General features: G+C 34.3%; 4 protein-coding genes, 1 long non-coding RNA gene, 1 other non-coding gene and 2 pseudogenes across 6 annotated transcripts; 5 read left to right on the forward strand and 3 right to left on the reverse strand.

The window, feature by feature from the left end:
- Positions 1-1,917: 1,917 nt before the first annotated feature.
- Positions 1,918-23,041, forward strand: LOC120170857 (annotated as a pseudogene).
- A 1,330-nt stretch (positions 23,042-24,371) lies between these two features.
- On the forward strand, positions 24,372-26,561 carry LOC120170810 (sodium/calcium exchanger NCL1-like). The gene is made up of 3 exons (XM_039178676.1): positions 24,372-24,559; positions 24,633-24,754; positions 25,730-26,561. Exons 1-3 carry the CDS (start codon positions 24,425-24,427, stop codon positions 26,559-26,561), a joined length of 1,089 nt encoding a protein of 362 aa, XP_039034607.1. The 5' UTR covers positions 24,372-24,424.
- Positions 26,562-28,971: 2,410 nt separating this feature from the next.
- Positions 28,972-29,505, reverse strand: LOC120170856. Its single transcript, XM_039178704.1, has 2 exons — positions 29,357-29,505; positions 28,972-29,261 (listed from the first exon to the last, which is right to left on the reverse strand). Exons 1-2 carry the CDS (start codon positions 29,458-29,460, stop codon positions 29,060-29,062), a joined length of 306 nt encoding a protein of 101 aa, XP_039034635.1. The 5' UTR covers positions 29,461-29,505; the 3' UTR covers positions 28,972-29,059.
- Positions 29,506-34,708: 5,203 nt separating this feature from the next.
- On the forward strand, positions 34,709-34,782 carry TRNAI-UAU. Its single transcript has one exon. It is a non-coding gene; the product is annotated as a tRNA-Ile (tRNA).
- An 875-nt stretch (positions 34,783-35,657) lies between these two features.
- On the reverse strand, positions 35,658-37,416 carry LOC120170855 (magnesium-chelatase subunit ChlI, chloroplastic-like). Its single transcript, XM_039178703.1, has 3 exons — positions 37,226-37,416; positions 37,012-37,127; positions 35,658-36,859 (listed from the first exon to the last, which is right to left on the reverse strand). The coding sequence occupies exons 1-3, from the start codon at positions 37,326-37,328 to the stop codon at positions 35,807-35,809; spliced, it is 1,272 nt and encodes a 423-aa protein (XP_039034634.1). The 5' UTR covers positions 37,329-37,416; the 3' UTR covers positions 35,658-35,806.
- Positions 37,417-39,086: 1,670 nt separating this feature from the next.
- On the forward strand, positions 39,087-40,600 carry LOC120170851. Its single transcript, XR_005520822.1, has 3 exons — positions 39,087-39,191; positions 40,149-40,218; positions 40,515-40,600. It is a non-coding gene; the product is annotated as an uncharacterized LOC120170851 (long non-coding RNA).
- A 280-nt stretch (positions 40,601-40,880) lies between these two features.
- On the forward strand, positions 40,881-44,355 carry LOC120170811 (annotated as a pseudogene).
- A 10,840-nt stretch (positions 44,356-55,195) lies between these two features.
- On the reverse strand, positions 55,196-57,347 carry LOC120170853 (transcription factor bHLH30-like). Its single transcript, XM_039178702.1, has 2 exons — positions 56,511-57,347; positions 55,196-55,884 (listed from the first exon to the last, which is right to left on the reverse strand). Exons 1-2 carry the CDS (start codon positions 56,829-56,831, stop codon positions 55,396-55,398), a joined length of 810 nt encoding a protein of 269 aa, XP_039034633.1. The 5' UTR covers positions 56,832-57,347; the 3' UTR covers positions 55,196-55,395.
- Between the last annotated feature and the right edge of the window lie 14,742 nt (positions 57,348-72,089).

The following is a 72,089-nucleotide window of genomic DNA, read 5'->3' on the forward strand; positions in this document are numbered from 1 at the left end:
ACCTTTGACGCGCTTCCCATTCGAACGACAAAGCTCTAGGTATCGTTTATATAATGTAATAGGTAATGGTTATATTGTAAAGTGTCTATCCTTTTATAAAAGTGTCCATACTTTTTTCACTGTGGAAAACATTAATTTAAGGTTATCTTTTGAGTGAGTTTTAAGATATTAATTTAGTAATTATAGGCGTCTAATGATTTATTTTTACGTTACGGTATATATTATTATTAAATTAAAAATTCTAAATAATATTTTATAAAATATCAAAACAATCAAATAATTTTTTGTGCAAATGAAATTATTAAATCAATATTGTAGGTGGAAAACATGAAACACTGTTAAAAAAATTGAAACATAAATTACATAAGTTTTAAAAAAAGTATCGATCCTTTTTATAAAAGTATGGACACTTCAATATAATAGGTAAACATATGATGTAATAGGTAGCCCTTATATAATAATAGGTATCGTTTATATAATGTAATAGGTAATGGTTATATTGTAAAGTGTCTATCCTTTTTATAAAAGTGTCCATACTTTTTTCACTGTGGAAAACATTAATTTAAGGTTATCTTTTGAGTGAGTTTTAAGATATTAATTTAGTAATTATAGGCGTCTAATGATTTATTTTTACGTTACGGTATATATTATTATTAAATTAAAAATTCTAAATATTTTATAAAATATCAAACAATCAAATAATTTTTTGTGCAATGAAATTATTAAATCAATATTGTAGGTGGAAAACATGAAACACTGTTAAAGTATCGATCCTTTTATAAAAAGTATGGACACTTTCAATATAATAAATGTAATAGGTAAATTTGCAATGCTATCGGTATAAATATACTGGTTTACTTATAAATAGGTAAATATAAGCGCTACCTATTACATTATATAAGCGCTACCTAGTATGTTTTGTACTTTATAATATTTCCGGTTAAATAATATAACATAACCGGTCTAAATTTTAACCGTCACTTGTTTAACCGGTCACGCCGTATATTAGCCGTTTTTTAGGCGCCGCACCGCAGAACGACCCAGGTTATAGGACTTGGTTTTGAGCCAGGATTTCGCTTATAATAGCTTAGGGGTAATTGCATCAGATGTTCTCAAACAATTGCCTAATTTCTAAATTTGTCCATGGACTTCAGAATAGTCTAATTGAGTTCTCTAAGTGTAGTATCCTATCAATTAGCATTAACACAGCATACGTTAAATCCTTGCTCAAATTTGACACGAAATATATTCAAAATATGTGAATCAAATCATAAATAAGTATGTATACACCTAATGTGTGGATGGTTTAAAACCACAATGTTAGAAAAATGAAGAAATATCATACCAAAATTTATTGAGACTATATTTTTATAACGAGTCTAAATTGTCAATACGATAGAAGCATATATATTTACAGTTTAATCCACTTACTTTAACTGTATTTCATATCAGTTCTAAACTTATATCTATCCCATAAATTTATTGTTCAACAAACGAAAGAATGTGATTGACACAATACTAGTACATTGAGGATTCAATTAAAATGTTTTAAGGTTCAAGAATCAATTTAATGTTTAAATGATAGTTTGAGGACATTGTGTGAAATTAAAAAATAATTAATGTTTCAATTGATTTCCTCTTTTTGAACAAGAATTGGGGTTTCAATTGTTTTGGGCTTACTGGTTAAAAGATTGGAATTTAGGCCTAATTTTTCTTAAAAGTATTTTCTTTTTCAGATTGGCTGTTAACAGTTTTCTAAGAAATACCCAATTATTATTGGTCTTAAAACCCTAAACCAACACGAAAGAAAAGCTTAACAGAAGCCCGTTTGTAGCTGTTAATTACACCGGCGACATTTCTGAATTTTTGGTTCCACTTCCTTTTAATCAGGAAAATTAGCACACAGAGCTTAAAACGATGTCGCAGTTCTGGAAACCAGGAACCGAGAAGCCGCGCCTCCTTGAGGACGAGGACGCGGCGTTGTTTTCTTGTCATCTTCCTTCTCTTCATCTTCGTCTGGGTATCTTTCTCCCATTCTTTTCATAAATTGTTGTTCTTTGATTGTTATTTTTTCTGTTCTCTTCCTGATTTGTTTTCCTTTTTTTTTTTTTTTTTTTTACAGTTACGGGTATGCGAGCATTGAGAAGCAAAGACAGAGGCTTCCAGTTTACAAGTATAGAACTGCTATTCTTTACTTAGTGGAAGCTCACGCTACTACCATTGTTGTTGGTGAGACTGGCAGTGGTAAAACCACTCAAATCCCACAGGTTTTCCTCCTTTTAGCTGTTTAATTACCTCCCTATTTGTTATTTGAAGTTTATTCTGATTCTTTTCGTTCCTGGGAATATTGATTTCAATATGCTTGAATTTCAGTTTCTAAAAGAAGCTGGTTGGGCTGATGGTGGGCGTGTTATAGCTTGCACGCAACCAAGGCGACTAGCTGTGCAGGTAGGTTCCAACGCTTCTATATATCCCTATCCTTGTATGCTTCTCTCTGCACTTTGAACTCAGATATGTATTTTCATTTTTTCAATTATTTCGTGCATGTATGTTCTTAGATTTTTGCTCAATAATATCTATTTTAATCTGATGTACAGGCAGTTGCTTCTAGGGTGGCTGAGGAGATGGGGTCAAACTTGGAGAAGAAGTCGGTTACACTATTCGGTTTGAAGATATCTCTAATTCGGTGAGTTATCTAATCAATCTTTGTTCTCCCATTTTTGTCTTATTCAATTCTGTTTTTCCTTTGAAAGTTAAATTTGAAAATGTTGTATCTTGCATGCTTCTTTTCCTTTATGTGGGAAACTTGAAAATGTAGTATCTTACATGTGTTCTTTATCATGCAAAAAAACTGCTATGAATATGGTGAAATTTCAGAATGATTCTGTTTGCAGTGCATTTAATTTGATGTCCTTGATTTTTAAGGTTATTTCATTTTGACAGTGCAGGATCTTACTAGGATAAGTTTCTCACAGATGGAGTTTTACTTAGAGAAATGATGGATGATCCTCTTTGACTAAGTACAGGTAATGGCTAACACTGGCGAAAATTTGATTAGTGCAGATACTGCTTCTTTTTAGCTACATTACTTTGCTCATTCCTGATATTATTCTGTGAGATTTATATATTTATATACTGGTGAAAAATTATTTGCTATGATATTTCCCCATATTTGCTAGTTTTCATTATTGTGAAAAATGATATTATGCGCAATTCATCATCGTTCATGCAAAATCAGATTGTCAAATTGGCAGACTAGGAAATCGATGATATTCTGGTCTGCTTGTTAGTCAACAGTGGCAAGGATCTTATGGTTTTCATCCTACATTTTTCTATTAGACTATAGCTCTTCTTTTTACTCTTTTTGCTACAAATCCTGATCCCTTTGAAATTTATGAACATATGGTCATCATGGTGGATGTGGTTCAGTGTTTTTTTATTAAGATAAAAGAGAGTAAAGTTTATATGCCTTTGGCAGTGTCATTATGGTGGATGAGGCGCATGAAAGATCCATTTCAACAGACATTTTACTTGGCCTTCTGAAAAAGGTAATACTTCTAATACTTGGTAACTTGAGTGTTGGACGTAGTAGGAAAAACTAGGAGACTGGCAAATTTTGGCTTTTCCTGCATTGGTCCTGTACTCTCTTAATCTTTTCTGAACATTGAAATTCAGATTCAAAAACGACCTGAGCTGCGTTTGGTTATTTCTTCTGCTACAATCGAAGCGAAGTCAATGTCTAATTTCTTCCTGTCTAGGTTTCCTTCTAAGCATTCTAGTGAAGTGCTTCTCATTTATTAGAACATTTCTTCTTTTCTTCAATCTCTATAAAGATGATTTATTTGTTTATCAGTATTTGTTTGTTGCTTTGGATTTCATTTAGTAGATTAAAACCCGCAAGTTTATGATTTGATCCTAACATCTTGCATTTTATGTAAACTAGTAAAAGGCGCCAAGCATTAGAAGGTGAGGAGCTTAGACCTAGCTTGGAGCCTGCAATCCTATCCGTTGAGGTATTTTCATTGGCAGTATCACACTTATGTCCCTTTTCAAACACATGCGTGAACTAACGAATTAGGTCTTGTTCTGCACTCAATTTTCAGGGCAGAGGGTTTAATGTGCAAATTCATTATGTGGAAGACCCTGTAAAAGATTATGTTCTGGCTGTTGTTTCAACAGTGCTATTGATCCATGACAAGGTATTTTGAATATTGTGTTAAATTCAAAATTGTAGAGACAATTTAAATTCATTATATTGGTGCTAATAATTGAATACGGCTGCAAATCAAAAGAATTCTACATATGATAAATAGTAATTTTCATTTCCCAATATTTTTAGGTGCCTTTTTTTCTTCTGAAAGTGTTCTTTAAAGATCTAATTCCTTCCCCGGAAGGCTTTCTTGGACTAATTATGGTTTTCTCTCCCTAGTTCCTACCAGTAGTATGGACCGATATTGTCTAAAAACTTTCATGAAAGGATTCAACGCTGCTAATTTTGTCACCATATTTTATCTGTTGAGTAGGAACCACCAGGTGATATTTTAGTATTTCTTACTGGTCAAGATGATATTGATGCTGCTATTAAGTTGCTCACTGAAGAAGCTCGAGGGAATGGGAAAACTTCCTCAGGTTTAGTATCATTTCATATACTTTGGACTTTTTTAATCTTTATCTTATATCCACTAAAAGGAACTTGCAATAATTATCAAATGTTGGGTGTTTTTATGCCTGGGCATGTGTACCTATGACTAGGTTTATGCATGTTATCAGAATTCCATTGCAATATTTTGATGCATAGAATTACCGTTGATTTGTGACCTGCTATTGGTTAGTTGTCACCCTGTTATTTAGAATTTGTGTACATATAGTTGATGCCTAGCATTACATGTTCTACGCTTAGACTTTGTTTTATGCCCTTGTGTGCATAATTATGACTCGATGTATATATGCTATGGAAATTCCATTGCAAGTATAATTTGATGCCTAGCATTACAGTGGATTTGTGACTTGTTATTAGTTGGTTGTCACCGTGTTTGATGCATGTGGTAGTAGGATTCTTTTGTCTTGAAACAAAATAGAAAATTCTGTTGGATTTGAGGACAATTAGTTAATTTTATCTCCATTTCAGGGTTGACTATTCTGCCTCTGTACTCGGGACTTACGCGTGCAGAACAGTTAGATGCTCTCTGTAATATTGTGACTTATTTAGGATTTACTTAATAGCCTTTCTGGTTTTACAGACTTCTTTTTGTTTCTTTTCAGGATTTGGTGTTTTCTCCAACTCCTAAAGGAAAGAGAAAAGTAGTGATATCAACAAATATAGCAGAGACATCATTGACTTTAGAGGTAAGATATTCATATTCTGGAGTTTTTGGTTAAACTTTTGTTTGTAGTAAACTGTTGTTATATTCATGCCTACATTTGTTCTTGTGTTTGGTACTTTGGTCAGGGTATTGTCTATGTTATCGACAGTGGCTTCTCAAAACAACGATTCTACAATCCGGTATCTTTTATGCTTTTTTAATTGAATATTGGTTAATAATGATGTTGATGACTCTGTGTTGTCCAGTCTTGGATCATCTTATGCCAAAAGCCCAAAAGAAAAAATTGAAAGTTTTACCTTTTTCCGCTATATTGAAGAATGAAAATATTTTAATTTTACAATATGTTCATTTATGTCAATAGTCACCAGGTTTGTTAGTTCAAATTCCTGATTCTTATGACTAATTTTTAAACCAATTTCTAGAGGTTTTAGTGGAAGCCTTTAATTCCTAAGTGAAACACCATTTCAAATTCCTGTTATAGTTGCTAATCATGTTATTCCTATTTCTCCAGATCACAGATATAGAAAACCTTGTAGTGGCACCCATATCCAAGGCATCTGCTAAACAAAGGGCTGGTAGGGCCGGTAGAATTAGACCTGGGAAGTGTTACAGGTGTCTAATCATCTCTAGAAGTTAAATATTTCTGATGATGAAATCATATTGTCTTTGACTGAAGTCTTTTGATTGCTTCCCCCAGACTCTATACGGAAGAGTATTATCTCAATGAAATGTCTGTTCAAGGAATTCCAGAAATCCAAAGGTCAAATCTTGTTTCCTGTGTGATTCAGGTATTTAGATTTGTTGCTAATTTCTTTGGCTCTCAGCTGTTATTTTATTATATCTTGACAACTTAATGGTGTGAGCTAGAGGGCTCCCAGCCTTTCAATACATATGTTGCTAAAGTGCATGTGTAACTTTAACTTTGGTGTTTCCTTCACGTAATGATGTTAAAAGCTGAATGAGATCTAATTTTGATAAGAGAACATTCCATCATTTTGCTAACTTCTAAAGCTTTGGAGAAAAATATGGTGAGAGAGAGCGTATTAGGAGGTCCGTCCTCCGGTGAGGAGTGGACAGTGTTTGTAGATAATCTTAGCATGAGAGTCACTTGGAGAACAGTAAAGGAAATTTTTAGTCAACAGGGTAGTGTTATGAGAGTTTACATCCCAAATAGTTCTAACAAGCCAAATTATAGAGATCATACGTTTGCGTTCGTTCAGTTTGCGAAGGAGGATGGAATGAAGAAGGCGATTGAGAATGTTAATGGTATTGGATTGATAGGAAGAAAGTTTCGGTATGTGTAGCTAAATATCGGAGGCAGAGGCACATGCTAGTAGTTGGAAGAAATTCCAGAAAAGATGAAGATAAGTTGAGTAAGGGAGCGAACTGGAGGAGTAGAGTTGGATCTCAGTCTTTCAGTCGTTTGAGGGATGAAAGGTCATATAAGGATGCTTTAGTCTCGTCTGATGGGATGAGGAAAGGTCCGGTGGAGGAAAAGATTAGGGTGGGTCACCCTGGTAAAGATGCTGGAATGAGAAATCTTTGGGAGATGCATATTCCCTCAGATGAATGGGATTGGGTGAAGAGATCATTGACTGGGATTATCAAACCACACTTTGATTTGGAGCTAGTGTTGAAGGGATTGGCAAGTGATGGGATCAAGGTTAAGGGAGCTAAGTGGGGTATGCGTGGAACTCTTGCATATTAACCTTTGATTCAATGGAAGAGTTTAAAGAGGCGTGGTCGAGCAGAGTAGAGGAATTATCCTTCTGGTTTGATTGGATTGATTCTCTTTGAATGATGATGGGGTACCGATGGCGTTTTGTTCGGTTGAGTTAGTTGGAATCCCTTATTATGCTGGAGTGTTTTTTTATGGAGAAACTTGTCTCAAGGTGGGGGAAGTTAGTCTGTATCAACGATTCGACGGTGAAAAGAGAGGACATGGCGGTGCAAGGGCCTTGCTGAGGGTGGCCAGTCCTTTGATGTACAGGAGTCTGTTATTTTGGGCTCGTATGGGAGATCTTTCAAGGTCAAAATTAATGTGGGGTCGATCTATATAAAACAGGAAAGTTTCTCAGTAGGAAACTCAACGTGGCCGGCGAGGATATGTTTAGAGATGATGAAGTTTCAGAGGAGGAAGAAGACAGGTTCTCTGATGGGGTTGGTAGACCAGACTTGCCAGCTGAGGATACTAGGGATAGTGTTGACAGATGGTTAGTAGGGGATGTAAGTACAGCTGTATCAGGCGGCAAAGGGGGTCAGAATTTAATATGGCAGGAGGGAGAAGGTCAACATAGAGGACTAAAGATGTCAGACTGTCCAGCAGAGGATTTGAATTTAAGAGGGAATTATTAGGGTATTGGGATTAAGAGTAATTTTTCCAATGAGAGTGATAAAGCCCAATCAGAGGACTTGAGTGAGCCCATTAGACTATCAACTGCTGGGCCAGTTGTCATTTTAAATCGATTGGGCTGTGGTAGAATTATAGAATCCTGGGTGGAGGAACTAGGAGACCCACAGAAAAGGTGATGGACGACTCAAATAGGCAGGATCAGGATATAGCTTTGCCTGAATTCAACTCAAATTTGCTTGTTGGTGGAATTAACGTCAGTCTACAGACTAAGTTTACAAATGAGGATATGGTAGATGAAAGAGAAATTCGGGAGAAGGAAGTTGGTAGAGCAGAAGGAACAGAGGTGGAAAGGGTTGAAATTCCAGTCCTACTGGCTGGTACTCAGGGGCGGAGTATCAACAAGGAGTTTATTTCTTATGGTTTAAAAAGAGGTTTTCTTAAGAATAAGAAGTTAAGGATTGCTCCAAGTTGGTCTGATAGTTCTTGTTCGGAGGGTGAAGTTTCATTTTGTTTCCACGATCGAATTTATGAAAGACTAGATAGAGGTCTGATAGGGAAAATATGGATCAAAACAGTGTTAATTCTCTGTCCCCACACAAATCTGTCGAAGCAAGATTGGAAGCTGCTGCTACTAGGGATGTGTGTGATATGTTGGGGATCTCTTTCAAAGGGGGTAATCATGTGTTGGAAGAGGAGATCTTGAAGATGGAGCTAAAAGGGCTTCTTAGAAGCTCTTGACTGATTTTTACAGGACGATAAAGGTTTGGTGCTATTGTTAATTATGTCACAAATCAAGTTGATTTCATGGAACGTTAGGGGGCTTGGTAGAAAGGAAAAATCCAGAGGAATTGCAAGATTAGTTTCAAAAATCAAACCGATGATTATGTTTCTTCAGGAAACTAAGCTGAATAAATGCCAAAATGGATTGTTGAGGAAGTTAGGGGGTAACTTCTTGAAAGGTTTTAGTTTTCAGCCGGCTACTGGTTCTGCAGGGGGCTTAATATGTATGTGGAATGAAAATATGTTTGAAGTAAGCAGGGATTTTAAACACAATAGATTCATTGCGTTATCAGGAAGGGTTAAGAGTCTCAACTTGATTGTGTTGTTATTAATGTGTATGGACCGTCGGTTGAGGCTGATAAAGAGGAATTTTTAAGAGAGCTGATGTGTTTTATACAACAGCTTGATTTGCCTGTATGCCTAGGGGGGATTTCAACGCTTATCTAGATCCCGAGGAGAAGATTGGAGTTGCTCAGAATTGGCATTCAGTGGAGTTATTCTCCAACTTTGTCCTAAATTTAAACCTTATGGGTCTACCTTTAGTTGGAGGGAGATTTACTTGGTGCAATAATAGAGAAGCTCCCACGTGGATTAGATTAGATCAGTTTCTATTAAGTGGTGCGTTTTTTCAGGTATTCCCAAAAGTTATCCAGAAAGTGTTGCCAAAATCCTTATCTGATCATAATCCTATACTACTTAATGAAGATCTCAAAAATTGGGGCCCCAAACCTTTTCGGTTTTTTAACTACTTACTAGAGGAGGATGGGTTTAATGGGGTGGTTCAAAATGCTGTGTATGATCTAAAGAGGGAGAATGCCCGAAGGGGTATGCCGAGTATTCTTCAGGGAACAAAGAAAGCGATTAAAATGTGGCCAAACGGTAACAATATGGGAATTTCAAAACAGATATCAGAGCTGGAAAACAGGATAAATGACTTGGAATTAAAGTCTCAGGGTAGGGGAATTTCTGCACAAGAATGGGGTCAACTATTATCTTGGAGGAATGATTTGTGGAGTTTGCATGGGAAGGAGGAGAGTATTTGGTTCCAAAAATCATGTCTTAAATGGATTAAGGAAGGGGATAGAAATACCAGATTCTATCACATATGTGCTCTTAATAGGAATAGAACGAATGCTATTTCGTCTTTGAAAGTGGCTGGGATAGATATCTCTAATCCTTCTCCGATTAGATCAGTTATCTTTGATTTTTTTAAAGTTAATTACAATGAGAAAACATCTCTGGAGGTGGATGAATGTAATCTGAATTTTGCAAAATTGACAGAGGAACAAAAGACTGGCTTACAAGCTGATTTTTCTGAACAGGAAGTGTGGGATGCTGTCTTTAAGTCGGACAGTGCTAAGGCACCTGGTCCAGATGGGTTTACAGTGGGTTTTTTTAAAAAAATTCTGGACTTTATTGAAGGACCAGATCATGCAGTTTGTTCAAGATTTTCAGAGAGGAAAAAAATGGGAAAAAGGAGTGAATCATTCCTTTATTACTTTAATTCCCAAGAAGGTGAATCCTCAAGGAATTGAGGATTTCAGACCTATTAGTCTTGTTGGCAGTCTTTACAAGATTATTTCTAAAGTACTCTCCAAAGGCTTGTCTCTGTTATTAATGGTTTAGTAAGTCCTTCACATTTGCATTTATTCCGGGTAGACAATTGCTAAATTGTGCTCTGTTGGCAAATGAGGCATTGAATATTGGAGAAAACTAGGGAGAAAAGGAGTTGTCTTTAAAGTTGATTTCCGTAGGGCTTATGATTCGGTTGAGTGGCCTATCTTATTCAGAATTATGAAGGTTATGGGTTTTGGGGAAAAATGGATCTCATGGATTAAATGCTGTGTTTCTTCTGCCTCTATTTCGGTGTTAGTTAACGGTTCACCTACTGAGGAATTCAATATTAGCAAAGGGTTGAGACAAAGGTGCAGTCTTTCCCCTCTCCTGTTCAATTTAGTGGGGGAATTATTAAATCTTATGTTGATTAATGCTGCTGATATAGGTCTGTTTCAAGGGTTCAACATTGGTAGGGTTGGTAATTCCTTTCAGTTGTCACACCTACAGTTTACAGATGATTTAATCCTTTTTTGCAGAGATTCTTCAATGCAAATTCTAAATATTAGGAGAGTATTGAGGGTTTTTGGTGCTATGTCTGGGTTACACTTAAACTTGTCTAAGTGTTCATTATTTGGGGTTAATATGGAAGCTGACAGGGTTAAAGATTGGGCTATGAAAGCGAGCTGTGGAGTGGGGTCTTTTCCAATGTCTTATCTTGGTTTACCGATTGGAACTAGGAAAAATTCAAAGGGTATGTGGGAACCGGTTGTCTAGAATTTTAATAAGAGATTAGCTGGGTGGAAAGCTAAATCGTTGTCGCTGGCGGGCAGACTTGTTTTGGTTAAATCCGTATTATCATCCTTGCCAATCTTTTTTCTATCTATTTTCAAGATCCCTCTAAAAGTGACTCAGAAGTTGAACTCGTTGATGGCTAACTTCCTTTGGGGTGAAGATCTTGATAAAAAACGAATTCACTGGGTGAATTGGAAATCGGTTAGTAAACCAATCGAAGAGGGTGGTCTGGGAATTCTTGACTTAAGGTTGATTAATAGGGTCCTACTTGGGAAATGAGTTTGGAAATTTGCTAATGAAAAATATAGTGTGTGGAAGAATATGATTTGCTGCAAAAACAACGTTAGCAGTATGTCTCTTTCAATTTCAAATGCGGCTTCACCTTTAGACTCCTGAATAAGGAGAGGTATCCTCAGTAACTATGCTAAGAATGATCAGATTGGTGATTGTTTGAGACAGAATTCAAAGATGAATCTGGGAAATGGTTGGTCGATTGCTTTTTGGAGTGATGTTTGGATTACTAATCTGCCTTTAAAAAACCATTTCCCCAGAATATTTGCTTTGTCGACGAATAAATGGGGGATGGTTTCTGAGTTTGGGGAGTATGAAGATGATGTCTGGGTTTGGAACATTTAACTTAGAAGAAATTTGTGTGATTGGGAATTGGACCAGTGGATCGCTTTAATGTCATTGATCGACAAAATTTCGTTGGAACGATCTGTGTATGACTTCATGGGATGGTTCGGAAAGGGGGATGGCATGTTTTCGGTCAAATCTTGTAGATAGTCGTTACAAGGTGGGTCGGAAGAGAGTTATGAGTGGAAGAAGTGGGTTTGAGATGGATTGGCACCTCCTAGAGTACAAACTTTTCTATGGCAGATCTGTCATCAGAAATTAGCAGTTAGAGTGGAATTGAAGAAAAGAGGGATTTAGATTTCGGAGGTTTTGTGTCCATTATGTCGTTCTAAGGATGAGTCTATTGCACACCTATTCCTATCGTGCACTGTTGCCTCGGATTTGTGGAGCAAATTCCTAAGGTTATGGAATATCTCTTCGGTGTTGCCTCAAGACCCTTCTGCTATTCTGTGCTCGTTGTCGAACCTAAGGCATAATTCACTTATTTGGAGGTTTATTCCGGCTGTCATCTTCTGGTCTATTTGGAAGGCAAGAAATTTGGTTGTTTTTGAAAACGGCAAGTGTGACTCTAATATTCTGTTCTTTATCACTAGATTTAGATTGGCGAAATGGTTCTTAGCTAAATACCCTGGTGTTCGGATTCAGACTGACCTTCTAGTAAGGGATCCTACGCGGGCTGATAAACTCCTCCCTAGTTCGAATACTAAGAAGGTTATTGGCTGGACTCCTCCACCATCGGATATGTTCAAACTTAATGTTGATGGGGCAGTGACTGGAGATGGGATGCAGGGTGGTATTGGTGGTGTTTTGAGAGACTCCTTTAGTTGCTCTTTAGCGAATTTTTCTTCTGCAGTAGGGCTGGGCCTCCCTATAGTGACTGAACTAAAAGCTATTAAGAATGGATTGGTCTTTTTCTTTTCTTCCATTTGGGCTAACAGGGGTAGACTTATTTTGGAAAGTGATAGCAAATGTGCAGTTAAATGGATTTTAAAGCTACAACCTGCTCCTACTTTTTTCAGTGATTTGGTGGAGGAAATTGGAGTTCTTGTTACTGCTAAGGGAGTCGTTCTTAGATGGGTTCCTAGGAGTTGCAATATGGAGGCTGACAGGTTAGCTAAGCAGGGGATCGGTTGAGTGTTGCAAGCGTTCTGTTGAGTCTGATGAACTAGCTGAGGATGGGTTAGGCTGAGGGGTCTTTGTTTCCCATCGCTATTTGTATTAATGTTATGTTTTATTATCGAGGGTTAGAGTGTTATGTTTATCTTATGTTATTCAGGGTTAGAATGTATTGTGTATATTATGTAATTATGGTCTATTAATAAATTGAGGTACTCTTTTCCTCCCTCAATTAGTTGCCACTTATCAAGAGTCAACTATGAGGGAGGTTTTTAATGAGACCTCCTATTCCTATAAAAAAAAAGATCTAATTTTGATAATATTTAATGAGATATTCTGTAATTTAATCTTGTAAAGTGTTTTAGATGCTAATCTTTGTATTCTTATATTGCAGCTAAAAGCATTAGGCATTGATAACATTCTGGGCTTTGATTGGCCAGCATCTCCATCTCCTGAATCAATGATCCGAGCACTTGAAGTACTTTATTCACTTGGTGTCCTTGACGATGATGCCAAACTTACTTCACCTGTGGTTTCCAAGTTGCAGAGATTCCACTGGTAAATAAGTTTATACAACTTCACCTAAGACCTTTATTCATTCATTTTAAATTTTTTATTTCCATGATGTCTTCCCCACTTATTACTCCGAGGAGAGAGAGATGCCTAATTAACAAAATGCTAATTACTTTTTGTTTTTCTTTATTAAATATTACTTTTGATTTCCATTGTGGTTTCCTTCTTGCCCGTTGTATTTCTAGGCACATGCTTCACTACTATATGTTTTGCAGGAACCAATGGTTGCAAAAATGATAATATCTTCAAATGAGCTTGGGTGTTCATATGAAATTATTACCATCGCTGCTGTTCTCTCTATCCAGGTAAATTACTTCTTGCTACCTCTTTTTTGTTTGTTACACTTCAAATGTTTTTCTTTCTTCAGTTCCCTCTCTTGTACTAGCCTATTCATTCGTCTTCTCTTTTCCCTTTTGCTTTGCAGTCGATCTGGTTTTCTAGTCGGGGAGCAAAAAAGGAATTGGATGAAGCCAAGTTGAGATTTGCTGCTGCTGAGGTATTCCTAGCTGAATCCAACCTGCATTTTGATTGTTTTGCTTTGTTTTTGGTCGCATCTCAAGTATCACACATTTATCATCTATTTGTTTTAATACTAGGAAATGGATTCAATTTATCAACGTCTTAATTAGTTTTTCCGGGTTTTCTTTCTTCATCACTTTCCTGACTTGTGTTATTGTAATAACTCAGTTATCAGCTAGCTGCACCTGTCTCGAATCTTTTACTTATTTATTTTTTGGTGCAGGGTGACCATATTACTTTCCTGAATATTTACAAAGGATTTCTCCAGTCGGGCAAGTCTTCGAAGTGGTGTCATAAGAACTTCATAAACTACCATGCCATGGTGTGTATTATTGTTTAGGCATGTTTTAGAGTTTAAGATAGTACAGTTTCGCTCTGATACACAATTATGTATGTATAAGCTTTTACTTAAAGTTTTTGTTGCATTTCTTAAATGTTTTATTTATGTTAAAATCAGCTTTAATTCCTTTTACAGAAAAAGGTAATGGAAGTCAGAGAACAACTCAAAAGAATAGCGCTGAGGTTAGGCATAGTCTTGAAATCTTGTGAAACAGATATGCAGGTAAATTAAAACTTTTGTTTAATCTTGAAAAGAAATAGGAAAAAGACAGGCATTGTGATTGTTGTTAAAAACAATGAAATTCTGTGTGTATTTATGATGTAGGTAGTGTTACATATTTATACAAGTAGCAGCCTTAACTTAGGAAACTCTTAAGCTAGGAAAGTAGCTAATTCTAAGAAATACACAATCCCTTAAAGTTGGGGATTACAACTACTAAGGAATATTTACAGAATCCTATCTTAATTACTCGTAATATTCCTAACTTAGGAATCTATTTTATGACACTCCCCTTTAAGCTGGAGAGTTGGATGTCTTCCATCTTCAACTCGCCTGCTAACTTCTAAAAAAGCTTACTAGGTAGTCCCTTTGTAAGTATATCTGCAACTTGATCTCCGGTGGACACATAGGGAGTACAAATTAGCCCACTGTCGAGTTTCTCCTTTATGAAATGTCTATCCACTTCAACATGTTTTGTTCTGTCATGTTGAACTAGATTATGAGCAATATTAATTGCTGATTTATTGTCACAACACAACTTCATTGGACCTTCCCACTTAATCTTTAAATCTTCTAAAATAATCTTAGCCACAACAATTCGTAGATTCCAAGTGCTATTGCTCTAAACTCAGCCTCTGCATTGGATAAATCACAAAATTGGAATTCAATCGATATTCTTAGATCCTTTGTGCAGCAAGCGAATCTCATTGATTTGCCTTTGTCAGGAGGTGCTTAAACGTGGTGCAATAATAGAGAATCTTCAACTTGGGTGAGACTGAACCGGTTCCTAATTTGTCCCAGATTTCTTTATAGTTTTCCCAATGTTACTCAAAGTCTTCTTCCGAAGTCAATTTCAGATCACAATCCAGTTTTGTTGGGGGATGTTTCTATTAATTGGGGGCCTAAACCCTTTAGGTTCTTTAATTTTCTTTTAGAAGAACAAGGTTTTGTTGAATTGGTAGAAGAATCACTGTCAGTAGAGAAAAAGAAGAAGAATAGAGGGGGTATTTTCAGGTTGTTACAGGCTGCAAAAAATAAAATCAAAATCTGGCCTGGTAGTTGTCACAGAGGACTGGGTGAATCCATCTCGCAGCTGGAATTTAAAATCAGTGCTTTGGACAGAAAATCTCAAGGTGGAATTTTGTCTTCAGGGGAGTGGAATCAGCTGATTGAGTGTAAAAAAGAGTTATGGAGGCTGTTGAGAATCGAAGAGAGGATCTGGTTTCAGAAGTCTAGAACAAGATGGATTAAAGATGGAGATAGAAATACAAGGTTCTTCCACCTTACTGCATTGAGGAGAAACAGAATCAATTCCATTCATTCATTGAAGTCTGAAGGGGGAGTTATTTCAGATCCAGAATAGATAAAAGCAACTGTTTTCAATTTTTTTTAAGAAGGCATATAATGACAAATCAACTCTGGAAGTTGCAGGCTTTAATTTTGATTTTAAACAATTAACAGCAGTTCAAAGAGATTGTCTTGAGGCAGAATTTTCGGAGCAAGAAGTTTGGCAAGCAATTGCTTCTTCTAAAAGTTCTAAAGCTCCTGGCCCGGATGGTTTTACCATGGGATTTTATAAGAAATTCTGGCTGAAACTGAAGGCCCAGATCATGGAGTTTTTTTTCTGATTTTTACAAAGGAAAGGAATGGGTTCATGGGGTAAATCATGCATTTATTACCTTGATTCCTAAAAAAGGTAATCCAGAGAGTGTATTGAAGATTACAGACCTATCAGCCTTGTGGGTAGCCTATATAAGATTCTTTCCAAAGTTCTGTCTAAGAGACTTTCTTCATGTGTTAATGATATTGTAAGCCCAACTCAGTTTGCTTTTATTCCGGGGAGACAATTGTTGGATTGTGCTTGTTTAGCAAATGAAGGCATTGATTTTTGGAGGAAACAAGGGCTTAGAGGAGTTGTTTTTAAAGTCGATTTTAGCAGAGCATATAACACAGTTGACTGGCAGATTCTTCTAAGGCTTTTGAATGTCATGGGCTTCGGTGAAAGGTGGTGTTCTTGGATTTCACAGTGTATTTCCACTGCCTCAATCTCGGTTTTAGTCAATGGGTCGCCTACAGAGGAGTTCCCAATAGCTAAAGGCTTGAGACAAGGATGTAGCCTTTCTCCTCTTTTGTTTAACGTGGTTGGTGAACTACTTCACATGATGTTATCCAAAGCTGTGGAAATTGGCCTATTTCAAGGGTTTGCGTTTGGCAAAAACCAAAATAATTTCACTTTGTCACATCTTCAGTTCGCAGATGAACTTATTATTTTCTGTGGAGCTTCCATTACTCAGATAAAGAATGTGAGACGAGTTCTGAGGATTTATAGCTTAATGGCGGGACTTCATCTTAATTTAGCTAAAAGCAAACTTTTTGGCATCAATGTGGAGGATGATATCATGGGAGATTGGGCTGCGGCTATTGGATGCTCAGTAGGTTCATTTCCGACAGTTTACTTGGGACTTCCGTTAGGGGCAAAAAGAAATTGTGGGAGCCGGTTCTTGATAATTTCCACAAGAAACTAGCGGGGTGGAAAGCCTCTTCCTTGTCATTGGCAGGTAGATTGGTGCTTATTAAGTCGGTTTTGTCATCTTTACCTGTTTTCTTTCTATCTTTTTTCAAGATACCTTCTACTATTTGCAAGAAGTTAAATTCTTTGATGGCGGCTTTTTTATGGGGTGATGGGGCCGAGAAGAAGAAAATGCATTGGGTAAGTTGGGATAAGATTTGCAATCCTTCGAGTTGTGGAGGTTTGGGAGTTGCCGACTTGAAATATTCTAACCGAGCCTTGTTGGGAAAGTGGGTGTGGAAGTTTGCTAATGAAAAAAGTTCATTGTGGAAGCGTTTCATATGCACCAAACATGATGTTAGTTGCGATTCCATGGATATTACCAAAGTCCTTTCACATAAGGACTCTTGGATTTGGAGGGGAATTGTTAATAACTTCACCAAAGATGATGTTGTTGGAGGTTGCCTTAGAGCCCATGCAAAGTTACAAGTAGGGAATGGCAAATCAATCTCATTTTGGAATGATTCTTGGTTAGGGGATGTTCCTTTGAAAATGCTTTTCCCTAGGATTTTTGCTCTTTCTCCAATCCAAGGGGGCAAGGTTGCTGATTTTGGGAGCTTTGATTCAAATGGATGGGAGTGGAATATTAGAACGAGGAGGAATCTCTGTGATTGGGAGGTGGTTCAGTTGGTGGAGCTATTGGATAGACTCAAAGACATTAAATTAACCGAATCTTTGGAGGATTGTTTGCTATGGGATGGAGTGGGGGAGGAGTTGTTTTCGGTTAAAGCTTGTAGGAAGTCTTTTCCCTATTCTAATGAAAATTCATTTTTTGGAACAAATATGTTTGGATGGGTTTAGTTCCTCCAAGAGTTGAGGCTTTCCTTTGGCAAGTATCCCATAAAAAATTACCGGTGAGAGTGGAGTTGAAGAAACGGGGGGTTCCCTTAGGGGACGATATTTTATGTCCTCTTTGCAATCTTTGTGAAGAATCTGTTCAACATCTTTTTATTTCTTGTCAAGTTTTGTGGGAATTGTGGAATAAAATTATCGGCTTTTGGGGTATTTCTTGTGTTTTACCCTCTGATCCTCCCTCCCTCCTTAGCTCTTGGACATACTTGAAGCTTTATTCTGCCATGTGGAAGTTCATTCCAGCGGCAATCCTATGGTCTCTATGGAAATTTAGAAATGATATCATCTTTAATGGAGGTAAACTGGACAGTTTCGCTTTGTTTTTCACAGTTCGGCTAAGGTTAGCGAAATGGTTCTTAGCAAAGTATCCAAAAAGCTCTATTCAGGTGGATTCGTTAATTGTTGATCCTTCATTGGCAGACACTTGCTCAGTTATAAAAGATTTGAACAGGCCGAAGGTTAGTTGGAGTCCACCTCCAACTGACTTTTATAAAATGAATGTGGATGGAGCTGTTTGTACTGTTGGGAGATCTGCTGGAATTGGGGGTATTCTCAGAGACTGGAATCGGACAAAGCTGATTTCTTTTTCAGAAAATGTTGGTCACTCCTATCATCGTAGCAGAGTTGAAAGCAATCAAGAAAGGAATAGATTTATTTGTTTCTTCAGAATGGGCACCAAAGGGAAGGTTAATTGTGGAATCTGATTGCAAACTAGCAGTGGAATGGTTGGAAGATCAAGCAACTGTCCCTACTTTTCTTACTAATCTAGTTAAGGAGATAGCTTCTACAATGTCTGCGCACGAGATTATTGTGAGGTGGATTCCGAGATGTTGTAATTGTGAGGCTGATAAGCTAGCAAAGGAGGGGATTGGGTGATGGGATTTGTTGTTTCAGCGAGTTGTGGCATTCAGTAGTTATGATTTTTAGCAGTGTGTTTAAGTTTTATGTATCTTGTAGGACTGTTTTTAAATCTTATGTAATTCTTTTGCAATCAATAAAGTATGGCACTCTTTTCCTCCTTCCGCTAGTTGGTTCTTACCATATGGTAAAGGACCTCTAAGAGGGAGGTTTTTAATGAGGCCATTTATTCCTATCAAAAAAAATTTCCTCCCAAAAAAGTACAGTACCCTGAGGTTGATCTTCTATCAATCACTGATCCTGCACAGTTAGCATCAGTATAAGCTTGTAATGTCAAATTTCCTCCTCTTTTAAACAAAATTCCCCTGCCAAGTGTACTCTTCAAATATTGCAGAATTTGATTCACGGCCCTTAGTTGTGTTTCTTTAGGATTGTGTATAAATTGGCTCACAACTCCAACAACATAGGCAATGTCTGGTCTGGTATGTGACATGTAAATTAGTCTCCCCACAAACCTCTGGTATGAACTTTTGTCAACTGCTTCATCCTCCATTGTATCCCAAGCTTGTGGTTCACTTCTATTGGCGTTTCTGCTGGTTTGCACACCAGTTTTCCAGTCTCTTCTAAAAATTCTAGGGTGTATTTCTGTTGAGATATGAAGATCCCTTGTGAATGTACCACTTCAATACCTAGGAAGTATTTCAATCTCCCTAGATCTTTGACTTCAAACTATTTAACCAAACACTTCTTTAGATCATCAACCCCTTTCAAATCATCCCCTGTGATTATAATGTCATCTACATACACTAATAAGGCAATAACTCCCCCTTTGACTATAATGTCATCTACATAAACCAATAAGGCAGTAACTCCCACTGTAGCAGGATGTTTCACAAACAAAGTCTGATCACCCTGACTTTGTTTGTAGCCCAGCTTCAACATCACTTTAGTAAATCTTCCAAATCAGGCCCTTGGAGACTGCTTTAATCCATATAAAACCTTTTTTAACCTACACACATTCTACCCAGCACTTGGACTAAATCCAGGTGTAATGTCCATTTAAACTTCTTCCTCGAGATCTCCAAGTAAGAAGGCGTTTTTAATATCATACTACTGTAATTCCCATCCTTGGTTTGCAGCTAATGACAATAAAATTCTCACAGTATTCATCTTTGCAATAAGGGCAAACGTTGGGGGGGTATTTACACACGAGGACTCATGAATAATTCCTTTTTCTTGAAAATAGGGAGATATGACTTTGTTGAAATAGTCCTTAGCATTGTCTGATCTAAACCTCTTTATTTTTGTCCCCAACTGAGTTTTAACTCACATCTGATTTCTGTTTTAGAAGAAATAATCATGTCACTCGGCTACAATCATCTATGAATGAGGCAAACCACCAGGCCCCAGTTATATTAGGAATTGTGGATGGCCCCCAAACATTGTTTTTTTTTATAGGAATAGGAGGCCTCATTAAAAACCTCCCTCATAGATAGCCCTTTCCCAGCAGAAAGGATCCACTATTGGAGGGAGGAAAAGAGTGCCCCCAAACATTGTTGTGTATAAAGGTAAAGGGGTTTGAAGTTCATTTATTACTAACTGGGAAAGAAGAGCGTTCATGCTTAGCAAGTTCACATATATCACAGTGGAATTCCTCACTATTTAAGGATTTGAACAAAGAAGGAAACATAAGCTTTAAAGTTGTAAAGGATGGGTGACCAAGACGGAGATGGTGAAGCCATATCTGATCTTTATTTGTTTTGGATTCTGATAAAAGCGAAAAAGATGGGGAATTCAAGGCACTGACTTGTCCACCGGGGTCTTCAAGGTAACATAGACCATTTTCTTCTCTAGCACGTCCAATCATCTTCTTCGTTCCTTGTTCCTGAAAAATACATTGGGTAGAATGAAAAAGAACACTGCAGTTAGTGTCTTTGATGATTTTTTTGAATGGATAAGAGGCTAGTAAATAACTTTGGTACATGAAGGACATTTTTTAAAGTAAGGGTTTCACTTATAACAATTTCCTCTTGACCAACCATTGTTATCATAGTGCCATCTGCCACAGTTTTTTTTTTGCTAGGACAAGGTGTAGAGGTTGTAAATTTGAGTGATGAATTGGTCATGTGGTATGTAGCCCCTGAGTCAATTACCCAGGAGTTTTGGATGGGTAAATCCAAGGTTTTAGAGTGCTGAGAAGAGGAGGATATACCTGAGAAGACCATACTACATGTACCTGCAGAGGAGTTTTTGTCCAGGGAGCCCAAATATTTCTCAGTTTCTCTATTTCCTCTTTGTTGAACTCCACAAGATGTTCTTGAGAGTCCTCAACCAATTGTTTAGTTTTATATGCTCTTCCTTGACCCCTTGATGACCCCTCCTTTTCTGGAAAAATTTTACCCACTGTCTGTGGCTTTCCATGAAGTTTCCAGCACTTCACCTTTGTGTGACGAGGTTTCTTGCAGTAGGTACACCATAGAGAGTCTATGTTTACAGCTTTTGCTATCTTTTTTGTACCTTGCTTTTCTAGACCTGTTTCTCTCTCAGTTATAGCTTTAGCGATCAGGGCTGAACTCTCCTCTTGATTGCTTTCAATCATAACTCCTCTCATTCCTTCCTCAGCTCGAATGATTACAATAGTCTCATTCAATGATGGTAGGTCTTCTTTTCCAAGAATCTGTACTCTTATTGCATCAAACTAAACTTTTAGTCCAGCAAGAATATCGTAAATTCTTTCTTTTTCAACAAACCTCTTTAGGGCACCTGCATCTTCGCTACACTTCATCTGAATAAACTGGTAGTGGTCCATTTCTTGCCAAAGATTCTGCAGTAGGTTAGAATATTTTATGATTGACTTGCTTCCCTGCTTGGTGGATGAAATCTTGGTCTTGATTTCATAAATCTGGGCACCATCTTTAACCTTTGAATGTGTTTGTTTTACAGCCTCCCATATCTCTTGGGTTGTATTAAGGAACATACATGTATCGCTAATCTCTGACACCATGGAATTCCATAACCAGGACATTACTAATGAATCTTGTTCATCCCAAAATTTGAACCTAAGATCTCCTTAGGTCCAGTCCCAAGTAGATGACTTAACTTGCCTCTACCTTTTAGGAACGTGCAAACAAGATGAGACCATTTAAGGTAATTTTTTTCATTCAACCTATAGGCAGCTTGTATATTTTGCAAGTCACCTACAGAATTGGAATAACTCCCTTCACTTCCATTGCCTCCTTGGACAGTTTCAGTGCTGCTGGTATCGGCCACTTCGACCATCTTTTTTGTTCGGATAATAGTACGCACTTAAGGAAAGATCAACTAAAGGGAAAGGGTTGCAAAACGAGCTTAACAGGACCCAGAAATGAGCTTAAAATGGCTCTGATACCATGTTAAAAACAATGAAATTCTGTATAAAACTCATGCATTTCTGCTGTAGGTAGTGTTAAATATTTATACAAGTAGCAGCCTTAACTTAGGAAACTCTTAAGCTAGGAAAGTAGCTAATTCTAAGGAATACACAATCCCTTAAAGTTAGGGATTACAACTACCAAGGAATATTTACAGAATCTTATCTTAATTACTCATAATATTCATAATTTAGGAATCTATTTTCTGACAATTGTAGCCACTGATTCCATTGGGAGAGAACACGGGATCACTGTGTGCTCTATAAATGGGACTCGAACGTCCCTAGAGGCTGGTCCTTTAGTTTTTGGCTCAAGTAATCTTTTGTCATATGTTTTCGAACGAGATGAATGAAGTTTTATAATGTTCTTGTTTCAGTTGGTGAGAAAGGCAATCACGGCTGGTTTTTTTGCTAATGCATGCCGTTTAGAGGTAATTTTCATGGCTACTTGCTTTTCATTAAATATTTTGGTTTCTTTTTAGAACCGAATTCTGAAGCCAATCGAGTTTTGTTGCCTATATTGTCAAAAGGCCTACAGTCAAAGTGGGATGTACAAGACTGTTAGAGGTTCCCAGGAAGTTTATATTCACCCTTCATCTGTGTTATTCAGGTTAGTATCGAGACCGAATTTAGTATATACGGGTGCTCTTATGCTAGAAGCTCTTCGAATGCTGTATTCGGCCAGACACATGCAAATTGAATTCTGGTTAAAGATGATTATTTTTTAAAAGAAAGAATTCTCGTCTTTACAAATCGATACCGGATCTTGCAATCTTCCTTGCAACTAATTGAATGCTATGAGTCATCTCATTTTGAATTTTATGAATCTGCAGGGTAAATCCGAAGTGTGTGTTGTATCACTCTCTCGTCTCCACGGACCGGCAATACATGCGCAATGTCATCTCCATTGAACCTTCTTGGTTAACCGAAGTTGCACCGCACTTTTATCAGCAGCAACGGCAGAATCCCAATATGCACTAACTGCCTCGAAAAATCGCCGACCAAAGGTAACCCCCTTTTCCCCTATGAAGACTCAGAATCCAGCATCTGAGTGGGAAAGAATGTTATGGTTGTACTTTGTAGATCAAAAGGAAACGAGAATGAATAGGAGAAAACTCACTTTGTGTACATTTTAGCATTATGTGTTGTGTTATTTTAGTTTGCTTTACATTCCAGTTATTTGCTGGATAAATTATTCTGACCCATAGCATTTATCTTGTTATGTCAAAGTTTGAGTTTTCCGAATTTCTGAATGAAGCCATTGAATTTTTGATGCCATGTACCCAGGGTGAGTATTCGATCAAAATTAGTTGAACTTATGAACATCATTTAAAAAAAAAAAATTAAATTGAGTTTAATAGAATATATTTGTTTGAATTTTTGTTCAAGTTTAAATATAGTTGTTTATAAAATCGTAGTAAGATCAATTGGAATGTTATTTCTTTAAAGAAGATTAGGAAATACATTTGTAGAAGAGAATCGTTTATGTTCAGATTAAAAGAAAAAGTTTATTATTAAAAGAAATTGAAGTTATACCAACTTTTTTTTTTATAATTTTAATTGTAAAATCAGAATTCGAACGTCTAAACATCTGGTTCTAGATGTATAATAATATTTTAAAGTCACTTTATTCTTTCATTCTACCTATGAATATGATAAACATGATAATTATCCCTACTAAAGTATTTTAAAATCATAAACCTATACGTGTTTGGTTTTGAGTGGATGAAATGAATCCTTTGTCTTTGAAAGCATTTGCAATTTTATCAACGGTAGTAGTTGGATTAGCTGTGTACTTCAACGTCTGGGCGTCCACCTCTTTAATTTGAATTAATTCCCAGAATCGTCCCCTTCGTAAGTTTTCTTTGCTCCAGCAACACGACAGTGCTCCTCCATGGAAAAGTTTGAGTTCACAATAGCCGTTCTTTTACTCATCTTAATCATCATTAATAAAGAGAAAGCCCATCTTGTCTCCGACGGCATGGATAGAACAAAGGAATCTTGGGTTCTCGAACATCTTCCTACGACGACGGTGACCTGTGAGCCGACTTACGGCTTTTTACCTTGCACAACAAGGCTATGGGTGCAGCTATTCCTTTTGGTGGTTTATGAGTATCTGTTATCCCTCTCGCAACACTTCATTTCCAGCGGCTCTAATCTCTTCTTTCAAACGTTCGGAACTGGTATTTTTGGTGCCAGTTTGTTCAACGTTCTCGGCATCTTCCCACAAGTCATATTGGTTCTACTTAATGGGGTTTCAGCAAGCGAAGAAACTGCTGACACAAAGGAAACAATCTCCATGGCGATACTCGCAGGATCAACCATTATGATGCTCACATTAATCTGGGCTTCTGTCATTGCCTTTGGCAGCTATGATCTTTAAACAACCACCCCTTTACTTTAACTGGTTTGTCCCTCTCTTGAATTTGTTCTATAATCAAACAACTTTTACGGGTCATTTTCATTTATTTTTCATATCTGAGCAGGCTATGGTGTGAGAACCGATGCTGAAACTAAGTACAGTGCAATGATCATGCTTCTCTCCATGATTCCATTTCTGATTCTTCAGCTGGCGAAAATTCTAAGTTCTGCAAGGCGTGCCATTGTCCTGATTTCTCTTCTCACTTCGTTTGCTTTGCTAGCCGGTTACTGCACTTATCAGGTACGCAAGGGTTTTTAAATGATTTGATGTAGAAATCCAGATGAGATGAGAGTTTGGGGGAGTTGATTTGCAGGTGTTTGAGCCGTGGATTCAGAACAGGAGACTTGAATATTTGATGCGTAAATATATAGAGAGGAACTTGTTGGGTACACTTGTTTCTCCTAATGGAAGGCCAGATGAACTCCAAATTAAAAGGTAATGTCTTCTTCATCTCTTTATTTTTATCTTTGAATTTATGGGGCACAGTTTGGGATTTTTATGAGATTCATATCTGATAAGTTTTAATTCAACTTGATTTTATAAGATTGGCTTTTTTTTTCAAAAAATAATAATAATAATCTAAGTTTATGTTGAACATTTTAAAAGATAAGTTCGTGTTACGTCGAAACTTTTTAAAAGATAAATTTAAATTGAATCGGGTTTGAATTTAAAATAAAAAAAACCAACCGATTTAATTTAATTTGAAAAAATAGTATAGTTTTTTTACATATTTAAAAATAATTACAATAATATTTCTCTATATATTATTTTAATAAATTTTCCCATGAGACCTCCATTTTATTGAATATGTGTGTGTTAAGTTAGATGCGTAATTTACCAAATAAGCTAAATTTTAGTTTGAGTGAAATTTCTCTAATTTCGTATCAACTGTTAAATGGGAGATATATATTTTTTTAAGCGGATCGAGTTTATCAAAAACTCGATCCATATTGATCCCAAAACACAAACAAAAATAAAATATACATTTTAAATTTTAAAAAGTTCTATATATTTAAATTATAGTAGATAAAAATACAGAAAGTATACAGCTGTCACCAACTATGAATTTTTAAAAGTCATGATATACGATAAAAGTGTACCAAGTACCAACCATGCGACATTCTTTCAACTGGCTAACCAAAGCAAAAGAAATATTATAAAAAAAAAGCAAATTATTACAACAAAAAATATTTAAAACTTTACAAAATGTTAAAAGATTAATAAAAATGTATTCAATATTATATTTAATTAATTTAATTAACATATTCAAAAGATTAATTTATTCAATCTATTGGTTTGAAAATGAAGATTAGTGGCTATGATTTCATAAGCACAGGCAGCTAGTCATTCAGCTATCTTCTTACATACAGTTTGACCTGGTGACATGTTTACTCAAAATCTCCACTGCAGGTTGTTTCATAAGATCGATAAGAAAAATAATTCATTTATATCGTCAGCTGAACTTGGAGCCTTCATACTGGGAATACAAATGGAAGAGATGGGGCTGGACGAAGAAGATTTCCAGAACAAAATCATGCAGGAGTTTGACACCTCTGGTGATTCCAACATAAAGGGAACTGAATTCGTGAGAGGAATCTCAAATTGGCTTAACAAGGCAAATAATGATGTAAAACTGTTTCGCGCTCGGGCCAAGGTCAATAACAACCAACCATGGTGGAATTACATCGAAGCTGCTTTTCTCGTCACTTTGGGGACTACCGCTACCATCATGCTCTCTAAGCCCCTAGTGGCGGCGTTCGTCGGATTCTCGGAGTCGGCGAACGTGCCTTCGTTCATGGTTTCGTACGTCGTGGTGCCCTTGGCCTTGCATTTCAGGCAAGGATTCAGGGCTGTGTCTTCGGCTAGAGAGAAGACCGAAAAGGCTGCGTCTCTAACGTTTTCAGAGGTGTATGGTGCGGTGTTCATGAACAATGTGATGGACTATATATGCACGAGGTATTTCATGGGGTGTGTCGGCTCAGGTTGTGGTAGTTTTACTTGTTTGCACGACGATGGGAGTTTTGGCCACTTTCAGAACCAAATTTCAGTTCTGGACATGTGTTTTGGTGTATCTGTTATACCCCCTGTCTTTGCTGCTACTTTATGTTCTCACCAATGTCTTGGGATGGTCTTAATCTTGCAAAGATTAGACAAATTTATGAATATAGATCTACTTTTCTTTCAGAAGTGGAGGGTATTATTTCCTTCAAGAGAATTACAGTGTTCAATGAATAGTCCATGAACCAGAATTCTTATAAAATGAGTATGAACAAGATTTTTACATGCATTTGGTAAACAAACGAACGAAAACATAGTTGTGTTGAGTTTGTTTATTTTTACGAACACGCTTTTTTTATTTTTATTTTTTTATTGAATATGGAGTGAACTATGGAGTTAAAACTTTGAAGTTTGAGGAGTTTAAAGACTAGTATAATTCATTATTTTTTGAACATATAAACGAATATGTTCGCGAATGTTAAATAGACCAAACTTAAACAACTCCAAAAACAAACAAATACGAATTAAATAACTTCAAAAAATAAATATACAAAGACAAACGTAATCTTATGTCTTCCAGTCCAATTACACCCCTAAATAGATTACAACACTAGAAACATTAAGCATCAACCATGACATAGAAACCTGTAGAAAACACAAACATGAGACAAGACGTAAATAAACACTACAAAAACTCAGGAAAGAAACAATTGCAGGTAGCACACATGTAAGTTTATTTGTGAAGTTTTGAACTTTTCCATTTTTGTTGGCCTTATGATCTTCTTCAGTCTTTTTCCATGGCACCCTGGAATCTTCTCCTTGATTTTCTCCAAGATCCCTTTCTCCTTAGGCTCACCTTCAGCAGGATGCCCATCATGTGCACCATCTTCTTCGCCTTTCTTGTTCTTACTAGGGAGTTTCTCTGGTCTCTTCTCCAAAATCCCTTTCTTTTCCTCTGGGTTCTCGGATTCATCCTTGTGGCCATCTTTTGTCTCCATTGCAGAGGCATTTGATATACACATTTTTTTTGTATAACCACCAGTATCTGATCTATTGTTCGACTAATCCGGATCGTATATTACAGAGACAAAAGCGATCATTTTCCAATCCAATTTACCTCATTCGCAATCACCAGAATTTGATTCTCTGATCTTACTCAAAGAAACTTATTGTTAGTGGCATTTGATATACATTTGATTCCACTCTCACCATGTAACTCGTGTTTTCGAGTACAACTCTGTGTTGACCGGTGCTATGTGTCGGCTTTAATAAATTAATATAACAAATAAATATCAGTGTAACCTATGGAAGCTCGAGTTACTCAATAAGCCATGCAACTAGTTTAATCAATTTAGTAGACCAACACAACAAAGAAACCTATGCAAGTTTAAGTTGAAAAGCCTTAAATTAATTCATAACAAAATATGAATAATACGCTTGCGATAACAATTATATATAACAGTATGATTAGAAAATTAACCTCGGAAAATATTTACAAAAAATGTTTAAAATATGACAAAATGAATATATATAGTAATAAAATTTTTAAATATTTTCAAAAATACTTTTCAATCCTAATTGAAAACTACTTTTCACATAATAATCTAATCAAAATCTATCGGTTAAACAGTATACCATAGAAGCATAGACCCCGAACCCTTAGAGAAACTCTTCGTAACCCCAAATGAACCTTTATTCAGATTTCACCTAAATAGTTGATTTAAAAAAAATCTTATAATTATATTTTCTATTTAGCTATTAATATATGATTTATTAATCAACTAATTAAAAGATTCATTGTCATAGACTAATTACTAGTTTTTGAATTGCATAAACTAATTACTCTAATTTATTAAATCTTTATTCGACTAATTAAATTTTTTTCATTTGTAATATGAGCATGTTCTAATATAAGTAGTAAAATAATCTAGAAACGAGTTATGGTGATATAAGATCTAATTTGAATAACCTCTTTAATTCATAAAGTTATTGAATAAAATAAATCTTAAGATCGTCTATGTAGAATTATCTAATCAACAATGAAAATAATCATTCGAACGTCTCTGTAGAATTATAATCAACATATTTAATAAGAGTTTAGATTGTCGTATGTTAAAATCAATTATTGAATCATAAATCAAATGTTGTAATTTGCATTGTTTACATATCTTCTAATAATTGATTTCCAATTTATTTAATTACTTTCTTTTCGTTACGCCTTTTAATTTCATTCGCATTATACAATCTTCTATTTTATCACATTTGTGATAAATATGATGAGTATTGTGAAATTCATTCTATTCAGATTAAATCACTATAAATTTTTCACTGAAAAAATGGAACACTATTAAAATCGAAATGAATCTAAGAATGGCCTTTAATTTAATTTTTGGGCCGACAACAAAAATTTTAACTTATCCTGTCCATTATTATCCCTGAGGATTACAAACAGTAAAAAATTAATTTAAAAATTATATCCCAATCTCTTAACATATAGTTAATAAACTTAAAATATTCAATTACTGGAGTTTTTTTTTCGTTTTTTAGAATTAAAAATTTTGAAACGAGCTCATAAAATAGAAATATAGGATTAAACTCTAATATTTCTCTAGATTAATCTATAACATCCATAAAAACATAACCTCTCTAGTACTTTGCATAATATATAAATCTAATATTGTTTTGAGCACTACATTTCCCCAATTAAAGAGGTCATTACAAGACATGCACCAGTTCAGAGCTTTAGGTTGAGATCAATAAACTCTCCTGTTTTTTCATTACAACGAACCTCCCGTTTAAGACAAAGCGAGGCTTCTGCCGAAGTACTACCCCTTTGCAGATCTTCTGGTTGCAATAAGAAGCTAAAGAAGCCCTTGTTATAAACTGGTACATCAGATTCTGATGATGATGATGGCCTTTGCAGTGAAGTCCCCTCAGTGTTTTCCTGTGAAATTCATGGAAGAAAAAAAACGTTTTGAATTAGATAGAACCCCAAAGAAGGAAATTCAAAGAGAACAGAATCGCGTTGAACTATCTTACTTGAAAAGGGAATTGGTGGATGAATTTGGACAAGTCTGGTTGACAATTTTGAATAGTTGTTGGACGACTGGAACTGGCATTAGGGTTCCCATGGTCACTGGCATATGTTCTCACTTTCAGCTCCAATGGGCTCGTTGGAAATGGCACTGGATCTCTGATAATGGAGAAAGTAAAACAAAAAAACAATGAATGTAAGGTAACATTAACGGTAAAAATGAAAATATAAGTCTGGGAAGCTGACCGGGATATTCCAAAGTTGAAGACACCATTGTTGCTAGACGAAGATAAAGCATCGAGCCTGGAAATCTGTGGGGGGATAGAATGAAACGGCTGCATTCTAGGAGGCGCCGGCCGCCAGCTCTCGACGGTGAAACTAGGCCTTGGCCGCTTGGTGCCGATTATCTAATTCCAAATAACCAAATTTGAGCGAATAGAACGTGAATACGTGATCATGCAAAAGAAACTGATATAATTTTTATGTATACTTAAACAAGAAGAAAAGTAAATGATGGAGAATTTGCATGCACTTGCCTTGTCTTCCTCGGGAAACAGTGTAGAAATGTAGCTGTGAGGACTAGGTTTTTGGTTTGAAGGGGGCTCTACGTGATGATACACCCCTGCAGATGATGATGGGGTTGTTGTTATTGCAGACAATGGAAAAAGATCCATCTGTTTTAAAATACATGCATGTCAATGTCCACCAAAAAAGAAAGTAGAAATATGATAACAAATTTAATAAGAAAAAACTAAAATGGGCTTTTACCACTGAAAGATGATTCTTCTGCACCATGGGAGGAGGAGGAGGAGGAGGAACAGATCCGTTTGAAACAAGCAACGGAAACGAGAAACCAGTAGCCATTTTAGGAGCTTCCTCGTGTTTCCATGTCGAGGATAATCCCCAAGATATCGGCAACAAGGTTTGTTCCGGCAAGAACACGCCGGATCCGCCGACATAGACTCCTTTACTCCGACCATTGGAGCCTAACTGTGAAATTCCATTGCCATTACCATGAAAAGCAGTAACTGGAAGTGATGAAACTAACGACGACGAAGAAGAAGAGATTCCTCCAATCCCAATCCCATTGCCGTTATCATCTTTCTGCTCTTGTTCACGCAACATCTTCTCCAGTTCAGCCACACCAGGCCCTCTTTTGGGGACTCTTTGTTTCTTCGCCTTCCTCAAAGCGGAGCTTTCATGATCGCGATGATAATCACCTACGCCACTCGCATCTGCCATGCCTCGAAACATCAGAATATAGATGATCAACAGAGAAGAAATCCCCAGTAATTTTTCAAGATCATAAATCTAAAAGAAGAAACAGAAATCATTCAAAAAGAAAAAACCGGGGGCATACATATATATAAGGAAAATTGAAAATCCCAAAAGGTGGAGTCGGAAGAGGCTACCTATGCGTAATGAAGAAGTGGCATCAAGGAAAGTCCGCCCATGTTTTAAGCAGATAATAGATCTTGGAAAGAGAAAACCGAACTATATACTATGTTAGAAAAACTTGAAATTCATTACTTCGATTTTCCGAGATTTTATGAGGAAAAAAGTCTGAAAAGAAAGAAAAAAGTAACTTAAAACCTAGCAATCATCGAACCTTTGTTTGTTTTCATTTTGGTCCCTCGATTTTGATACTTTTTTCTTTTTGTTCTCACTTGTCAATATATGAAACTTTGATATTTGTATAGGAAGGTCCATGGCTGATGTGTCCCAAAAATCTCTGAAAATCTTTTCCATTTCTATGTGCAGTTGGTAAATGCCACACCCCCACTTTAGTCTAACATATTTGCATGGAATTTAAAGGAGTTTGTTATGGGCCCACTCAAATAATACTATAGTCATATACAGGTACTTTTTGCACCCCATCCTTTCTCTGTGCTGAAGCCTTACCTCCTAAGTTTTGGAATATTATAGGTCTAATCCTTCTTTTAGTCCTTGGACTCTCCTCGTGTTTGAAATTTAGTTTCTTTACTTTTGTTTTTAGGAATAAATTTCCTTTGTTATTCTGATTTAATAATTGAAGTTCGATTTATAACACCAACATACTTTTATTAAGTTTTGGTAATGAAAACTTTTCATATAATCAATTTAAAGCAAGGTGAAAATCATGAAAAAAATATAAATATATCTACTTTTACTATTATTAATCGGGCCACGTTGGCAATTATATAATTGATCGGACTTCAATTACTTAGTCAAAATAGTAGATGACTTTAATGGTTAATAGTAGAAAAGTTAAATTTTAGAGGTACAAAGACTAGAGGGGCGGAAAACATAATTCGACCAAACAATACGATTCCTCATCAGCAAATCCATTGTGAAAATTTAGACAAAAATAACACAAATTTAAAGCACTTGGATCCATATTCATAATAAATATACTTTATTTCTCTATATTTGCAAATTTATATAGTTTAAGAAACTTTTGTTTGAAGATAATCCCATTAAATAATGAGGATTTAGCAAATTAAGTAAAAAAAAAACCTTCACTAATCACTAATCTTGGCATGGGAAAGACATTTGTAAAATTGTGGTAATAAATGAAATGACACAAAAGGAAATCGCCAGGCTGACACACTAATGAAAAAAAAAACATCTTTGATGTTAAGATTAGGTCATTAATTAACCCAAATAATGTGATGTGAGCTTAAGACCAAATTTGGGAATAAATTAATGTCTAGCATGTTTCGCCCTAAAATCTTATTTGTCTCGGTTCTTGCTGTTTTTCTTCCCAATTAAATTATCAAGTGTGGTTGAAATTTGTGGCAATTGCAATGTAGTTGGTCACATGGGTTAGGGAGAACGTTATCTTTTGTCATTATGAATGAGGATCTTCATGGCATCATGAAATATTTTAGGTGCAAACAAGGCACAGTATAAGGTTTTGATATTAACTAAATATACAATTAGTTCCATTTACGAGTGTTCTTATTTGATTTGAATTATTGCTAGGGTAGAAGAGGGTCAAACTGCAAATCAAATCCAATGTTTATTTTCTAATCTACTCTTAATTTGGATCAATTCAGTATTTAAAAAAATTATCTCAATTGAAATTTTAGATTTGATTTGATTCGAATTTAAATATTTTATTACGTAATTTATATCTTAAATCTTGTTGAGATCTCCTACTAATTGATGATTACTAATACCATAATATCAAAGGATTTAATACCAAATGGAACCAAAAGATTATTTATAACAAAGATTTCATTTTAGTTGTGAAAAGTAAATAACAATTAATGAGCATAATTTACAATACCATAATAAATGTTTGATTTTGTTCAAGTATTTTTTTGGCTTGAAAATTGAGATTATTGACAACTTATTTCTCTTTAGGATGAGATAAATCTAAGGCTTAATATTAAAATAAGTGCCCAAACTATAGTTAAATTTTCGAATTGGTGCCTAAATTATTTTTTGACCTATCTAGGTGTCTAACGTTACAAACGTTACTCATTTAGGTGCTCGAGCCTTAACAACGTTAATTTCTCCGTTAAGTGACACGTGTCACAATCTGGTGCTTTTAAAAATTTTTATTTAAAATAAAAAAATTAAAATTATATATATTTTAAAAAAATATTTTGAAATAGCCCTAAAAACTTTGAAAACCTTCATTTCAACCCCTAAACCCACATTGGCCATCTCCCTTTATTATCGACGAAGCTCCATCCGACCTCATTTCCCACCAACGACCAAAACCCCCATGAAATCATGACTGGCCAATGGTGAATCAATATTTTATACCCAACGAACCCTAGGATAAAAATCGTGATCCCACGCGATCTCGAAGGCCAATCGACGGCGTATGACTAGGACGATGGTAGGGACTATGTCAGCGGCGGCGGTCGTGATCGTGATCGGAAAGGGGGCGGTAGAGGGTTAAGGATAGCATGTAAGGATTTTAGGTATTTGGGACCTTTTTTATCATTTAAGAGAAATTAGGGTTTTTTTTATAAATATAATAATATTTAAAAAAATCTAAATTTCAAAATCACCATATTGTGACACAGGTCACTTAACAGGGAAAATTAACATCGTTGACAGCCTGAGCATCTAAATGAGTAACGTTTATAACGTTAGACATCTGGATAGATCTAAAAATAGTTTAGGCACATATTCGAGAATTTATGTATAGTTTGGACACTTATTTAAGTATTAAGCCTATATATAATTGTTTGCGTATACATAAAATAGTGTTATGTTAATGATTATACCAGTAGTTTGTAAATGAATCCAATTAAAGTTATACATTATATTTATATAAAACTAAAGTTCATATATCATTTAGTATTTTAAATAAAAATTTAAATGATTATTTTTTTAAGAATACTAATGTGGGTAATATTATATGCATAGAACAATATATGACTCTCTCATAACATGAAATAAAACCCCAACATACATATTGTATCAATTCACGTAGAATAAATACACGTTTAACTTAATGTGACTTTCTACTACCAGATCAAAACATATACTATTTCTTTAGATATTTTTAAATATTATTACGATAATTCATTTTTAGATATACATTATTCTCGTAAATTAGTCTTTATCACATGCCATTATGAACATGGATTCTCATTACATGGTGGAGTATTTTAGGTGCAAACAAAGGCACAGGATAAGGTTTGGATATTAACTAAATATATAATTGGTTCCATTTATGTGTGTTCCTATTTTAAATTGGACATTTGAATCGGTCTAGGACCAGCAGAGATGCCTACATTAAGTCTCATTTACTTATATTTGTTTTAGTTTGAAGAAAATTCAAATTCTATAAATGAAATGAGTGTATCGGAAGTTGAAAACTCTCAAATTCTAATTCAAAAGAAAATTTAATCAAAATAAATCTTGATTTGAAAAGGAAATATTTTGATGGAAATAACTTATTGTTTTATTTTAGGCTTATTACATTTTTAGGTGCAACTCAAATTGATTTTTGGTACCTAAAGAATTTTTCGTTAAAAATAGGTGTCTAATGTTTTCTCCGTTATACTTTTAGATGTCTACCGTTAAAAAGAAAACTAGTTAAGTGGCATGTGTCATATTTATATACATTTTATTTTTTAAAAATAAAATATTATTTGAAAATATATATTTTTAAAAAATCTGAACATGACACATGTCATTTAATGATTTTTTTAATAGTAGTCACCTAAAAGTATAGCGGAGAAAAAAAATTAGGCACTTAATTTTAACGAAAAATTCTTTAAATACAAAAAGTGAATTATTAAATCAAAAGACTACAGAGACTAAACTTCAAAAATTACAATTTGAATGTGCAAAGAGAGGACAGATTAAATCATGAAAATATATTATAATTTTAAGTTGCTTATCAGCAAGGTCCCGTAGCTCAGTTGGTTAGAGCGTTGGTCTTATGAGCCGAAGGTCGCGGGTTCGAGCCCCGCTGGGACCATCTTTAGGTCATTTTCTTCTTCTCTTTTGATTTTCAGGCTCTCCTCCTCCTTTACCACATCTGCTACTGTTGTTGTCCCCGCATTTTGTTTATCTCTTTAAGATCTTTGCTATTACACTAATCTGAATTATTCGTGTTCCAGTTTTTGTCTGCTGTTGTTTCTGATTATATCTGCATTCAGTTATGTGAAGACAATAATAAAGATTGTGAAAGATTTCAACTCCAAGCAGGTGAAGGTATATATCGGTTCTAGAAGGGCTCTCCGCACGGTCAACCTGATCATGGCTACATCATCTTCTGTTCCGACTGGCGAGTCACCTTCGTTTCCATTGTGGAGACTGTTAGATTTTTAGCTCAACAGCTGCATCATTACAAATCCCCAGCAAGTTCCTCAGACGACAGCAAAAGAGCTGCATCATCGATAAATGGCATCGTTGGGATTTGCTGTCATACTAACCAAAAGAGCTTTAAGAATATCCACTCACTTGGGTCGGTTTGAGTTGTGTGCTAGATTGAGTTATAGTATATTATGGTATGAATCGACATGAATTTGCCATACATTGTGTACTTTGATGCAGCGACTAGAGAGACTAACGAAGAGATTGGTTTGGACCCTTCACTTGGAACGTTATAACTGTTAACTATTTTTGTCCAAGGTAGTGAATATTTATTTTATGAACTCTTTTAGCATCTTCTTCAACCGTTCATCTGTTTGGTAAATGAAATAGCTGCAATTTACATTGTAGATGTGAACAAAATTACTGTTATGGATTGAATGAAGTTGCCTTGTATTGCATAACTATGTAATACAAGTACAAAAAATCTAATAATCCATCCGAAACCTAAACAGGGTATTCATTCAAAGCAATCTATCCTTCGTTTTACCTTCTTTCACATGATTAGATGAGACCAAGAATCTACATTGATCTGAATGTCTCATAATGTTTGATTGTATGAAAAGATTACATGGCAAAACAACTCGGAATCAACTAGTTTAGAAAAAAATGACGTGTGTGTGCATCTCTCAGCCGAAAACCTCGTAGAATTTCTCGATAACAAGTAAACCGGAGTCGATAGACTCTAAAGGATCCTTACGAAGACGGTGTCTCAAGCAGTTAGGGATGACAGTGGCAATATCTTCTGCAGTGACTTTATCTCTTCCCTTGAGAGCTGCAAGAGCTTTTGCAGCTCTGTTAGTGACAATATCTCCTCTCAATCCATCAACATTCAGCTCAGCACAAACCTTTGATATTTTAACCTTCAGGTCCTGATCAATCTGAACAGAAGAAAGATTACTCCTAGCCAAACCAATCTGCTGTTGCAGCTTCTCTTGCTCGTCCTTGTAAGAATCACGGAATTCTTTCGGGTTTTTATCGAACCGACCTCTCTCCTCTACGATCTTCACTCTAAGCTCCGCATCCCTCACTGTTCCGACTTGAGCATGCATTCCGAATCTATCAAGAAGCTGCGGTCTAAGCTCCCCTTCCTCTGGATTACCCGAGCCAATCAGAATAAACCGTGCAGGATGCGATATCGAAATACCTTCCCTCTCAACCGTATTCCACCCTGATGCAGCGGAATCCAGAAGAACATCCACCAAGTGGTCATCCAAAAGATTAACTTCATCGACATAAAGAATCCCTCGATTAGCTTTAGCTAGAAGCCCAGGCTCAAATGCCTTGACACCCTCTGTGAGGGCCTTCTCAATGTCAATGGTTCCACAGACCCTATCTTCAGTAGCACCTAATGGCAAATCAACCATGTTGATTTTAGTCATTGTAACAGCCAGTTCCTCTCCTTTTGTGATCTTCTCCCTGACTTCTATACCCATTGCTTCAGGATCTTCGGGGTCGGAGTTATAAGGGTCACTGAAGACTACCATGATTTCCGGCAGTAAATCGACCAAGGACCTAACAGTTGTGGACTTGCCAGTTCCTCTATCACCCATTATCATGACACCACCGATCTTGGGATCAATTACATTCAACAGAAGACACAATTTCATCTCATCTTGTCCTACTATAGCAGCAAATGGAAACACTGGTCTCTGACTCTCTTTAGCAGCAACCTTCTGAGCCTGAAAATCATTACTTCACAAGCTTCATTCACATGAATTCAAATAGTATACACCTGCTCTTCAAATACCCAATTCTCCGGGCGCCATATAAGTACAAAAAAACCCCCCTAAAAAACAAACACTTTCTTCAAATGAAAAAGTTAATTAGATACCTGTTCAACTGGGTTAACTTCAGTGGCGACATTAGTTACTGCAAAATGAAATCGATGCCTTCTCTTTCTACCTTGAATCCCAATTCCCCCGTACAGTTTCCTCCCAGAACCCTGCCCTGTACCACAGTAACTAAAGCAGTAAAATCTTACCCAAAGCCCGAATTCATTGGTAAAGCAAAGTACGCGGTTGAATTAAGTCGATAGAGAAATGTACCTGGGTTAATGGAGATAGAGGGAATGATGGCAGGCTCTGAGGAAGGAGAAACGAGAGACCGACAAGCTAAGATTGCGGTTGAGGTTCCAAGCACGGAAGCCATTGCCGCCTGCAATTGTGGTTGTTTCTTTCTTTGTTTTAACGGGGTGAGTGAATGTTGTGCAGCTGTGATTGTCACAGTGTTTTGTGATTGCTTGAAACTTGCAGCTTGACATGGTTTCTTATTGGTTTGTTATGTCCGGATAAGATGATAGGTTTTCATTCTTTCGTTGCCTTTGATTTTTGTCATCTTGTGAATATCAGATCTAGGGGTGCGATAATGAGTTATTTAACCCGTGTTTGTTAAAAAAACTATATAAATTAATAGATTAGTCATTTATTATGTTTTATAATTAATTAGAAAATTAATAAATTTTGAATTAAATATTTTTTTAAAATAACTACAAAAAATTATTAAAAAATTAACGAGTTATTCATTAATTTATCGAGTTAAGTTAGACTTTGTTCGTATTAACTCGTTAAGATCTCGAGTCGAATCAACTATAATCAAACTTTTATCGAATTTTAACCAAATCGAGTTCAAATTACTCACGAACTGCTCAACTCGTTAAGTACCTCTAAGCAGACCAATACAAACGTTATTTTCAAAAATAAATTTATAAAAATAAAATCAATGGTGAAGTATTTAAAATAGCTATTAAATAATTAACCCATCAAGCGACTGGTTAAATAAAATGTTGATCTTAACTTTTTTAAGTTCAAATAATTGTCTAGGTGTACGGGGTCATCAATCGGTTAAAAATTATAAATAAATATTATTTTATAATTATTATGGATTATTAAAAAATTATATAAAAAATTATTTAATAACAATTAATATCTTTTGGAAATATAGTAAAAACTAATAATTATTTTAAAATTATTTAAAATTGTTAATAGTCACTTTATAACTTTTTAAACCTTAAACGATGAAAAATATTTTTTAATTGCTCTCTCGATTTCAAGATTTCGTATTAATTAATCCAGATCGACCTACGTAATACGTCTGATTATGATAAGTGAGTATCCTAACGAGGATTTTCTGCATACACAAGAACTCAGACTCTAGACCTTAAGTATATCAAGATGCATACCACTTAATTCAATTCTATTGGTAACAATCAAAAAAATATTTTGAGATAACCTAATGATGATTTATTTATTTATTTTAAAATTAATTACTCCCTCCATCCCATTATTTGTGTCTGATATTGACTATGCACATAATTTTAGGAGATATATTTGACCAAGAGAAATGATAAAATTATCCCTAAAAGATGATTGATAAATTTAACAAATTTGTTTTGATAAGTATAAAATAGATGGATATAAAGATAAAAAAAGAAATATAAGTGTTGTTATTTGTTAAATTTTCTAATAAGATACTTTGAATGAGATAATTTTAAAAACAAAAAAAAGATACATTTAGTTGGACGGAGGGAGTATACTTTAACATTTTTAAATTAATTATTAATATTATGCTAATGAATATAATATTGAGTACGAGATTGAATCAAATAAAATTAAATCTAAAAGAATTTAAATTATTTGACTTAACGAGCATCATTTTATGGTTTAAACTTTATTTAATATTGTTCAAAGAAGTATGAAGATTAAAAATATCAAATGAGAGCATAAGGATTAAATCTATACCTCTTATATAGTATAGGAACTAATAAAATAATTTGACCTAAGAAACGGTTACTTGAAAGCTTGTCCTCACTCCACAAGCTCCCGCCTCGTCAACAATTGGAGCTATAGTATAAATGCAGAGCACATTTGAACGCAAGGGAAGCCAACAAAACCCACATTTTCCTTCCCCAATCTTCTTTCCTGCCAAACAGCCTCGTTTTCTAACAATTTCTCACCAAGATTAACGACGCAAGTTTCCTCACTTTCTCTCGCTCCAATTCAAACAGTACACCTTGTAAAATTAAAGATCTAGAGTTTATTTAGATTTTGCAACATTCTAGAGTTTAAATTTTAGATCGATTTATTAAGAATTTGTTTTTAATTTTTCAGAAAATTGATTTGAATTGACCTTTCGTTTTCCCTTTAGATAACGTCATTTCGCTGATCGATTGTTTTGGTGAATTTGAAGCCATTTTAGGCTTTGAATCAGTTTCGTTTCAATTTTAGCTCATATGTGTTTCTTTGATTATCACCGTCTCTATATTTTCCTTCTATTGAATGTGTTTTCTCTTTCATGTTTCCCATTTGGCCTGGATTTTTGTTGTTGTTGAACAGCTCAGGTATTTTGATTTTATATATAATCATGTTGTGTTTGAGCTTGATTTTACTAATTACTCGTTTACTGTAAATGCATAGTTTATGTTTACATTGCTTTAATAATATTAGATCTCATTGATGGTGGATTTCTCAATTAATTTGATTATGAGAAGTTGCTAGTATAACTGCTTTATAATGAATTATGAAATATTTTGTATGTTATAAATTTGAAAAGGAACCTCATAGGTGTTAGGTAGCCCGTTGCTCCATAACCACTAAAGCGCTTAGTTTGCTTACATCTAATAAGTGAACTGCTACGATAGCATGACTGAAGTTTGGTCCATTGACTGTTGCTCCTTCTGAATTGTAATGTGATCAACAACAGCATATGATTCAAATGTGGTTGATCTCGTTTGCTTACATCCAACTGTTTCTATCATGTTGATACTTTACTTGCCTGTAGTGAAACTAAAGTATCATACCATCTCTTCTTTTTCTTACACTTGACGTCATTGATTAAAACTAAGAATATTCGGTACGCTGCTGCAACACCAATTTGTTTCTTGGCTTTCTTTCCTATTCCAATTCATATTGATTTCTCAAGTCTTTTTGATGACTGCAGTTGAAAATAACTATTTATGAATGTTGCTTGGAGATGGCAGAGCCAAAGAAGGCAACTTCTTCAGCTGTGGATTCAAAATCAAAGGAGAAAATATCAGTGATAGGTATTCCTTGGCATTCTAAAAATAAGAAAAAAATGCTTTAGAATGAATGAAAAAATTAACAAGAGATTGCAACTCTATAGTAGTTGGGTAGCTATGATTAACTGTGGTTTCTTAATGAAGACGTTATTAGAAACACTACCCTTAACCTTTTATGATTGATTTCTCTGGAATCTCCCAAGAGTAGAAAAGTTAAGTAAATCAATCCTAAAAGATGATTCAGTAAGTCTTTCTAGTATCACCTTTTTCAATAATTCATAAGACGTGTGTACTGAGAACCCACTTTCCACTTAAAACAGATGAGGATATTGGTAAAGATTTCCTTAGCTCCTGGAAAATGAAAGATGATGATATGGATTTTAACTTTGAGACAACCACAAGGGGCAATAAAAAGGCGTTCAACTTTGACAAGGTGTAAGTGTTCCCAATTCTTGGGGTTTTAATTGTCATTGAAAAATGAGGGTCTCGTTATATGGCATCAGAACCTAGCACAGTTTGTCTATTCTGCATATCATATGATGGAATAGTGTACTAATGTATTGTCTTTCTTTTATTTGTTACTTCACTTTACCAATTTTGGTGCCTTCTCTGTATGGATGTCATCACTCACCCTTGTGCTGTTTGCAGCAGAAATTATTTCTACCAGTCGGATGAATTACTGAGGTATGAAGATATTTGTTCTTTTCAGGGATGACGATTTTAATCTGGATGACGATTTTGGCAAGTTACCATCATTCAAACGGGACATGCCTGATTTTGATTTCTCATCACCCGCAAAAAAGGATGCAAAAGCAAAGGAAAAACCTAAAGAGGAAACTGATACTGGGAAGCAACAAGAGAAAAAAAATGGCTTAAACTTCTCTTTTAATTTCAATGAGTGAGTGTATAGTTCTTTTATGTTTCAATCGTCACATGTTTAAGCTTTTGCTTTAATATTGTTTTGCAGGAAGATATACGTCTATTTCACAATCATTTTTATTTTTTAGCCTGTACATCGTATCTGTTGCAGGTTGGATGACTTTGATTTTGATTCAACCCTAAATAAAGGAGAGAAGACTCGTAAGAAAAACCAGGAAAGCAAAGCATCTGCTTCAGAGGGTATTGGCGTTTCTAAAGTTGACCAGGCACTAGAGGATGATTGCATAACTGCAAGACTTCCAGAACCAAGGGATGCAGCCAATTCAAAGGCTGAGACGTCCAAGGGTCGAGCCGAAGCTTGTGATTCCATAGATAACCCTTGTCCCTCAAAAGAAGTTCCTGCACAGGGACCTGATCCAGAAAAATTGGTTACGGCACAAGAATCAAGAAATGTTCCAGATAAATCTGAGGAAACCAATGCCAAAGAAACATATAAATCAAGTCCTCCAGACAAGGACGTTGCATCAGAACTCTATGATCAGCAGTCCTTACAATGGTCACCCATGGATTCCTGCAGTGGGAACAATTCAAACCCTGAAACTATTTCAGACGTTCAGGCAGAAGTTTGTTCTCAGGGAAGAAGAAAAGAAACCAGTTCAGGTTCAGAGAAAAATGTCAGTGACAAAGTGGTAATCAATGAGGATTCCATTCATGAAAAGTTGCACCAGAAGAATTCATTTCCGCTATCAGAGAATTATAGAGATGAAAGAAATGGGACAGGTGGCAATATTCAAGCAGAAATAGAAGAAAACCAATTAGTGCAAGACGAAAAAGTTGTGAAGGAAGGTTCCACTTCAAGCTTATCAACAGAAAATTTAGACAATATTGCACCCTGGAAGGATATCCAGACTCCGGCTCCCAAACTTCCTTCTGTTTCATTGGACAGGTCAGATAATTGAAAATTCTTGTAATAATGCGTCATCCTTGTTTAACTATTGAAGTGCTCTAATTTGTGATTTTCTAGTTGAACTATGTGAATGGAGGTATCGTTGATAATGATTTTAATAATATATTAGTTGTTGGAGGATTGAAAAGAAGAAATATACATAACTGTATCTGCTACTGTAACTACTAAAAATTACATTGATTGAGAAACGCTTGCTATTGATACTAACATGTTCTACGATTAGAACTGATAATTCATTAAAACTTTTATAAAAGTCTAGAACTGCAGCTAAATTTGATTTATTAGATGCAGTGAACCAACAGCCGCTGAACTTTCTGCAGAAAAAGACAAAGAAGCTGGGGAAATTCGCTCAAGGTTTTTCAGAAGACCAGAGGAAAACAAATCTCAATTGCATCAGCCATCAGAAACTGGAAAAGAGGTTTCCACATTTATCAGGAAAAAAATTGGTGACATGCATTTATACACCACATATGAGAAAAGGTGTGACATGCTTTCTCTAATAACTTTAAGTAGTGTTTTCCAAGATAGACAGGCTTTTTAGACTATTTGCATCTTCACCAGGGAGGGCTCTGAAGCTAGTGAAGCACAAAGTGGAAGAAAACTGATTGATTATTCAAAATTACATTCACAAGACTTAAAAGAAGGGAGGCCTGTTTTGCTTAAAAGTGAAAACAATATTGGACGTTCTAGTGATATCAGGTGAGGCATTTATGGTAGTAGTGATAATTTTGGTGGTTCCTTTGAAGAACTTAATACACATATTATCTTGTAGTTAGAATCTTCTATTACTTGATCTATTTGTTTTTTCTTTGGAACCTGTAAGAAATTGTGGACTAACTGTGCAAACTTGTTTGGATTCCTTGCAGTTTGAATGCTAATCCCCTAATCATGCTGAGAAGACAACTGAATCTAGTATCCACACATCAGTGAATCCCAATCTCCAGGTTCCAAAAATAGACTCCGTTCAGATCTCAAAATTTCATTCTGAAGCACATAAAATTGCCAAGAAAGCATCTACTCTTTCTAGCTTCAAAAGCACAAGGTGTGATGCTGAATTATCAAGCTAGATGTTTTTTAAGGCCTTTATATGAGGGATTCTCGGTTAACTTTTTGTAATGAAGTTTGGCCTCTTCTCAATGTAGAAGTATAGGAACAAAGGTAAATCCTCTGGGTTCTCAGAAGGAAACCAGTTCATTGAGAAAATTAGAACGAAAGAAGGATACCCCAGGAAATACATCAAAGATTGTCCTTCCTGCTGGTTTTCCTGAGAAACAAACACCAAAGCTCCCTTCCTTGAAGCGGAAAACATTTCAGGTTCTCTCATATTTTTCTGATGCAAAATTATATTTTTCACCAAAAAGTGTAGAATTATCTTTAAATATGACGTCATTGAAATAGTATTGTGTTCATGTAGTTAATACGATGTATCACTAATATTCTCTCAAAGCTGTTCTGTAGGAATCAAATAGAGACAGGGTATTGTTGAAACCCCTCAAAAGGATTTCGCAATCACCAACTGAAAGCAGGTCTTGCTGCTTTTGAACTCTACACACATATTAACCAATCCGCAGTCTTCTTCGCTAGAATAACACATTTTTTTAAACAAATCTGCAGGAATACAGAATCTTTTGAAAGAGTTGCTAATAAAGAGGTATCAGTTCAACCGAACTTAAACATTTCTGCATAAAAAGGGCGGAAAATATTTGGTAAACTCTTGACTTTAATCACATTAAATGGCTATGCTAGGTTCAAGATCATAACAATTGCATGGAGGTTTCAATAGAGAATGTTCTCTGTGATCATCTGACCTCCAGATCTGAAATTCCTCGAGAGGTGATTATGACAGAACTGGGGTTTTCTTCGGTCATAGAACATGATAAAAATGTGGAAAAGGCTGAAGCTTATGGAAAGGAGCTTGATGATGTAAGTAAAACACATCAAGCAAAAGATGGTTCTTTGAATTTTATATTATGTTAATGATGCATTTCATTTCAAAATAAAACACATCAGAGGATGAGATATTTGGTATAAATTTGATGTTTTTGTTCGCAGATATGCAACATTCTGAAAAAGAAACACGAGGAAGCCAAAGAACTCATGGTTCGGGCTATTGTGAACAACAGCAATTTACTGATGCTTAACCATCCCATCCATAAAGAGAAGATATCCTTCCCATTTTGTATTATTTTGCATTCATAAGATTTTCTCTGCTTACATTTGTTGTAATTAGTGTTGCACATTCCTTCACGATTAAGAACGTTCATGTGGTTCAGAAATTTGCTGAGCTATTGCTTTCCAAGGAAATGCCAACTTGAGTACTTGATCGGAGGCACGGACCACACTTGTATGCCCATATAAGGTATCTTTCTCATCTCTAACACATACATAAAGACGCATGGTAATTCAAACTTCTCCCCTGCTTTATTTGATATGTTCTTGCTCCATTCAATTATCAGAAACAGGATGCGTGTTTTTCTATTACTCATTGAAGTAACTGAAACTTTACAATGCAATCAATTGTAGGTACTGAACAGTTATCAATCTAGAACTTCATTAAATCATGTAGATTGTTTAATATGATTTACAGTTTCTCATGGTAAGATTTTTGAACCCTAACCTATTAGTAAAAGCACCAACGCTTCAATACTAGGGATAGGCATTTTGACCCAAACTCGACCGCTTTAACTTGATTATATAGAATATATTTTTTTTAAATTATAAATCGGGTCAGATTGAATTTTTTGAAAGAGAAGGTTGATCGGGTTTGGATTTAAGGTGAAATATACATGCCCCGAAATAATAATATAATTGACCCTTATATATTTAGGGATGATTTTTATAATATCATTTTATCTATATAATTGACCCTTATATATTTAGGGATGATTTTTATAATATCATTTTATCTATATATATTTTAATTAGATCTTTATTTTAACTAATAAAAATAATGTGTCGAATCATATTAAGTATAAATTTTTACCTTAAAAATCGGGTCAAATTTCAAACCGGTTAAATTTTCTCTAAACCTAGATCGGATTGAATTACTATTGAAAAGATATTTTACTCGAATCAAATTTAAGTGAACCGAAAATCCGATTCGATCTGGATCATAACCATTCTTATTCAATATTACTATTGCTCCAATACTTTAATGACAACTGGATCAGATTGGATAGATATTGTCAAATTCGAATTGAGTAAAACTGTATACACCGTTAAAGCCCAACCAAAAAGGCTGAATTCCAATCAGAGGAATAGTGAAAATGGTAAGGTCCAGCCCATTCCAGTTGTAAAAGTAAAATGTTCAACTCTTCCCTCCTCGTGCGGTGGTGCCCCAATTTGTACAGAATTAAAATTAAAAAACGCGCGCTTTTCTATGGGTAATTTTCACAGCAGCCATTTTTCAAGCCTTACAAAAACAAAAAAGAAGCATGAAATATGATTCCGGCTCCAACCTTCCCTCCATAAACAATATTCCCAAACTAAAACCATTTTTCTCTGATTCAACCCACCAAAATTCCCACCACGAAACCAAAACTTAAAAAAGATGTGAAAAATTGCAAACCAGCTTTGAAGTTTCAATTGAAATATTTCACTAACTCCCCTCCAAGACCCACCATTACTTATGTCTCTCTTCTTCTCCACCATTCCAACACTCACTCACATCCTCCTCCTCCTCTCTCATATTCAAAAATCAAATGGCTGTTGTCTCCCTCAATGAAAATGACAACAAGGAGAACATCCCTCCTTTGTCCTCTAAACAGTCTACATTTGTTCTCGCGAAACCTTCATCCTCCAACAAACAAAGAAGAAGATTAAGAGTACCCCTTCAAGACTTTACCAACCTCATTCTTCCCCAAATCTGTTCAACTCCGGCTCAATCCGATACAGCAATTCCGGTCTCTTCCCAAGCTTCGGTTTCTCAGCCTAAATGTCGAAAAAGGAGGGCTGAAAATGAGCTTGGATCGATTTGCAAGAAGACTTGCTTGGTGTATAAAAGTGGGAAATTCCGATAGCTCAAACGTTAGATCCATATATTAGTAGGGTTGTTCATTTGTTAACTACCCAATCTGCGTGATTGAGGGTTCATTTTAGTTCCTTTTCCTAGGTTAAGTGCTTGGCTCTCAAGTATACATTATACACAGATGTTTTATAGGTCTCAAAATTGGAATTTGACATTTTTACATTATACTACCAAGCAAAAATATGATTGAATTTTTTTTCCTCTTTAATGTTTTCGGATCTGCCGAGTGATTGAACTGATTACGTAAATTTGGCCTTTGTGAAATTTTATGCTTTGGACTTTGTAAGATTTATTAAACCTGATCGAATTGATATTGGACTTGTCAGTGGATGGCACAAATTGGTTTAGCTAGATGATTTTGAGTTTGGATTATATTAAGTTTAGCTATTTGGAGTTTATTTTTTTTAAAGTTGGGTAATTTAATTATAGGTTTTTATATAATTTTGAATTCTAATTATTTTTTTATTTTTCTATATTTGAATTAATTTAGGTTTCAATCAATTTGTGTTTGGTTGTTTTTTTTACTATTATATTGATTAGATAAAGTTTAAATTCAGATCAACGAGTCTTTAAATTCAGATCAAAATAATCATATATAAAATAATCTAAATTAGTACGTATTTCTTGTCTAACCTATATTTTGGCCCATGCGAGCGACTAAAATTAAGGAAAATGGGCCGAAGAAACAAACGAGGACACATGCTAGTAGTTTAGTAATTTAGGATCTTTCTTAAGACTATCACAAATGCTAGTGGTTTAGTAATTTAATTCTTAAGATTATCCAAATGCTAGTGGTTTAGAAATTTAGGATCTTTCGTATTATTATCACAACTTAAGACAATTTTGTTTAGCGTATTATTCTCTTTATCGATATTTCATATAATTAATATATAAAGTTTTATGAAGCTAGTATTGAATGTTTTAATTTATTATACTATGACCTCCATCCTTTATTGATGGATCACATCAATTTTGAAGTAATTTTTTTAGCTCTTTCTACGCTCTTATCTTTAGGATTTCTCAACAAATCGTTAGAGTTTTGAGAACCTTGTCGGAACCGTTTTCGGCTGGGTCCGGAATTGAGCTTCGAACTTAGGAAAATGATATGGAGTCGCCACCGATCATTTATTTTAAAACAAATGGGTTGATCGGATACCCTATTTATTACCTGATCTGCGTCTTTCCAAAGATGTGTCGGATTTGGGAATCAGGTTACAGTCAAGGAAGAGTTAGCACCCTTGAACTGCCATTTCGGTACTACATAATTTCCAGTTGTCTTACGTTAAGAAAATTGCAGGTTTAATTAGAAAAGGTAACAACTGATCTGAATTATTTACCTTTGATTAACTTAAAAGTGTACCCTTAAGAAACCAAGAAACATGTTAGATAAAAAATAATGAAAAAAACTAGAGACAATGAAATAAAAACAAATAAAATGCATGACATAATATGAAGAAAAAAATAAAGAAAATGAAAAAGATAAAGTAAAGGTAAAGAAAAGTAAATAAAATAAGGATAAAGAAAATAAACGTGATAAAAATGAAAATAAAGGTAAAATATAGAAAATAAGTAAAGGGAAAAAAGAATAAAATAATAAAATAAAATAAAGATGAAAAAATATGTAAAATATATAATAATAGTAAAAAACCAAAAATAAAGAAATATAAAAAGTAAAAAAATATAATTAAATATATATATATATATATATATAAATAAATAAGTTAAGAAAGAAAAATATATGAATATATAATATAATGTAATATAAAAATGAGAAAATAAAAAAAATAAAAAAATTAAATTGCGTAGGGATTAAATCGAAGGAACCACATTAGAGTTCAAATTATAAAGAAATATTAAGATATAAACTCAATTCAGGGGTCAAGATAACGCTTTAAAAACGACGAGGGAACAAAAGAGTAGTTTACCCTATTTTATTCAAAAACACGCGGGTCTAGCTGCTAATGGGTCGGGTCGGAGGGCTGGATCGGGTTCATATAAAGCCTAAAAGCCATTAACACTTCTCATAATTTTCATTTGGTTCAAAACGGATCAAAACAAAATCCTCTAAATGTTCTTCGCGTGTTCTTGAGGGATGAAGACACGACCGTGGTTTCCAGAAACCGGTCACCGCGCCACCTCGTTGGCCGTCGTTGAACGGCGCCGGCCACCGTTCATCGGCAACAAAAACCTCTTTTTTTTGCTTTTTTAAATGCTTTTCAAATTTCGTTTTCAAAAATCAAAATCGTTTTCCAAAAATCATCCCGAAAAAGCGTAGATCTAGGAAGAAAGATCTCGAAAAAAAAGAATGGCCTCACTTTGTTCCTCGGCCGTAAAACCTTTTTTTTATGGTTTGAATAAAAAATAACATGGAAGGAACGACATGCAAGCCACCAAAACGAAGAAAGGTATGAACTTTACCTTTTACTCTTCACAAACACTCAAAAAAAGTTTCGGTTTTGCCTTGATATTGCTCGTAGTTTTGCTCAAATTTTTGCCTTTATTTCGTATTTTCTAATGTTACAAGTGCTTTTGATTCTCGGCTATTTTGCGTGTGTAATATGTGCAAATTGTGTAAACTCTCCTCTGTGTGTGATATGGCGTGTTACATTTATAAAAAACATAGTATACTATTTTTAGTACAAATAGAGTCCTAATGAGACCACTTCTCTTGCTTTGGTTGTTGATGTTGATATCTTGCATAATGTCGGTCGATTCAGGGTTGTTGGAGTCACGATCATCAGAAGAATCGGAGAGGAAGGAGCTGGACGCGGGCTGCTGACCATGCGACTATGGGAGTTGCGGCGCATTAGGGTTTTTTTGAAACCCTGATTTTGGAACGGGTCTTGGGTCAGCGTTGTTTGGGTTTTGGTTGTTGGGCCTTGTCCCATCTGTTGGGCCACTTGTAATTTTTGGACCTGTAGAAAAAACAAAATGTAAATAAATGTATGTATTATAATTTATAATATTACATGATAATATCATGATTTATAATTTCTACGGTCGAAATTAAGTGTCTTCAGCTGCCCCTCTTTGCTCATTATCGTGTAACGAAAATAGAGTAAAGATTAAAAGACACAAATTTCGGCCATATCGAATGTCCTCTGTTATAGAGTTGAAACCCGATACTGAAACTGATTGAATCCTGAAATGACTCCCTCGTCGTGAGGTTGAGTTGTGAATGACTCCTTAGTTGCAAAGTCGGGTCCATCTTGAAATGGAATTGAAGCCGCAATTTAGAATTTGAATCGGAGTGTGGCTTCTCGTTGCCAAATTGTAGTCAACTCCGGTCTTCTTCTCGGTTTAAAGACCTTGGTTTGAAAATTCGACTGGAAAATAATTCATTGACTTCACCAAGTGGTTGATAGGCACTCAAGCTGAATGAGATCGAACTCGAAAGGTCTTCGTTGACAGATAACTTTCCTCGACTTAAGCTATGCTGTAAAGGATGTGCCTTTGAGCTGAGCGCAAATGAGCTCGAAGGTTTGGTGTTTCAAGAGAAACATTTTCAAAGGTTTTTTTGTGTGTTTCAAGAGAAATCATTCCAAAGGTTTTTTGTGTTTCAAGAGAAACACTTTAAAATATCTTTTTTTTGGGTTTCAAGGGAAACAATTTCAAAGATTGGTGCTTCAAGATAAATAGTCTCAAGAAAGCCAAAACTTTGTTTCAAGGGAAATTGTCTCAAGAGAGACAAAATTTGTTTTAAAAGAAACTATCTCAAGGGAGACGAAATTTGTTTTAAGGAAAACATATTCAAAGATTTTGTTTCAAGGAAAACTGTCTCAAGAGAGACAAAATTTGTTTTAAGAGAATGTCTCAAGAGAGACAATTTTTTTTTGAGTAAAACTATATCAAGAGAGACAAAACTTTGTTTCAAGGAAAACAAATTCAAAGTTTTTGTTTCAAGGGAAACAGACTCAAGAGAGACAAAATTTGTTTTAAGAGAAAATATCTCAAGGGAGACGAAATTTGTTTTAAGGAAAACAGATTCAAAGACTTTGTTTTAAGGAAAACAGATTCAAAGACTTTGTTTCGAGGAAAACAAATTCAAAGTTTTTGTTTAAAGGGAAATCGTCTCAAGAGAGACAAAATTTATTTTAAGAGAAAATGTCTCAAGAGAGATAAAATTTGTTTTAAGAGAAATTGTCTCAAGAGATACAAAACTTTGTTTTGAGTAAATTAGTCTTGAGCGAGGCGACCCCTTGTTTCGAGAGAAACAATCTCAAAGGTGATCGATAATCTACCTGTTCATGCATGTTAAAGAAATCCTTTCAGAAGCTTTAATCGTTGACTTAAGGAAGTCAAATCTACGGATGACATGTTTGTTGTGACACTAGATCACTCCATCGGGCATGATATCCTTCTTCCTGAAATTGAAATCGTGGATGGCTCATCCGCTGTGAAATTGAGCTTTTAATTGGATGTTCTTCGTTGTGAAGTTTAGATCCACTTGTAAATTGCACTTCTTTTGAGTTCAATATCTTTCGCTGAGAAGTTGAAATTGACTCTAGCATGAATAAGCAAAATTATACATATGCAATGCTATGAATGCAATGCTCTTTTGTATTTCTAAAATGTATATGCGAAACATGTTATTTTAGGGTTTGGAGAGAAATCTCAATCTCTGGTTGCCAGTCTCGATGACTCTTGATGCTGAATCTTAAATTTCTGATTCTTGATCTTGGATTCTTCAATATGCTTAAATCTGATGACAAAATATTGATATGTGAAGGGAATAATCTTCATTTTATCTCTGACTCAGTTTGTCTTCATTTCCACCAGGGTGTACTCTTGTAAACCTCAACCTAAGACAATTTATTTTCCTTACTCCAACAAATTTTGCCCCAAAAAATTGGCTTCTCCTACCCCAGCTTCAATCTTGAGCTTCAGATAGATATTCGTTGATTTCCAAGACATGCTTCAAGAGAACTCATCTTGTTTGAAAATGCTTTTTTCTTTGAATTTTCAAAATTTTGAAAAATATCAAAAGGAGTTTTGAAAAATATTGCCTCCTTCTAGGTTTCATAATTGAAACAAATCATAAAACAAGAGTTTATTGGATATCAAAATAATCAAATTCTCTTTTAAGCTTTGATAGCTGCAAATCTTTGACAAATATCAATACCGAAAAAGTTTGTTTAGAGGTGGGTTATTAAGGTTTGTTTCATCGATTCGATCATCGCGAAAACCATGTCAATCCCCTCTTTCTTGATTTGGCATTTTGATTGGAGGCGAAGAAAATGAAACAACTAGCATAATCAATGGCTAGACCTATTAGAACACTTCTATTTTAGTTCTCTGAAATCTTCCATTTGTTCAAGCTTCATAGGTGTTCCTTAAATCCCTTAGTCCATTTTACCAAAACTCCTTAGTTAAATTTTCCTTTAAATGGCTAGCTGGATCCATAAAGCCGGGGCGTTTTACTAATTGCTCTAGAGGGACAGCTCAATATGTAAATACCTTTATCAGGTTAGTTGAATCTTATCCATAAAGCTGGGGCGTTTAACCAATTGCCTTGTGAGGGACATCTCAAACTTTATTGTATAGTATAATCACCTTTATCAAGCTACCTGAATATTATCCATAAAGCCGGGGTGTTTAACCAATTGCTCTAGAGGGACAACTCAAGCTTTATTGTATATAAATAATATTAATGTGGGTATACGGGCCCAATTTCTTAAGTTTGTTAAGAAGAACCTGTTATAGTCTAGGTGTTTTTGAAGGTCAGAATATCTCATCGTTAGAGTTCAATTCCCAAGCAACTGACCTAAACTAGATTCATCTATTTTACCATTCCATCTGAGAAGATCATGATCATCACTGAACGTCATTAACATAAGTAGAAACCAATTAGTTTTTGCAATCTCATATGCTAGTTGCCCCATTTTGTTCGCTCCTAACACATACCTGAATACCAAACCTTTGACATACTCTTCATGAGAAGAGAAAACGAGCTCGGTCCCTATAAGAGAAGAGTATGTAGTCTGATGTATCTTTTAAATTAGGATCAAGGGGTTTTTGTTTTATAGGGTTCAATCTTTTCATTTGTCAAAGATTTACAACCTCAATTATTAAGCAGCTTTTAATTAAGGTGATATTCAAGGAATTCAAGATTAAAAGTTGCTCATTTTCTCAGAAAGAATCATTTTATTTAAAATGTTTGAACGTCAAGTGACTTTTGAACATAAGAAGCATAAAAGAAGAACAATTTCAAACAAGATGAGAACACAACAAAAGTCATGATGGATGCCCCAATCAACTCGATCAATGCCTCATTACTCAATGAAAGTCAATGCCCCTGAATCGATCAGATCTTAGACCTTACGTTTCAATACCCCACAGTTCTCAGTAGTGTGCCCTGAACTCCCGATATGATAACTGCATGTGGCGTTAATATCATGGCCTTCAGGATATGGGGCCTCTATAGGTTTGGATTGAACCAGAGTCACAAAATTCTTCTCAACTAGCATTGGGAGCAACTCATCATAAGTCATTGGGATTGGACTGATGCGAGTCTTTTTATGGAAGACATTATGAGGTCTAATCCCCAGATTAGTCAGGTAAGATTCCCTTTTATTCCTTAGTTCTCTCTGAGTTCGTTTAGAAGTACCAGATGGTACAACTGCAGTGGTTGGGATCGTAACACCTTTGTTAGTGTTGTAGGTGTTGACATTGTTGATCTCTTACTCTTTTTTCTTCATGGGAGGCCTCTTACTGGAGTCCATTCCCTTAATTTTTCCTTGTTTTATAGCTAGCTCGATTATCTCACCAGCCATAACTAGATCTGAGAAACTTCCTATGTGATTGCCACTAGGTGCCTGAAGTAAGGTGTCTTCAGGGTTTGTACAAATAACTTCCTAGTTTCCTTTTCATCCAAAGGTGGATGAACTTGCATATCCAAATCCCTCCATCGCTGTGCGTATTTTCGGAAACTTTCATTGTGCTTTTTCTTCAGGCTTTGTAGCATAACCCGGTCTGGTCTCATATCATTAATATGCTTGTATTGCTCAAAAAAAAATTGGCTAAGTCTTTCCACGTCTTGATATGAGTTCGACTGAGCTGGTTGTACCACCGGCTAGCTGAACCGGACAGGCTCTTCTGAAAGCAATGGATCAGGAGTTGGCCATTTCCCCCATATCCTGTCATCTTCCGACAGAACATAGTGATATGGGCTAAAGGGTAGCTGTTCCCGTCGAACTTCTCGAACTCCAAGACTTTGAATTTTGGTGGAAGCACTAGATCGGAACCAGACCCAATTCCATTGCGTCCACTCCATAATAATCATAGTCCCCTTGGACCATCTTCATCTGATCTTCTAGCATTCTGATCTTCTCTACCATCTTTTTTGCTTTTCATCTTCATCGAAATCTGGGATATTGTAATCATCCGGATGGTTGCCAGGATAAGTTTTGGAAGTTTGCCCCTTCGCAGCAGATGATGCTTTTCCTTTGGTAGAAGAAGAGTTTTCTTGCGATCCGGGTATGATCTCGGGTGAAATAACCACCTGCGGGGTCGGTGATATGGTTATCCCCTCAGACGTACCTACTTCGGGTGCACTTGCTTGCTTGTTGTAAACCATACAACTTAGCCACGTTTTGGTCGACTAAGGACTCATGGCTTCTCGTGATGGAATCCAGGGTACTCTTACAGTTCTGAGTCATTTTATCTTCTAGCGCTTTCTGTAATTTTTCCATATTCTCTTCGATCTGAATGATTCTAGCCTCCATTTGACTCTTTTTCAAGCGAGTGTTATACGGATGGGGTGTGTCCAACGCTTGAGGTGGTGTATCCAATATTTATTCCTTTTTTTTAAAGCATTATTCCGTTAGTTTAATGTGAATGCAAAGAAAATAACAAAATGCAAAATATGTCTAAATGCATAATGCATGAAATATCCGAGACATTGATCCAAAAAATGTGTATGTTATTATGAATAATCTTTATTGGTGACAAAAGTGTTTTATCTTTTAAGAGACAAAAAATATCCTGACAGCTTCTGACATGTTGACTAGTCTTCTGCCTTCTTTTGTCACCGGTTGAATAACCTGTTGAACCTCTTTGGCTTCTCTGGATGAACCGTGCAAATGTTGAGTTGCTTTTTGTATTGGCCCAAGAAGTCCCGAATGACCGCTTCTCTGGCATTTATCCTTTGTTGAACCTATTCCCAGCGAATACGTCATTGGAGCCCTCAATCGATAAGAACTATATGAAGTTCATTTGTCTGTGTCAGCAATAGTCTCCAATTTCAGCTATCGCTTTGCCATTGTTTTCTTTGAAGGGACTCCCAAGATCAATAACCTTCATCTTGCCCCTGCAACCTCTGTCAGTTAGTTCTTCAAAGATAGACTTTCATTGTGCTTGGTGTAGACCCAGTTCATTCTGAGTAACTTATAATGCAACAGAGTGATATACTCTTCAATTGTGGGCACCACATCTTCTGGATTGAATGTGACACATAGTCACCTTGTAAACTGTCCTTTGTATTTTCATATCTTGTATTACAATCCCTTTGTCCATTAATACAGATTATTCATGCTTAACAAACACGTTTTTGGTGGATCAACACCTCTTTTAAATGATGCAAGTGCTTTAAAACAAACACAAAGGCAAAAAATTAACAGAATAAAAATGATAAAATAAAATAAATAAATGATGAAAGAAAAAACGAAAAGTAGAAAGACAAACAAATAGAAAGGTTAGGGTAAAAACATCCTAGGTTTTGAATGTGGTTTTGGGGTAGGCTCTAATTCTCTATAGTCTCTCGGTTTAGGTTCTAAAAAACGGTACCCGAGTTCTCCTTACCGGTGCCCCTTGGGCTTACCAGACCCTTAGTCCTAAACCCATTACAGGCTTGTGTGGACTAAGTTAAACTCGAGAGGACACATTCCCTTATGCCCACACGGTGAATAAATTCTCACGAAGACATAAGGTATATGAATCCCGAAGGCTACTTGCTAGGCCCGCAAGTTGAATAAATTCACACGAAGGCGTCGCGTTCACCCCCACTTAAAATAGGGTTTGGAGCTCAGGTTTAGAGCCTTAGATGAAAAATCTTTAAGGGCTGAAGAACGAGTTTTCAATTTTATTTCCAAAGCTTTTTCAATGATGTGTGTGTGTGTATATATACAGCTACTGCCTATTGGGCAAGAAACTATTGTGCTAAAACTAATGTATGCTGAGGTAATTCGATAACATGAAACGGAATGAGGTAAATTCATATAAATTTACAGGCAACATTCACATGACTGGATAATATACATATCATGTTTATTAGCAAATAAAAGAGATGTCGCAGTGGATTGACACAAACGAAGCAAGGGTAATCTTTCTTTCATGAAGATGAGCTTGAAGAATCAAAGGACGATAGCCTTTGCCTCTTCTTCGGAAATATCGAATACAACGAGTATTCCGCCGATAGAGAAGCCTTCTCCAGGACAGAACTCATGGCCTGACGAATAGAACGTGCTAGATATTCCCTTACCTCAGCGTCATCGGCACCCGCTGCTGTTCGGAAGCCGATAAAAACAAAATCATTCCTCAGCCGACTTCCCAATGTCGATATCTCCGCCTTCACCATCTTAACCGGAAGAGTGTCGAGAGCTCGTCGTAGATCGGTCAAGAGTTCGGGTCTATAATCGCAACAGATCGATGCCTTGAAACGACAAGTCCCAATGGCTTCACCATCATCATCATCACATGCATCAACTCTGACCTCATCATCATCCATTGGAACAAGAAACCCTTTGCTGGCTTCAGTTGCGTTCTTCTTCAGTTGTTTCAATTGTGCAACTACTTCACCAAGTAATGTGGCCTTATCCATCTGCAATGAGCATTTGACTTGGTTAATTATCAAAAAGGAAAAACATATTGACAATTGGCTAATTATTACAAAAGGACAGATTCATATGTTAACTGCATTATTTTATACATGAAGACAGAGACAGAACCCACAGCTACGTTAGGGTTTAACTGAAAAAAGTAATATTTTACGAAGTCATATGTCAACTGATCGTATTATGAATTTATGATTATGTTAATTGTCAACTAACACGAACATATAATAGGTGAGGAGAAGAAGTTGATAGCTATAAGGTAGAGTTGCTAACCATTTGTCGAAAAATAATGCATCTTTTTGAAACTTTGAAGTATACCATAGGTAAAATTGAAGGTTTAAATAATAAAATTTTGATTTTATATCATATTTTATGAGATTTTTAAAACAATGTATAATAGGTTTAACATGATTGAGTGATAAATAAAAAATTAATATAAGTTACATTCAAATATAAGTTGCATTTGATCTAATCTCTACAAATTAACTGCATCCATGAACAAGATTTAATAAAGATTTCGATCCAAATACGGGATATTTAAATTAAAAAAAAAAAGTATCTTAAGATATAATTTGGAAAAATTTAGAAGATAAAAGTGTGGTAATAAAAGTACCTTTTTTCCGGTGGGCAAGATAGTACGGAGCGTATCAAGATGAGCATTGATCCTTTCTCTCCTCCTCCTCTCAGCCTCGCTATGGCTCCTCAGAGCCGCTATAGCTTTCTCTTCCGTCACGCTTTTCTTCCCAGCCTTCACCGCCGTCTTCACCAGTTCTCCTTTCTCGCTATCCAACACCAACGACTGCGAGGCCGCCGCCGACAAAGACCATCCATGGGAAATCCCATCGCACGGTCCCAAATCACGTGAAAACGGATCGAGAAAACCAGCACAACAATTCTCAAACGAAAAGTTATTGTTGAGATAGTAAGCAGCCATATAAAAGAAAGGGGATAACAAATTCTAAGCAGTGTATACGAGTTCGGTTTTGTTATTTTACGAGCCGGAGGTGAAAGAGAGTAGACCGGGCGGACGTGTGGTGGGAGCGAACCAGAAGGAGAGCTTGTGGAGAGGGAAGTTTTGATGGTTAACGACTTTCTTGTTGTTGATGATCAGTGCAGTGGCTTCCATAACGCAAGAGGACAATTCTAGTGGGAGATAGTTTCAAATCAGATGAAAGATTACAAAGAAAACATCCACATTTTCTTTTTGATGGTCTTGAATCCCACCATTTCTTCGAGATATTCGTCAATCTTTTGAGAGTTTTGAGACTTTGAACTCCAAAATACAAGTTCTATTTTTAAGTGGGTTTTGATGAATATTCAATGGAAATGGACAGAGAATACAAATGAAACTGTGTTTTCGAACCAAATCCAAGTAACAGAGGGAAGAAGAAGAAGAGAAATTCTCTGGGAGACTTTGAGATTTCAGAGTCTAACTCAAGGTGCATAAAAAGGATTTAGAAGGTCAATGTATTAAAGTTTAAACCACTTCTTTTTATTTATTTATTTAAGGTATCTTAATGGTCTAGAAAGTCTACATTACTTGTATAATCACACTCTTAATCTTAACCACATAAAAGCCGTGGGGTAATATACTTTATTTGGTAGGTATATTTGGCTTTTATATAAAATATGAACGTATATTTTAATTTTATTTTTAAGTGAATGATTGAATTGTTAAATGAATTTTTATTACAAATCAATATATGAAAAGTTCTTTAATGTTTATAAATTTAAATATTTGGGAAAACTCTAGTATAGTAATTAATGTTGTGAGCATAGACAAAGTCAATAATTTGTGTTAGGAGTTGAGATAAAAAATTATAAGATTTTGAGGTCAAAGTTAAAAAGAGATTAAATTGAATTATTATTTCTTTCAGGGGCCAACTATGAAGATTTTCCATTTAATCAAAGGATAAAAGTATTTAAAACATATTATTATTTTTTGTGTTAATTTTACAATTATCCTACTTAATTAAAGAAGCAATGTTATTCCCTGAACTTACCTTCATCCTTGATTGTATAAGGGTAGAATGATTTTTGACCCCTTAACTTTATCAATTTAATCATTTAACCTTTATTTCTTTTTTATATTTTGACCCTCAAAATTTTATTTTTCACCAAATTGACCTAAATGTGATCAAAAAGCAACGTTGTTTTGTCCCTATTGAAATGTTTACTTCAACTATTTTGTTATTTTTTTATCATGTCATCAGAAAATTTTAAAAATATTAAAAATTATAAAAAGTCAACATCAACATTTCCATAACAACAAATTTTGTTAATTTCAAGGTGATGTTATTGCAAACATAATAGATGATATTGCAGTTACTGTAAATATCATGGTTGTGAATTTTTAATAAAGATGCTATTGTGAACATAATGATTGTGGATATCACGATTTTAGACGATGTTGTTACTACTATATAACGATCATGTTGTGGTTATAAACCGTTATATAAGTAATTGTTCCTAACAACAAGTGTTGAAAAAATAAATTTTAAGAGCAACTCCACAATAATAAGTATTGAAAAAAAAAGTCTCTAATAACAAATATTAAAAAAATTAAGAACATACTCATAATAATAAATATTAGGGAAAATTAAATCTTTAATAACCAATATTAAAAATAATTAAGTCTTATAACTGATATAAAATTATTTTTTATAAATATAATATATTATAAAAATTCTGAATCCTTCCCGTCTAAGCCGAAATACGGCCTAGAAAAAGACATATAACTTGTGTCAACTTAGAAGTGTAGTAACTATTTCATCATATTTGGGTAAATTTGATTAAAAAAGAGTCAAGAGGTAAAAGCAACACAATAAAATTTAAAGACTGAAATGATTAAAGTGATAAAATTAAGGGGGTCAAAAAGTCATTCTACCATTGTAAAGGCACGATAACGTTTGAGAAGAAGAGGCTGCCACATGACCCTCACCACTTGCATCACATTATTAATATATTATCAATTGCATTTAAACAAAAGGAGCAAAACAAAAATTTTAGTGGAATACTCTCTCTTTCGAGGCTAAGGAAGTCTTTGCCTTGTCATCATCTCACTCTTGAAGTGGTTAAAGTTTCCTCACTGGACCAACTTACATATATATATATATATATATATATAATTATGGGCTAATTTGGTTAGATTCAATGCATTTTTGAAGATAATATTTATAAATCATGTGAGCTTTGTCTTTAAGCTTGTTGATTACCTAACCTTTATCACCACCTTTAGCAAATATAAATAATTGGTCATAAGCTTTATGATAAGTAGTGAGAAAATGAATAGAGCAACTTTCTATGTGATGTGATGCCTTTGCAACGTTAAGCTTGAAAACTAACATGTCATTTTAATGCTTGGTAATATTCAAACCCTATTTTCAGTTTTGAAATCGTTATGAATTTGATATACATATAAACGTTATTTTAATTCCACAAATAAAGCTAGTTGTTATTTAATTTTTAGGGTGAATTCTACTCGTGACCACTTAATAATTTATTATTTTTAATCTAATTGTTAATATTTTGATTTTATTAGTTAGACCACTTAACTATTTAAATAATATCAATTAAGTCACATGGTGTTAATATTTAACCGAGGATCTAACATGAAACTTAAAGAAATGAGTATAATTAAAGGTTGGTCTTTATTACTTACATATTCTATCGATTTGATCCTAGTTAGAGAATTGAATTTATAGAATGATAGAATGGGTAGGTATTGAGGACCAAATACGTAATTATACGACTTTTTTCAATCACATCAACTCCTCCATCAAATATTAACGAGAGTGATTTGATTGACATCATTTAAACATTTAAGTGAAATGATGATAGAATTAAAAGATCAATGATTATATTAACATTCTCAATAGTTAAGTGGTGACGATTATAGTTACCTTAATTTCTATTGATATTTATAAAATATTAAAAATACCATCTATGGAGTCACAATTGAAAATAAAATTATGAAAAATTATTTAATTTAAAGGTTGTGTAAATTATAGTCTGCATAATCATGTTTATTTTAATATCATTTATTCTATTTAGAGCATAATCATGTTTATTTTAATATCATTTATTCTATTTAGAGTTTATTTATATGGCTTAGTGTTTAATGTTTTATATTTTAAGATTTATTATTAAAAGTATAAACCAACTTACCTAGTGGTTAAAAAATCGTTATTGTTCTTATAGGTCATGGGTTTGAGCACCAACGACTGTAGTAGAGCGATTGATTCATTAGCAAATGGTTAAAATGGAGTTAATCTTAGCATTTGATTTTCTTTCATCCAACGATCTTTAAAAAGTGTAAAATTAAAAAATTTACATTATGTAACTGAATCCTAACCCTATATAATCATGTATCGTATATTTTACATAATTCATGTATCAAATAATTTCTCTAAAAATATAATTTATTTCCATCATAGATAAAGATTCAAGTTTTTAGTCTCGACCCTCTGCCTCTATCTCTCATTGAATTTGAGTTAATTATCACTTATCACTTTCGAAGAAGCCTCCCTACCAATGAGATAAATGTAGTTTAATTATCACTTACCACTTTCAAATTGGAGTTTCTTCATTTATTTAAGGCTCTCACATCAGGAAACTGATAGCAATGCAACAATATTACACGTAGGGTTTGTAATAATTTATAAAGTTCCATTGATCTTGTGGCTAGAAATTAAAAACCCTTCTTTCTTTTTCTAAAATAAATGAAAAAAAAAAACAAAATGTCAATCGCAAACAATTTTTTATTCCAGGAAAAAAATAAAACAATCACACAGTTGTTCAAATATCAATTTGGCCAAATTAAATTGCAAAGTCGGTGGGTGACAGATCAGAAAGCAACATGGAGATAAGAATTTAAAACAAATAATCAGAGAGAAAATATAATAAATTATAATTTTAATAGATAGTTTATAAAAAAAATAAGTTGGATTGATCATATTTATTGGTAATTTCATTTAAGGTTATCAACGTGTATAAATTGTCTACTAAATAATAAAAATAAGTTCATACAATAGGCGGATTTGAAGGACTTTATAAATGAAAAAATATCGAATTGAAATTAACATAAAATAGATTACATAAGAAAGAAGATTTGATGTAATTTGACTTTGTCTTTCTTTACATATAATAGAAATCATGAAGAGTATAAATATATAAGATCTCATATGCCTCAAAATCTAATACACATATCAAAACCTAGTATATTTCAAATAATAATTTTCCATTTTTATCAATTTAAAGTCATTACGTCAATCAAATGTGAAAGGTGATTATTGTAATTTTGTCATTCATATCACTTGATATTAATTACATCACATGTCGTCAACATTTGATGAAAGTGACACGAAAGTTAACAAAATTGACATAATTACATTTAGTCCTTATTACTTATATATTCTATTAATTTTTAATTTAATTCAATAACCTTAATTCTCCAATCAGAAGGTGACACGTTAACTCCACTGTCCAATGTTAACGGAAAATGACTTGGTTGACATCATTTAGATAATTAAACGATTTAGTTGACAAAATAAAAAGATCGAGAATCAGATAGAAAATTTCTCCTAATTATCATTATATTTTCTTAGAAAATTGTCTTGGTCTCTCGAAACGCTGGGAACTTAATCTTAGAGACCCCAACCCAATAGTCTTATTGACATATAATCAACGGCCCGTTATCTAATACATTATAAATGACCCAGTAACTAACAATTTAATCAACGGCTCAATTGGCATGGCACTAACAACTCAATCAAAAGACTAATCAATTAATCCAACTAACTAGGAAAGTCCATTACAATTATTTGATTCAATTAGCCTTAATATTCACCGTGCTTTCTAAATTTATTGAAGCTAATTGTTGAACATAATATCTAATTCAATGTACTGATCGAACAAAAATCTGAATATTTTCTTTCCTCATGTTTGTTCCTTATTTACCATCTTTTTTTTTTCTTTCATTTCTTCGTCCAGAATTCCAAAATTATTATTTATCACTATTCTTCTTTATTTATTCAACGTTCTCTTTCTTGAGAGTAAGGTTGTTAGTTTTCGAGTTGCTAGATATATCTGGGGATGTCTCAGGTGCACCATCCTTAATATACGGTTAAGGAAAGATACTACTGGAAATGTTATTATTTTTTTAATATTTCTGGTAAAGCGGTACCTAAAATATTATTTTTCTGCCGGAAATGTTAATATTGGGCACTACCTAAAACGTTATTTTTATACCAGAAATATTAATATTGAGCGTTATTTTCTCTACCGGTTTTTAAATAACGAAATTAACATTTCCGGTTGAAAAATAATGTTTTAGGTAGCATTTTACTGAAAAAGTTAAAAAAATAATAACATTTTCGGTAGTATTTTTCTCTAGCCTATATTAAGCTATCTTACGACAGAACTACCCATACCTCTCAAGTTGAGATAGTGATAGTTTTAGGAATATGGTGGTGTATTTTTTGGACTTTTGAGCCTCAGTTGATCATTTTCTTCTACTTCTTTGGAATGCCTTTAAAAATGAACTCTACAGTTAATTCTGATATCGACTTACATCAAAAGATTAGTTGTTCATTGCAACAACAACTATTTTATGTTTAACAATAGCATGGTTCATTGCATAATTAATTCATTCTTTAAAGTACACTACAACAAAATAGAGTTTTAGCGGCGGTTTTTTTAGTCTTATAACGATGTTTTTAAGCGCCGCTAAAAGCACTTGTGACGATAGGAAAAACGCCGCAAGCACCGCCGGCCATACCAGTACCGCTAAAGTTAGCGGCGTTTGAGAACAAAAAATACCGCAATAAGTCAAGATCTATCGCGGCAAAAGGTCGATATCTATAACAGCATTTTCGAAACAAACGTCGCAAAAGGCCGATATCTATAGCGACGTTTTTTGAAAAACGACGCAAAATGTCAGATCTATAGCGGCGTTTTGGAACAAACGCTGTAAAAGGTCGAGATCTATAGCGGCATTTTTGGAACAAACGCCGCAAAAGGTCGAGATCTATAGCGACGTTTTCGGAATAATGCCGCAAAAGATTAGATCTATAGCGGTGTTTTTGGATACAAACACCGCAAAAGGCCAGACCAATTGCAACGTTTTCGGAATAACGCCGCAAAAGATTAGATCTATAGCGGTGTTTTTGGATAAAAACGTCGCAAAAGGTCAAATCTACAACGGTGTTTTTGGAATCAAACGCCGCAAAAGGTCAGATCTATTGCGACGCTTTTGGATACAAACGCCGCTAATCACCTTTCTTTAGCTAAGATTAATTGATTTTGCGTATTTCATTTATGCTCTACATCACCTAAATTTAATATCATGTAGTTTTATCTAATTAACAACAACCATTCTAATTAACAACAAAATAAATTAAAATTTATAAACATTAAAATTAAATGTAATGTAGTTTGACATTGTTGTCCAAAATGATACATCTTTTCATGATCAAAATCAACTAAAAAGAGAGCAGCATAACTCTTCACATGCCAAAACAACTTAAAATTGAAAGGAAAACATAACAGCAGTAGTGCAGTACCACAGTTTTGAGGGCAATGGCAACTCTTCACCTGTGCGTATATAGAACATACAAAGAGCATTATTTTCTGCTTGTCACAGGAAGATTAATGAATGGACATCGATATAGAACATACAAAGAAAAGATGGACTCCAAAAAAGGATACAAAACCAACAAGCTAATAATAAGGTACAATGACAAATTTACCAAATAAAAATGCAATAGGAAATAAGAATATGAAAACGTCAACATAACAAAAAGATGAATACTGAATAATCTCTTCTTTGAATTCAACAGTAATCCAAAATAACTTTTCAGGATCTTTAAGTATGAATTAGGAATCTTGCCCCATAATTCTCCATTTTCTAACTCTATGCACCCTGGTAGACAATAACTTTTCAATCTAGCCATTACAATTATCTCTCATATAGGTTGTATTATAGATCTCAATTTTTTCATCAAATTACAGTGGAATGGAACATGTAGAATGTGTATACCTAATTCCTGTGTCCAAATGAGGTCAAAGCTTTATTTAATTTGGACAGAATATGTTTATAGAAGATGATAAGTCCATCGATATGCAGAAAATGCTTGAAATGCACGTGTATGTTACAAATTAGATATATCAATTAGGATATTTTACAAAGTGTTTTTGTGAACTTACCCATATGCATCGACAATTTCCTGAAAAGAAGCAGTAAATTTATTTGTGCAAAAATAGGTATGTGGTAACTCTCTTGTATGCATGACCTGTAAAATGGCTCCAACTTGGGAGTTGGAGTCAACTGAAGCCCGCTGCAATGCCTCCTGAATCTGAATAAAAAAGGCTCAAACTCATACATCAGTATCTACTAAATAAAAATTTCTCTTTAAGGTTCTACAAAAGAAAACAATTCAAGAAAGGTCACGATGAACTAAAAATTTTCAAACAAGGACAAAGGGATATGTAAAGCACAAAGGGCAGAAAATTAATACATGTTTTGCCAAGAACCAAAAGAAGAAGAGATATCTAAATATGTTTTGTTAAGGGAGGCATTACAATAATCACAACAAGAGCAGGGGGTGTTCCTCACCGAAAAGTAAAATTGAGGGAGATGTCTGTGAAAAAGAAGGAAAGAGATAGTCATGCATACTCAGACAATCTAACTAATAGATAATTGGAAAGCCTGAAATGTCACACAAAAAAACATATTATGTTAAGAAACAATGAAGAACCAGTCTACCAAACCATTCAGAAAAGCATAAAAATGATAGTTTAAAGAAGAAAAAGTAATGCATACCTCAGAAATCATCAGAGCCTGTTTGGCATGGTCCTCAAAAAAAGGATAACGGTTAGCTCCAAAAGCATCACAGATCTTCAGAATTTTTTCTTTGCTCTTTCTCCGGAGAAGAAAACCATAAATACATTTTTCTCCATCTGCACATTTATATTCACTAATCAAAGACAAACAAAACTTGTTTCAAGATTAGACAAAGATCTACTCTTCATAAGCCCAAGTTTCAAAACAATACCAGCTAACAACAAACATAAGCATGATTAGTACCACAAAATATCAAAAGAATAAGAACAAAACTGGCAAAAAGAATCACCTTCTCTGCAGAAACAGGATCAAAGACAAGTGCCTCTATAGGAATCTGCTTGAGGAACACATTTCCCCTAGTTGCACGAAATAAAATCCTCTCAAATGCCATAGACTTTCCCATAGGAACAAGGCCAGTAATAAACCCCAACTTCACTAGGTTTGACAAATCTGCTGAGGTTTCCTTCATAAACACTAAGGAAATTTTGAGTAAAAGCATCCATCATAACTAATCAGTACAATATGTTAAAAGAAAGATGCTTCTATACTTGCTCCTGTAACACAGGAGTTGCTATGGATTCTTCCCTACAATATGTTAAAAGAAAGATGTTAAAATAGAAACTCTTAATCTATACTAGTAAAAGTTCTACATTACAAGAAAGAGAAAGTAAGAACTAGGACAGTAAAGGTCACGACTTCAGCTATGTTGTGCAAGAAAGACAAAATTGAAAATCTCCAAGCTCTGTTTCAACTTCCACGCTTGTTGCAATATAACACGAACAACATCTACAGTGGCATTTCCTTGCATCACCAGAGATTCCAGATTAAAAAGATTAGAAATCTCCAAGCTCTGTTTCAACTTCGATCTCTCAAAAACCCAAGCTCCACACATGCATCAATCCATCCTGTAGTGCCTAAAGTTCAGATGTAAAATAGTTATTTTTCAAAAATATTAAAAAGTCGAGAGGGAAGAGAGAAGATGAAACATTTTTATTTTTCAAAAAGGGAGGGAGCGGGAATGAAAAAATAGGTTAAGGGGAGAAATGAAAAGGGGTTAAAGAGGCACGAGACTTAGAAACTTTAAACTTGCGGCATCTGTAAATACAAACGCAACTAAAGTACATGTCTTTAGCATTGTTTGTATAAAAACGCCACTAAAGCCTAGTCTATAGTGGCGTTTATATAAAAACTCCACTAACGTACTAGTCTAAGCGACGTTTGTAAAAAAAAACCCACTAAAGTACGAGTCTATAGCGGCATTTGTATTAAATGCCGCTAAATTACAAGTCTATAGCGGCGTTTGTATAAAAACACCACTAAAATACGTGTCTATACATTTGTTGAAAAATAAAGCCACTATGATGAACCTATTACAGTGTTTGTATAAAAACGCCGCTAAAGTACTACTATGTTGCGACGCTTTGTATAAAAACGCCGCTAAAATTACCATTTTATGGCGTTTGAAATGTAAACGCCGCAATATGTTTAAACTTAGTGGTGTTTATTCTCAAAACGCCGTTAAAAAACCATTATAGAACAATTTTACTATAGTGGTACGAATAACCATCCTAACTGTTTTCACCTTAAATAAATTTATCAATAACCTATGTTGCCTAATAAGTAGTTCTATGTCAACTTCCTCCATTAGAGATCACTATTTCATTTATGTTATCAAACTAGATTTGTTGATATCTTTCTTACATCAAAATCTAAGAAGAATATGATGATGAGATGCAATTAGACTAAAGGATGGTGTTTGGTGATGGTGAATCCTCCTTCATATCATGATCATTTCTTTTCTGGATTTAATTCGAAAAGTTTGTAATGCAACTCAAATATGTACAGGATTAATTAGTGTGGGTCGTGATTAGTTTGATTTTCGTTATCTATCATGATTTATCAATATAATGAAATTCCTCTTCTCTATTAATAAAATTTACTATTTAGAGTTTTTTTTACGTAAATATGTATATTTACATTTTGCGATTTTGTTTATTTACCCTTAATTATATTTATTATTTTATAATTTTAGAGGATTAATTTTAATCTACCGACATAGATGACATATGATAACCATGATAGATAGATGGAATTGACATCTACTTGTAGCATTAGAATAATTAATCAAAGACCAGCCTGTATTTACATTAGTCTATAACCCATACAATTTTTTAATCTTCCGTTGAAAAGTTTGGCAAGCGTAAGAAAATAATAATTATAAAGAAAAGCCGGTAAAAGTGCCCAAATAATGATGTGAAAATTTTTAATTCTCAAAGTAATGTAGTCACCTGATTAATTTTTGATATAGGATGTTTTTTACAGGGTTTTGGGATCTCTCGACGTCTTCAGGGGTGGACCAGATTTCTCGGCGTCTTTGGGAGAATTCAATTATGGAAATCCCGGGGTCTTTAGCATTTAAAAAAAAGTTGGCATTTTTACACAAATATCACCTTAACAGAAATTAATTACTTGTTAGTCACTGTTTAAGAATATTTTACGGATCTAGCATATTTTAAATACTTTCTATAAAATTATTCCTGCATTAAATTACACAATACAATTATGTCTACCAATTAGTACTTGACATTTTCTGATACGTTTTTGACCCTTTCAAAATCCTATACGTATAGTATATTCTAGGATTTTGGAAAATAATTTTACAGAAAAACGCGACACATTTACCGCATAGGATTTTGAAAAATAAATATTAGTTATAAAACTTTTATAAATATTTTTCAAAATCCTATGATGTACATGTACCGCGTCTTCCTGTAAAATTATTTTCAAAATAATGATGATCTGTAATATTTTATAAAATTATTTATATTTTAAAGAGAAAATAACCTCAGTGACCAAAAATCCCATATAATATACGATTTTAACCAACTTTTTCTGGATTTGTCAAAATGACCAACAAAATCGCAATGTGATCGCTAATTCGCAACGCGATCTCCATTATCGCAAATTCGCGTTGCATTTTCGCAATGCGATAGTTGAAAATCGCGTTGCGATGGTCTACAGTATCGTTGCGATTTTCCCAATTCGCAATGCGAATAAGTAAATCGCAACGCGAATTGGGAAAATCGCAATGCGAATAAGTAAATCGCAACGCGAATTGGGAAAATCGCAATGCGATACTGACTATCGCAATGCGATAATAAAAAATCGCAACGAGATACTTACTTTCGCAACGCGATACTGACTTTCGCAACGCGATTTACATAGCGTCATTCGTATTAACGCGTATTTTTTTTCCAATTCCAAACACGTATTTTTTCTTAATAAATCGGAAAATTAACCGTCCACAGTAATCGCAACTCATAACTCAAACCCAAAAACACAACACTCAGTCCCATCTCCATCTCTCACTCTCTACGGCGAAATCCGTCCCATCTCCGAAGATTTCCGTCCCATCGCCGGTGAAATCCCTCACAACCATTCACAGTCAAAAATCCCTCACAATCATTCAGAAATGAAAAATCACCTCCGAGGGTTAGTTTTTTTTTTTTTTGAAATTTTTGCATTATTTTAGGTTTTTATCGAGATTGATGATAAGTTTACTGGTAATTTCAATAATAGATTAACCATTTCACTTAGATTTCTTATTAAATTCATTCGATTGCTGCCAATATGCTAAACTGTTTAGCCTGTGAAGTTAGTATTTGTCTTTGCTTTGTCTTTTGGTTGAAGTAATGCATAAGAAGAATAGTTTCGAGAATGAAAATCGAACGCGGAAATAACTATCGCAACGGATAATCGCAACGCGATTTTCATTTCGCGTTGCGATTTTCATTTCGCGTTGCGATTTTTATTTCGCGGTTGCGATTTTCATTTCGCGGTTGCGATTTTCATTTCGCGTTGCGATTGTCTGGTCGCGATAGTCATTTCGCGTTGCGATTCTCTCGTTGCGATAGTCATTTCCGCGTTGCGATTCATCATTATCTCGTTGCGATTTTCATTTCAACCAAAAGACAAAAACAGTGTTGCAAATTTTAGTTTCAAGAATAAACTACTATTTATGTTTATTGTTTTGTTTTTAGTATATCTTGACAGTGTAATTTTTGGTATATCTAACTTGGTATGTTTATTGTTTTTTGTAGAAATTTTTTTCAGCTTCATTGACATTAAGGAATAAAGTTAGCCTAGCCACTACAATTGCTTCGAAGCTTTCACCTGCACAAAGGATATGTTTACTTTATCTTGTTTTCTTTATTCAAGTCATCTCTCCTCTACTCTACAGTATCTTTATCTTTATTTTAAAGATGAAAAAATCTACATCACCAAACTATACTTTATTCACAATATTTAATTATTATAATATTAATTTTGCAAATGTAAAATAAAACATATACATTTCTAAATATCAAGATATAAAAACATAAATAAAATATTCATAAATAAATTACGAAAATATAATTTAATTATAATATTAATTTTGCAAATGTAAAATAAAACATATACATTTCTAATAAATATCAAGATAAAAAACATAAATAAATATTCATAAATAACATTACGAAAATATAAATAAATAAGAAATTACAATTCATAATAATAATGCGAAAAACATAAATTATATAATTATATTTTAATTCTCCGAATTAGAATATTCATTCCACAAATGTTCAATTAGTGTATTTCGTAGAGCAATTTAATCTACTTGAATTTATTATATTATGTTTAATTTTTATTTTATTGTGTAGAAATTACAATAAAAATATAAAGATAGAATAAGAAAAATAATATAACAAAGAAAAGGAAAAGAAAATAACAAAGAAAAAAAAAAAATAAAAAAAAAAAAACCAAAAAAATAATAAAAATAATATGTAGCGCATCTATAGTGCAACACCAGTTGTAACGTACAACTGTAACTGACGCCACAATCTAACATTAAAGTGACGATGGGTTTGAGTTTAAATTCATCTTTAAAGTAGAGATTACAGCCACTCCAACTATACGAGTTGGTCTTAGACCATAATAGATCCAAGATAAAGATGCTCTTTTCACAAAGAAAAAGTGTGAATTCCACTTCTAGATGCATGGAATGATGATACATGATGATCAATTCTTGAGTTCTTTATATAAAATTTTTCTGATATTTTAGTAATTAATATAAAAAAACTCCTCGAACATTATCTTTTTCAGTTCACATAATTCTAACTAAAATTATGTTTAACAATTGAATACATATAAATTGTATGTATATGGAACTGCAAACCCCTTTTTTGCTTTAAGGCTTTAAAATGTAAAGCATGCTGTATCTTTTGCAGGTTTCAATGGATTTTGCTGATCACTTTATTGCAAATATTTTTCTAGGGGGAAAGTAATTTGTTTGATATGGACTCAATCTATACTTTTCCTTTACTTTGGCCATAAATCTATTATTTTAATAAAGGAATCTTATTAAAATAATGCAAAAGTTGCCTCTTAAATTCAACACCTTTTTATATAAATACAAGGAAGCATTTTTCTTTTGTTTTAGTAGGAAAAAGATGTACTTCATGGTTTTCAGAACCGGATCGGTTAACGAACCGATTATACTATCGATTCACTGATTTAATCGGTCAAATCGGACGACGTCATAATTATTTAAAAAATTAAATAAAAATATAAAAAATATTTAATAAAAAATAATTTTTTATATCACAAGTCATATTCAAAGCAAGTCATAACATATAAAAAAACCATAAAATCAAGTGAAACAAATGATTCAAATTAACTACAACATAATATTTAAGGAAAAATATATTAAATAATAAATCTAATTATATAACTATAATTAAAAAATAAATTTGGGGCTAAAAAAATCATAACAAAATGATATTGTTTTGTTTAATTATTTTTTTAAAAACAATCTCACATGGCTAAGAAACATAGAAGAGCATCCCAAAAGTCTAAAGAGAAAATATGAGAACAAAACAATCTCAAATTGCTAAAAAACATAGAAGAGCATCACAACTAACTTCTATAAATAATAGATGTAATTTGTTATTCAAAATCATAGAGCTTTTTGGTGAGTATTGAGTGAACTATTCTTTCACTTCAATTAAGCTCGAATTTTAGGCTTCAATTGAGCTTCTAATTTTTTTTTTAGTTTAAGCCTTTTTGAGTTTAAGTTTCAATATTATATTTCGAGTTCGAGTTGAACTTGATAATTTTTAACTTGTGAGTTTGAGTGGAGTTGAGCTTACTTTTAAAGTTTTCAAGTTCGAGTCGAACTCAGCAATACTCGAGTTCAACTTGGCTCGTTTAACCAACGACGTTTGGTTTAATTTTTTTTTAAAAAACAAAATTTTTGATTTTTTTCGATTTTCAGCCGGTCCAGTTCGAACGATTCAGCGGTTCTGGCCGGTTCACTAGTAACGATTCAACCGGTTTAAATTGAACCAGATTAGACAACGATTTTCGATTGAATCGGTTGAATCGACCGATCCAGTCCGATTTTCAAAATAGAAATATACTTTCACTTTTTAATGTTTTAGAAGTCTCCTTCTTAATGATTATTATTCATAAAGATTGAAGAAAGAAGATATCTTTATAGGGGCACCTATCTATTGAACTCATTAATTCAATGTACTTTTTTTTTTTGCTTTCTCTAAATAATCATGTGTTGGTGAATTTTTTTTTGGAATAATGAGTCATCAAACCGATAATTGAAATAAATTTAAAACATTAAAATTTAGAGAAAATATTTGCACAATTTATATAATAAAATTTAAAATTGCAATCTCAAAAAAAATAAGAAACTAACCTTCAAAACAACAAATTGCTAGGGTTGGTTATCCAAAAGATGAGTGCCTTGCCTAATCAAGTTGTGTAAAAAAGAAATTTAAAATTTAGTAGCAAGTTGCTTCTTGATTATATCAAGTTGCTTCAATAAAAATGAATCAATTAAGAAATTATCTTATCTTGTCTTACTTTATTGCTTTATTAGTTAATTAAAACAATTTTGAACTATTCCCCCCCCCTTTTACAAATCAATGCTATTTGCTAGGTAGTTTGGGAGCTTTGTTTATGCAGAAAAAAATGAGAATCATACTTAAATATTTAAAGACTAAAAACAAAACTTCAGTACCTCTGTAAATGCCTCCTAATCAAAACTAATCAGGTTTAACCAGTGATGAATCTAAAAATATTTTTTAAGATTGACATACACGTATTAATTACTGAATTTTTTCATATGAAGGGAACACATAAAATTTCAGGATGAACACACATAATAAAATTGACAGCTAATATAAAGAAACTCGAATTCTAAAGTGAGACCTGCTATAACGTAGGAAGGCAGACATCCATTTTTGTCAACTATTGCTTCAATAATTTTATTTTTTAATTTATATTTAATGACGG

This window comes from Hibiscus syriacus, unplaced genomic scaffold, assembly GCF_006381635.1.
Source record: "Hibiscus syriacus cultivar Baekdansim isolate YM2019G1 unplaced genomic scaffold, ASM638163v2 tig00111794_pilon, whole genome shotgun sequence".
Lineage (NCBI taxonomy): Eukaryota > Viridiplantae > Streptophyta > Magnoliopsida > Malvales > Malvaceae > Hibiscus > Hibiscus syriacus.

Coding starts and splice junctions, on each gene's coding strand:
- LOC120170853 (XM_039178702.1), bottom strand. CDS start 56,831: ATGGCTGCTTACTATCTCAACAATAACTTTTCGTTTGAGAATTGTTGT. Junction 55,885..56,510: donor TCTTGCCCACCGGAAAAAAG/GTACTTTTATTA, acceptor TGCTCATTGCAG/ATGGATAAGGCCACATTACT.
- LOC120170855 (XM_039178703.1), bottom strand. CDS start 37,328: ATGGCTTCCGTGCTTGGAACCTCAACCGCAATCTTAGCTTGTCGGTCT. Junction 37,128..37,225: donor CTCTATCTCCATTAACCCAG/GTACATTTCTCT, acceptor ACTGTGGTACAG/GGCAGGGTTCTGGGAGGAAA. Junction 36,860..37,011: donor AAGTTAACCCAGTTGAACAG/GTATCTAATTAA, acceptor AATGATTTTCAG/GCTCAGAAGGTTGCTGCTAA.
- LOC120170810 (XM_039178676.1), top strand. CDS start 24,425: ATGATCATGCTTCTCTCCATGATTCCATTTCTGATTCTTCAGCTGGCG. Junction 24,560..24,632: donor CCGGTTACTGCACTTATCAG/GTACGCAAGGGT, acceptor GTTGATTTGCAG/GTGTTTGAGCCGTGGATTCA. Junction 24,755..25,729: donor GATGAACTCCAAATTAAAAG/GTAATGTCTTCT, acceptor TCTCCACTGCAG/GTTGTTTCATAAGATCGATA.
- LOC120170856 (XM_039178704.1), bottom strand. CDS start 29,460: ATGCCAGTGACCATGGGAACCCTAATGCCAGTTCCAGTCGTCCAACAA. Junction 29,262..29,356: donor TCCACCAATTCCCTTTTCAA/GTAAGATAGTTC, acceptor TGAATTTCACAG/GAAAACACTGAGGGGACTTC.